General features: G+C 44.9%; 1 protein-coding gene across 1 annotated transcript; it reads left to right on the forward strand.

Moving 5' to 3' along the window:
* Positions 1 to 35,072: 35,072 nt before the first annotated feature.
* LOC121817695 (liprin-alpha-1-like) lies at positions 35,073 to 57,868 on the forward strand. Its single transcript, XM_042239142.1, has 13 exons — positions 35,073 to 35,306; positions 39,433 to 39,510; positions 39,682 to 39,828; positions 41,217 to 41,333; positions 42,142 to 42,223; positions 42,568 to 42,644; positions 45,564 to 45,695; positions 47,744 to 47,806; positions 49,601 to 49,815; positions 51,614 to 51,842; positions 53,891 to 53,920; positions 56,538 to 56,683; positions 57,532 to 57,868. Exons 1-13 carry the CDS (start codon positions 35,073 to 35,075, stop codon positions 57,866 to 57,868), a joined length of 1,887 nt encoding a protein of 628 aa, XP_042095076.1.
* Positions 57,869 to 71,921: the final 14,053 nt, after the last annotated feature.

The following is a 71,921-nucleotide window of genomic DNA, read 5'->3' on the forward strand; positions in this document are numbered from 1 at the left end:
TATTCACTTAAATTCACTTTCAAACCCCATGCCAGTACAACATTACCTCCTATAAAAGAGAGTAGTTGAATCTACTTAAATGTATTGAAGAATGGTTTCGTTCAGAATTTTTTTTTTAATAATCACTCTTCTCAGGAAATCTGTTATGTCCTTTCTTGGACATTTTCACTGGTGTGGTTTTTTTTTTTATCATTTCATTGGCCACTGTCAGCAGTTTTCCCTGATCAAGAGAGGCAAGTATTACCTTAGAGTAATTCAGACCTTGAAAATTCAGTGTTTCATTATTTTCATAATTACTGTTCATTAACAACATTAATTTTTATAAGACAGTGATATTTTTCAAGCTTTTTATCATATTTCCTGTAGTAGGATGGGCTATATTTTTATAATAGCCCTGGGATTTTTGTTATATAAGTCAGCTTGTTTGTATTGCTAACTTAAAATTATTACTTTAATTGTGTTGACATGCTTTTGACATAAGAGAAAGAACTTTAGAGCTTAATAGTTTCTTTTTTCTAAATTGGCAGATTTTTTGAATGCTTAGTAAAAATACATTATGTTAATTTTTAAATCTGACTGAACTTTGTATCAGAGGGCTGATTTGTAGTGTTGCCTCTGTTTTCAATGAGCTGTGCAACTTTGCAATTTTATCTCTTGGCACCTCAGTTTAACCATCTGTAAGTGAAAGAAAAAGGGGATTAGACCAGGTCGTGTCTCAGATTCCACCTGTCTCTGGTTTGGTTACCCCTTGGTTATTTTATAATCATTATCTTATTCTTGTTATTCCTCCCATGAACTCCATTTACTAGATCAGCCTGCAATGTTAATGCAAATTGCACTTAAATTGATAGGATTCAGATATGTTGCTGATTTTGTTTTCAATTCTTGACTTTAGGTAATTTTAAAGGAGGAAAATTATATTACAGATTGTAAAAGTTAAAAAAAAAGGTTACAAATAATCAACATGACCTTTTTTTCTCCCAAGGGAAAAATCTCCTAAGGAACCAATGTAAGTACCTTAAAACTGATGTACAGAAAAAAATAACATCTAAAATTTTGTGGTCTTTGTTCTTTTAAATATGAGCATAGCAACTTAGGCTAAACTTTTAAACAAAATGTATTAAGGTAAAATTAGTAAACAAAGCATGTAACAGTTATATGGCCCATATAAATTAAAAAGCTATTAGGTTTTGCTGGCATTAAAATAATTATAAAATACAAAAAGAATTGAGGACTGGATTGAAATCTGTCTGCTCAGTAATTACCTGTAAGCTGAATTCTTAGATTCTTTGTGTAACTACAGTTGCCAGATTGCCACGAGCAAGTGAATGTCCTGCTTTAAAATATCTTTGGAGATAAATGTGGTTTGTTTGCTTTGTTTTTTAAGCTCAGCAGAAGATTTTTCTGTGAAGCCTCCTTTTGTAATAAAATGTAGAGACTCTATTACTTCCATCTCTCAACAGAGTTCTCTTGTAGATTTATTGATAATTACATTCTCTCAGAACCAGGCCATTGAGGTTCCTGTTAGGCTTAAAGATCAGTCTTTGTTCTAATTGTCTTCATTAACTCCTATCAATCTCTTGAACCCCTGATCTGTAGATTTACAATCTAGGTACTGGGTTTGGTGTCTAGTGGGTAGAGAATAATGGAAATGGATACAGGAAGTTGCACTGGTTTCTGATGTAATTTGTTTGGCTGTGCTTGATTCCTTGTCTTTGGTCAGTTCACTGGATCAGGCAGCTCTCCTGACATCCAAAAGTTCAATTAGATGCCCAGAGTCTCATTCACACATTGCTTTATTACAGTGTTATATTAACCGCCTGTTAAGAACAACCACCACAACTTTCTTTTCAGTTCTCTGACTCTGTGTGTTTTGCTATTACATTTGTTAAACCTTGAGTCTGACGTCTAAACATTTCATTGAGTATTTTCTGGGTTTTGATAATGGGTTATATAAGGTAAAACAGATAATCCTAGGGTGGTTTAATTTATATTTATCCATCCACCATTTTTCTGTTTTTCTAACTGACCCCTCCTCAGTTTTGAAAATTAAGTTTATAAATATCTTCCATCTCTCCCTTAGCCCTGCCTCAGATAAGTTTTCTTTGAACTACTCTTGTTGGCAGAAAAGTTTAATATGAAATAATTCTGTGTTTCCGAGACAAGACCAATGCAGTAGTTCTTTACATTGAGCTGAGGTGAACATGTACTTGAAAATGTTGCAGTTTCTTAATATGTGAACTTAAAATTATTTTTTTAATCATGAAAAGGACTGTCCAATTTGAAAACATTAGTTTGGAAGTTCTCGTCATCAAGTGCTATTTCTACCTTAGCTGTGAATTATCATAATAAATCTGAATTCTTTATCTTTCATCTTTTTAAAAAAGTTAATGCCTCTAGAATGATCCCATTTCACAAATCTTTTTTTTCCACAAATCTTTAATACCAATTTCAAACAACTTTTCTGCTTTTATTTTCAAATTCTGGACTCTATTTTTTTAAGTTTGATTTTTTCACTGAAGTTTAAACATATTACTGTGTGAAGGAGTGACTGCAGTTTGAACATTTACTTTGGTTTTTTTTTTTAATTTTTTTTTTAGTTTTTTTTTTTAATTTTAATATCTTTAATTCTTACATGCGTTCCCAAACATGAACCCCCTCCCACCTCCCCTCCCCATAACATCTCTCTGGGTCATCCCCATGCACCAGCCCCAAGCATGCTGCATCCTGCGTCAGACATAGACTGGTGATTCAATTCTTACATGATAGTATACATGTTAGAATGTCATTCTCCCAAATCATCCCACCCTCTCCCTCTCCCTCTGAGTCCAAAGGTCTGTTATACACATCTGTGTCTCTTTCCCTGTCTTGCATACAGGGTCGTCATTGCCATCTTCCTAAATTCCATATATATGTGTTAGTATACTGTATTGGTGTTTTTCTTTCTGGCTTACTTCACTCTGTATAATCGGCTCCAGTTTCATCCATCTCATCAGAACTGATTCAAATGAATTCTTTTTAACGGCTGAGTAATACTCCATTGTGTATATGTACCACAGCTTTCTTATCCATTCATCTGCTGATGGACATCTAGGTTGTTTCCATGTCCTGGCTATTATAAACAGTGCTGCGATGAACATTGGGGTACATGTGTCTCTTTCAATTCTGGTTTCCTCGGTGTGTATGCCCAGCAGTGGGATTGCTGGGTCATAAGGTATACAGCCACTATGGAGAACAGTGTGGAGATTCCTGAACATTTACTTCGGCATGCTAAAGAGAACTACACCATCCATAGTCGCTTTCTCCCATTCCCAAAAAGAAAAGTTTGTTTGTCACTTAAAAGCTGTTAAATTGTCTTATTTTTATTTGAAAGAGCTATGGAAGCTGTTTCTTTTCATTTAAACTTTTTAACAAAATGTCAACTTTGCTGTATTTTAATCAGATAGCGAATTGGGATTATTTATATATGTCTACAGTTTATCATAGTTAATAGTTATTCTGCTTTCTGTAATATATGATACCTGAAGCTCACATTTATTTAATGTGAATTTTTTTTTTAGGCCCTTTTTTTGTTTTGTCTTTTATTTTCTTAGTGTTGTACATTGTTGTATATGTTAAGGTATCATAGTCATCTCAGCAGAAAGCTCTTCAGTAGACAGTTTTTTGTTTTTGAGAATCAGCCCAAGGAGATTCATATTACATGGCCATAGCTAGGTAATATTATTCTGAGCTATGTGAAGTTATTGGTTTTGTTGATCAAATGTTAGCAGTTTCATAATACATATTCAAGAAAAAACCAAACAAAAGATCTTTTAGAAGAGCTATTTCAACTTCCCAGTTCAACTCTTTAAACCGACCTACCAGCGGCTTTATGAAGATTCAAACTACAGATAACCAGAGGCCTATCAAGAAAATTCTGCTTTGTTTTGCTGTTAAATTGCCCAGTTTTCAAAGGTGTTTAATCAAAATGACTTCAGTAATTGAAGCAAATATCTTTTGGGAATGCTTAAGGTACGTAAGTTTTTCATTAGATCTGTGTATAGTTTTTCAGCTTTCATTCACTGAGATATTGTCATATATCAAAGGATTAATCTGTAAATATCATTTGAAGGCAAAATAACTACCCCCTGCAAATATCTAATATGGACTCAATTTTGCCAGCTATAGAATTTTGTCTTCTTAGTATGCTTTCTAAAATAATATTATGTTATGTAGCCTACAAATTTGCCTAAACATGCCATTTTAAAGATTTTCTTTATACGTGTGTTTCAAGTTGTAAGAATTAAAACGTATGAGTATGAAGTTCCTACATAGGAAATCCCCAATTTTAAATAGAACTGTGTTTTGAAAGGTTGCGGATTGGGTTATTCCAAAGTCAGACTATATCTCCTCATATATATAATATGAATAATAAGGGTAGCAGATAGCCAACAAGAGCTGACCTAATGCTCTCCAAAATTAACCTAGGGGTCTTGGTTTGGAATAAAGTGTTCATGACTATAGCCCTTTCACCTGTTTTTAAAAAACAAATACATTGTTGTTAGCACAGATGACTATCAATTAGTAGAATAAATATTTAGCTTTAAAACAAAAGTGGAAATAGTTCAATCCGTGTTGGTGAAACTATTTTGAGACAAGAGATTTCACTTAGGTGACTTAAGTTGAGAATCTGTTCCTCTTGAAGAGCCCATGCGATGACTGAAAGTGCTGTGTGTTTTCAGTGACCTTGAGGAAGGAAGCCAGTCATTTCTTCTTAAGGGTCATAAGAAGTAGGGGCCTTACTGATCTCATGCTTTTCAGTTCAAAAACTGTGTCCGGAACATCTTAGATATCCTTCACCCACATTGTTCAAAGGCTGTCTATTTCAGGCTCAGTCTGCCCTGCCTTGAGCTGAGCCTGTCTTCCAGCTCTGCTCCCTCATACTAAATTTACAGGTGGGCGTTCTCCATTCTTCTCTTTTTTTTTAATCTTTACTCATTTTACTGTTATGAGAAATGACCACCACCTTCTCCCTTTTTCAAGAAATATAAAGGTAGAAGAGATACTCCTTTTTCATTATGTTTAAAATCTATTGTTTTTGAACTGCTGGCACTTAGCAGTTTAGTTTTTAGACCCTAATCTGAATTACGCTGATGGAGGTGATCCTAAAATTGATCTAAAGTTTTGATCTTGTTTTATCATATAAGCATCTGATTGGAAATTGTGCTGATGAAGATTTGTATTTTGTGGCATTAGTTCTTCATGTTTCTTTTTTATGTGTTTAAAATTGATCATTAATTTCCAAACGAGTAGAGAATTTACCATTGTTGAGCTATATAGAAGGCAAGTGTACTTGATTAGAGCATGAACTGTTCTTTCACATTAGCTGATGTGCTTTGAACACTCTGTTCTTATAGATTTATTTTGTTTACAATAGACTGATGTCAAGTTTTTGTAAATGTTTTTACTTAGCACTTTAACTATGATTGTACAAACTGATTTTAAATGTAGTGGTTGTATGTTTTGGTTATAAATTGGAAATTTGTAATAAAAATTAAATGATTTGTTCTCTATTTTGTCATCAGTACTCGATTGAGTGTAATTTTCTACATCATCTACACTGCTATTTTTAAATTAGGTTCCATATTTTATGTTTTTCTAATTACTGATTTTTTTCATTCACAATAGCATAGACTCCACAGTAATCTGGACTATAGATTCATCCTGTATCATATCTCTGGAATATAGCTACATTATTCTGAATGCTATCCTATCTCTATTCACTATTATATCCCCTTGCATATCACTACCAGGTACATAACAAGAGAAATAGGTGAATGCATTAAAGTACCTATATCAATTTCCCCAATAGGAAGTCCTACCCATATAAGCAAATCAGTTGTTTTTTTTCCATACACAGGACAGCCAATTAAGACTTAAACTGGTACTAGAGTGTTTTTCGCCTAGATCATGCACTCTTTAGTTGGAAGGGACCTTAGAAATCATAAGGTTCAGCTTCAAACCCAGTACCAACATCCTCCAAAACCATCTTTTATAAGCCTCTGCTTGAATGATTTCAGTAACAGGAAGCTTACTACTCTAAGGCCTTCCATTCCATTTTGAAGTCAAGCGACAACCAAAATGAGCAAAGTGAGCAAGGAAATTAACACTCCCCTAAAGTCTTCATAAAAGGCTACCCACTCCAGTATTCTGGCCTAGAGAATCCCATGGGTTATATAATCCTTGGAGTCGCAAAAAGTTGGACAAGACTGAGTGACTTTCACTTTCAAAGTCTTCCTAAAGGAGCTGCTGATATCTTCATTTCAGCCCCATGAGACCCATATCAGACTTCTAACTTACAGAAGGTGATAAGTTGCTTAAGTGTTGCTTAAGCCCATAAGTTTAGGGTAATTTATTAGAGCAGCAGTAGAAAACTAAAATATTCAGCCTCACACTTGCACATCTGCAAAATGTGGGCAATGAACAAGCGAGGAATGGAAAATGGCCCAAGGAATCCATTAAAGACCAGAACATTGCACAGAACTGGCCTGTTGCCATGAAACAGACTGTTGAGGTGGCTTGGAGAAGTTGGAGGTATTGAGATTAATAAGAGCGATCACTCTCTGGTGCCCTTCTTCCAATATTATCCTTCAGTTTTTTTTACCACTATTGTCCAGTTTTCTTTTTATTCCCACTTCTCCTTTATATTCTCTTCCATCGTACTTTCCTCTTTTGTTAAACAGTGCTCTTTATTTTTATCTGCTACTCAAGTGTTATGTTTTTATCAACCTCACACTCCCACTAGCATACCCACCCAATTTGTTGGAAGAAGATAAGGAGCAGAATATGAGAGGAGCATTGGGAGAAGGTTGAGATTTTCCAGCATGCCAAGAATTAAAAAGGTAAGGAATGTAGCTTTACCACCTGGTCTCTGAGTACTCCAGTGAAGCACACGAATTCACAAATGAGGGTTATATACAAATCGATTTATTAGGAAAAAAAAAAAACTAAGCAGGCACTCAAAAGTATTTTGAAAATAATAAAAGGTTTTTCCTAAGGTACTGATTAGTGACTGTCCCCTATTTTGCTGCTGAAAAATTATGTTGAGCCCTTTTCATTATTTGTAAGCTCAAAACTAAGGCCTTAAGGAGCTAAGGGAAGGTTTTCATCAACTTCAAGTAATGTTAGATGAGCTACTGAACAATAGTGAATACAATAGAAGCATCTAAACACTTAATCAATGAAGCATGTACATTTTTATTTTAAGAATTGTTTGGCACCAGATATTTTAGGAAAGTGTTTGCTGAGTATGATGACTAAGATCCGTGCACTAATGTCTATGTACAAGCTTTTGATTTCCCACATGTCCTGCTGGCTACAAGGGCAGAAGGGACATTGTTCTCTGGTAACAGATTGGGCTTTGGTGGAGCCAATTTAGGGGCAATATTGGTAATAATCCCACGGGCACAGGTATTACCTGTCATCAATTTAATAGATTCCAAATGAACCCTTAGCACAAAGACAAGGAGAGAAGTCTCTTTCATTTCCAATGTGATGATAAGCATTTCTGAAAATTCCAGAAATTATGTGGGCCACATGACTGTCAGAAATTGGCTTATTTCTAGAGCCATTGCTGCAGCACTAAAATTGATGAGCAAATACAGAGGAGAACAAAGTCATTTAACCAGAAAGTCCTTTTCTTCCTCTCTTCTGTCCTAATCATTGTTAGGAGTTCTTTTGTAGAAGCATGACATATTTAATTAGAGACTTGTTTTTGCTGTCACAGTTTTAATTGTTTTTCCATAACCAAAGGTTATGTTCATATTGTTTTTCTTGTCTGTTGATGAAAGTAATTTTAGAAAATGATTTTTCAAGTCTCTGTGACTGTTGATTAGCATTCATTCACTAGTTCATTTATTCAGTAGACATGCATTTGTTTACCTACTCCTTATCAGGTAGTTAATAAGACCCTAGAATTCTAATTTGAAGAAGAAAATGTCATGATTTATACTCCTGCAGAGTTCACACTCTAGTAAGGAGATAAGCTTGTAGACACCTGAGTACTATACTGGTGGTGTGTTCAAAGTGTTATTTGAGCACAAATGTGGAAGTAGTTACTTCTGCCATGAAGACTGGGTGTTCAGAGAACTATTAGAATATGAAAGATCCAATCAATAGGAATTTATTAATCACCTAATAATTGCTGAGATTATGGTAGGGAACAAATAGACAGTTGTCCTGTTGCAGTTCTATAATGGAAATTTTGAGTCTAAAGAGAGGAAGCAGACAATAAGTAAAGACATTAACAGATTAGTTTCAGACAGTAATAAGTGTTATGAGATACAACTAAGCATCCTGTAGGGAAAGGCTTAGGGTCTTGGTAAACAATACGGATTTTATTTAAAGTGCAAAGGTGTGCCATTGAAGCATTTTAATTAAGGGATTAACATGAGTAATTTTCCTTTTTAAAAAAGTATTCTGCTGGTTCTATGAAAATGGATTATGAAAATCAAGAATGCACACAGGGAAGCCAATAGAAAAGCAATTGCATTAGTACAGGTTAGAGATAATAATGACTAAGACTCAGGTGGCAGTTGTAGAGATGGATAGGAAAGGGAAAATTCAGGATATCTTAAAAGTAGAGTCAGTACCACAGACTTAGAAAAATGAACTCATGGTTGCCAGAGAGAAGGGATAGTTAAGGACTTTGAGAATGTCATGCACACACTGCTATATTTAAAATGGATAACCAACAAGGACCTACTGTATAGCGCATGGAACTCTGCTCAATGTTATTGAAAGGTTGTTGTTGAATCACGATGCTGGGATTCTTGGCCCCCAGAGGAGAAGAATTCAATCTGGGGCCAGAGACGAGGCTTGATCACTCAGAGCTTTTGTGTAATAAAGTTTTATTAAAGTATAAAGGAGATAGAGAAAGCTTCTGGCATAGGCATCAGAAGGGGGCAGAAAGAGTAACCCCCTGCTAGTCTTCAGCTGGATGTTATATAGTTGCCAGCAGTCTGTTAATGAAAGAAAGGAATGTCTTAAAACTCAGAATGGCACCAGGCCCCTCACCCGTAAGATGCATTTTGGGATAATCTTGGACCAAATGATTCATCTTGGGCCATAAAATGATTAACTTGAATCTTGAAGAAGGGCAGATCACCATACAAATAGTTTCATTTACATAGTTTAGAGGAACAGTATCTGAATATAACAGACTGGTTTATCAAGTAGGTTCTGAGCCAAAAGGCAGAACCGACTTGAAGACAGAGTTTGGGGTAAACGTATAGTACATTAGCATAGCTTAAGATAAACATTTCCATAAGAAAAAGGCATTGGTTAACTTCAGGTGAAACCAGGTGTCACCATGGCAACACAGAATTTTAAGAGGAACCGCCTTTTAAATTTGTATAGAGAAGGAAAAAATATTGCTAGTTTGTTTCCTCCTGCCGCTTAAGAGAGATAAAAATGTTTGACACTTGCAAGCTATTTCCTCCGTTTGGAGACCCCTGGTCTTCCTGCCTGTTAGCCTCTCATTATGTACCAGTCTGGAATGGGAGGGGGCTTTGGGGGAGAATGGGTACATGTATATATGTATGACTGAGTCCCTTCGCTGTTCACTTGAAACTATCACAACATTGTTAATTGTCTGTTTCCCGACAAAAAATGCTTTTGGTGTTAAAAATAAAATTTTATAAATACTTCAAGATAAAAATAGAATCAGTAAGATTGACATACTGGATGTGATAGTGACAGGAAGGGTGTGAATGAAAGATGACTCCTAGTTCTTTGGTTAGAGCTGCAAGGTGGAGTCAGGGCCATTTACTATGGTGGAGAAAACTGGAAGAAGAATAGATGCTGGAGGGGAAAACCAAGAGTTCTGTTTTGGAAAGGTTTAAAGTGAGCATTACCCAAGTGAAGATGCCAAGTAAGCAGCTGGATATTAAGTCTAGAGCTCAGTTCAAGATTTTGGCCTGAGACCAAAATGTGAGAATCATCAGATGTAGGTAGGATATAAAGCCATCAGGTTATAGGAGATCACCTTGGGAAGACTGGATAGAGAGAAGCTGTGTAGAAGACAAAAGGTCAGGAAAGGAGACTAAGGAGAGGCCAGTGATACAGGAATATCCAGGGAATGTGTTGAAGAAGCCAGGAAATAAATACTGTATAAAGGAAGGAGTCCTTAAGCCAGTCAAATGATGCTTAAAGGTCAAATAAGATGATGACTAAGGAAATCCATTTGATTGGACAACGTGGAGGAAACTGAAAAGAACAACTTAACGGGAATTTCCTGGCCATCCAGTGGTTGGGACTCCATGTTTTCACTGCCAGGGGCCCAGTTTCAATTCCTGGTCAAGGGACTACCATGCTGTGGCAAAATCAAATAAACCACCACCACCAACAATAAATGGATTGGGAGGGGAGGCAGCCTGGAGTGGACTGGAGAGTGAATTGGGAACTTGCATTTTTAGCAGTTGGAAGATTAGATACTTTCAATGACCCTCCCAATGTAAACAGTCAAAAATCATCTTTGTGATTGTATTGCTAAACTAGCATGATCTTAACAAAGGTCAAAAACAAAGTGAAAGCAAGAAACACTGGTGATAAGGTAGCACCAGCACCAGCTTCTCTTGAGTTTTTTGCTGAACCCTAGAGACAGTACCATATTTGGGGGGCAAGAAATTAAGCTTAAGGTTACAATATCAATTGGAGACTGTGATAAATCTCTGCAGAAAGCTGGGATTTCAATGGGTTATGCCTTCAATGTAAAGGAGATGGAAGAAAAGAAAGTCACACGGAAGGAGACATCAAAGAAATCTGAATCCAAGTTTAGCATTGCTTGGCAGGAGTATGGTGGAATTTCCCCCTGAGAACGTGTAATGGCCCTCACAATACATTTTTTGGTCCAAATATATGCTGCATGTGACCTGAACCTTAAGCCAAGAATATAACTCAAAGTGTCCTGGACTGCTCTTCGGGCAGTGCTATGCCAGCCTGGGGGAGGAACAACGTGGTCAGACTGTAATTGCTCCTTCCACCTTTGAATGTGGTCCTCCTCAGTCTCTGTGGTCCAGATGGGTGCTTCAGCCTCACCCCTACGTCCTATGATTTTCTCTGTGGAAAGATGCTGGTTGATCCTCTTGTGACGGGCTGAAGTGGCTTAAGGCATGGCTCCATCCTTATGAACTTACTTTGAGGAAGATGCTGCTGCAGGCCCAGCTGGGGCACTGGGGCAAGCTCTTAATGGCCCAGAAAGTTCAGCTGGTGATGGCAGCATCTGCTAGTATTGGAGGGTCTGCTCTCAGGTGGTTGGGCAGGGCCTGTGACTCACTAGGGGGAAAAGGCCACTGGTGGCAGTAGCTGTGGGGAGTACTCACTGGTGTGAGCCGTCCTAGAAACCACCGTTTTCTCACCAAGACCTGGCCCCACCCAGCAGCCTTGTTATTGTTGTTGTTTAGTCACTAAGTTGTGTCTGACTGTTTACAACCTCATGGACGCAGCATGCCCGGCTCCCCTGTCCTTCAATATCTCCTGGAGTTGGCTCAAATTCATGTCCACTGAATCGGTGATGCCATCCAACCATCTCATCCTCTGCTGTCCTCTTCTCCTGCCTTCAATCTTTCCAAGCATCAGGGTCTTTTCAAATGAGTCAGTTATTTGCATCAGGTGGCCAAAGTATTGGAGCTTCAGCTTCAGCATCAGTCCTTCCAATGAATATTCAGGGTTGATTTCCTTTAGGATTGACTGGTTCGATCTCCTTGCAGCCCAAGGGAGTCAAGAGTCTTCTCTGGCACAACAAATTGAAAGCATCAATTTTGTAGCCCCTCAGAGATGTGGACTCAGAAGGTCTGAGGTGGGGCCCAGGAATCTGAATCTGGAAGCACATGTGATTCTGATGCCTGCGGCCTGAGGAGCACACTTAGAAAAACATTCCTACACATCATAGATTCTTGAACCCATAGACAGCAAGCACATCCTCTGTATCACAGAAGCACAAATGAGCAGGTGATGATGAGTTGTTTTGAATACTTCTTGAGATTCTTTTGCCTTTCCCCTTTGTCCCTGAATCCTTGGCTCTGCAGCAGCTTGCCTGTGCTGTGGGGTGGGCACGTGGGAAGTGGCTGGCACCTGCCAGCCAGCCTGGTGGGTGCAGCGCAGCTCCAGGGAGGGACAGGGCAGTTCTGAGTCACCCTTCCTAATGAGCATCGCTTGTTGACTGACTGGAGGGGAGGAGCTCATTATTCATGTTTGGCCCAGGGCCTTCTCTCTTGATTGCAAAGGAACAGAGGCCCTTCGGCTTCCACCATGTTCACCTCTGTGGAAAAAAAAGTGGAAAGGTCATCAAAGCAACACTTTAGTTCACCCTTCTCATTGAAAAGAGATTAGCTGGAAGGAAGCTTATGAGACTGTTTGGCAGAGAATTTTCACACTTGATCTATTCCTTTCTTCCTCCATCCATTACCCCTTGCCCAGCCCACCTTGATCCCTTAAATAGGGACATTGTCTGCTCCAAGTCATCCAAAACAACAAAGCCTCTGTTCTTTTGAGCAATTCCTGCCCCTACCCCACTCCAGACCCCAGGTGCTTCAGAAACATAACCCCGAAGAAAACAACAGGAGGTTAAAAAATATCATGTCAGTATCCCTGTTCCTGTAAAAGGGCTGGCCTAATCCAGAAACTTCATTTCTCATATTGTCCTTGTTTCAGAATCCTACAGTACCTTTTTCTTGGTTTCTTGGTAGAACTCTCAAATAAAGCCCCTGGAGCCAAACATATTTGTAGTTAAAAATTAAGTTAGGAAACAGGGTGGAATTTGTGGAGCTCAACTCCAAAGTGCTTTCCTGGACCAGCCACAGCCAATATTTCAGGGTGATGGTTTCAACATAACCTTCTTTAATCATGAGACTGCTCTATACAGAGGCGTAAGGGGAGGTTCTTCCCTCCCTGAAAGAGGAAGGTTCACTTCATTCTGGCCCCTGGTTCTGTAGCCCACAGGGACTGGAAAGGTGAGAAGCCTTGGCTCCTCTTCCTGCAGCCTTGGCTCCAGTTCTCCATCCATGGCACCCAGGACTTTTAGTGGCCCCTGGGCAGCTTCTGGGCTGTTTTGTATCGATTCAAAAATGTCCATTTTCATTTGTGGGAGTCCCTTCACTGGGTCTTGAGAGGTGAGTGATTTGCTAAGGTAACACTGCTCAGGCAGGTGGCTCCCATCTGATGTCATTCTAGAATGGCTCCTATCACCAAGTTTTAAGACCACGGTGCTCCCTTTGAACATGGGGCATTAAGTTTAGGTGAAAGAGAAGCTGGGCTGGGGAGGGGAATGCCCATCTTCCTTTCTTTCCTTGCGGCTCTTCTTGCCCACTTCTCCATGCTTCTGCCTCGTGGCATCTTTCTCTCTGCTTTTGCTCCTCTGTAGCTCTGTTTAAGGCTTCCTTGGTGGCTCAGTGTTAAAGAATCCACCTGCCAAGCAGGAGACTCAGGTTTGATCCCTGAGTTGGGAAGATCCCCATCAGGAAATGGCAACCCACACCCGTATTTTTGTCTGGAAAATCCCATGGATAGAGGAGCCCGGTGGGCTACAGCCCATGGGGTCACAAAAGAGTCGGACACAACTGAGTGACTAAGCAACAACAGTCTTGTTTAAACCACGAGCTCTTTTTTTTGGCTGCACCACTCAGCTTGTGGGATCTTAATTCCCTCAGCTGGGCTTGAACCCGGGATATGGCAGTGAAAACCCAGAATCCTAACTACTAGGCCACCAGGGAACTCCGTTAGACCAGGAGTTTTGAAACTATGGTTCATGGATCCCATGAATATACAAGAATATGTCTATTTTATGAGAAAAAGCCCACAGTTTTCACATTGTCAAAGAGGACTGAGAAAAAAGAGCAATCATTCTAAACTTTGCCTTGCTCTGACACTCTCGCTGCCCCTTAGGATGCTGACTCCTGCACTGTTATGACCCCCTCCTCCCTGATCCATGTCTCCTCCGTTTCTTCTCTCATGTGCTCATGTGCTGAGTCGCTCAGCCATGTCTGACTCTTTGTGGCCCCATGGACTCTAGCCCGCCAGGCTCCTCTGTCCAGGGGATTCTCCAGGTAAGAATACAGAATAAGAATTCCATGCCCTCTTCCAGGGGATGTTCCTGACGCAGGGATCCCATCGAATCCATGTCTCTCATGTCCCCTGCTTTGGCAGGCAGGTTCTTACCACTAGCACCATCTGGAAAGCCCTTCTCTCCTACCTTCTCTCTTTCTCCTTCTGTCTGGCTTATTGCCCCATGCCATCTTTTTTTTTTCTTTCTGAAAATAGGATATAATAAAAAGTGAATACTAATAATTGTCACATATTGGACAATGTTCAGTAAATGAAGGTTTAATTTCCGTGGTTATGTTCTTAATTTTAAAAGCCACTGAACTAGATATTTTTCTCAAAAAAAAATCACGAGGGGTAATTGTTGGCTACTTTTTAAAAAAGTCATCTGTAACGGTTCGTTTTACCCACTGTGAGCCCTCAGCTGTGAATAAGAGCATAGCTTCCTGCCCGCGGTCTAATCAGACATCGGGAGGGCAAACGCGCCCCCTAGTGTCACAGTTTCAGATTGCATGTTGCGTTAGATAAGGAAGGTACCTCCAAAGGCAAGAAATCTAATTCTTTAATAGAATTTGAATCCATGAACAGGATTGCTTTCAGCCACTTGCTGGTCTATCCCAACGGAGGGCTTCAGAGAGAAAGAGGCAGAGGGAACAGGGAAGGGTCTGACTCTTTGTCATCGGAGCAATACAAGACTCCTCAACCATTAGATAGAGTGGATCTTTGTCCTTAAAGAGTACAGACTGCAATCCCACCTTCTGGTGTTTCGATGTTTTGATATATTAATGTTCCAGTATTTTGCTGGCATAATGCTACCATTATGGTAATGTAAAAAATCTGAAATGCATCTTGAGATACATTTAGAGAGTTAGACACTGCATTTATTTTCAAGTGGTAAAGTTTACTCATCTGAAAAGTGTTCTTTTATGCCTGTATAACATTCAAGAAGAGAAAGAAAATCAACTGACAGAGAATCTCTTGGAAGAATGAGTCTCCATTTTCTGACTTTAGAAACTTCATTTCTCATATTATCCCAGGAGAAGGAAATGGCAACCTACTCCAGTATTCTTGCCTGGGAAACCCCATGGACAGAGAAGCCTGGCAGGCTATAGTCCATGGGGCAACCAAGAGTTGGATACGACTTAGTGACTATCCCTGCTTTAAACCCCCTAAAGTACTGTTTTCTTGGAACTCTGTATCTCTTGATAGAACTCTAGAATAAAAACACATGCTTATGTGTTTGGAGTTAAAAATTAAGTTGGAAGATAAGGTGGAATTTGTGGAGCTTAATTCCAGAGTACCTTCCTTGGACCAGCCCCAGATGGCACCCCAAGGAAAGGGAAGAAGCCTGGGGCAAAGGTCAGCATTAGACACTTCAGGTGGAAGGTTTCAACACAGATATCCACCTTCCTTAACCATGAGACTGCTCTACACAGAAGTGCAAAGGGAGGTTCCTCCCTCCCCAGAATTCTACAGTGTCCAAATGTAAAATCGTTGTTGTTCCCCGGGCATTCATCTTGTTCCTGTGTAATGTGCAAAACTGAGTTCCATGTGGGGATGGGAGAAGCGTAGTACCCATGGGAGCCTCAGGCACCAAGGGAGGAGATGGTTCTGAGGGTGAAAAACAATGATGGTGTTAGAGGCTGTTGTCAAAATGCTCCTGCATCAAAGCAGCTGCACCGAACTCTCAGAAACCTAGTAAAATACACAGTTACTGAGGCGCCGGGAGGGAACCATGTAGGGGCAGTTTATATTGATTGCAGGCCAAGCAGTGGGAAGAAATGAACTTATCATCTCCTCCTTTTTAAGGGACATGGGATGAGGTGATGTGAGATTGGAGTGGGAACCAACAATTACTGAGCACCTACTATATGCCACTCGCTGCCTCTCATTTAACCTTCAAAACAGCTCTGGGTGGTAGGTAGTATTAGGCGTAGTTTTCAAGAATTGAGAACTGAGAATCAGGTTTAATGGCATGATTTTTTCATGTCCCTATGATGAATTTTCTGAAGTATCCCACAGTAACTCCCTGCAAAGCTGAATCAAAGGTGCGGTCAGCTGTCGTTGCCCAGACATCACTCTCTAAGGACTGTCCATCCTTGCTGGAATGTAATAACGTGGAGAACATTAATTCCACTCCCTCCCCTGCCCCAGCCCCGCACTTTCTCTTAGGAAGAATAGAATAAAATGCTGTAAGAAACAGTCGGTGGACTTCTGGGGGTGAAGTGGAGTTATAACCCCTGGCTCCCAGCCGTTCTTCTGCAATGTGGAGAAGGCAGTGATGAACTCATGACTCTGATTTGCTGAGGTGGTATGCAAGGTTAGAGAGAGCGGAAGTTTGGGACCGTGCAGGAAAGGCGGAGCGGCTGCCACCAGAGGCCGCCCTTCGCTCCTGCCCGCACCCCAGACCCATCCACACCCACCGCGCAGCTCTAGCCCCAGCCTGGTCTCCACCCGCATGTCTTTCATTTCTCCAGTCTTTTTTTTTCTCCCCGCCCTCCCCCCTCCACGCTCACCCGCTCCCGCTCTTCTCTGTGAGGATCATAAGGTAGCAATGAAGGAAACCTCCTGTAACTGCTTTTCCACCGCTAGGCAATTTGTTGTCGTGTCTATCCATGGAGGTCGTTTGACAATTTTATATGACCTTCACTTTGAGTAAATCTTTTCAGTCCTTAATAACAACGTTGCTGGAAATTGTTTCACCAGGGGGGAAATAGCAAGCCCACCATACTAGAATTACAACAGGCCTTGCTTTTTAACTTTTAAAGTGACAGCTAGTTAAAAAGCCAATTTCAGGGTGATCACAAAAATATGCATCTAAATTAATGGGAAAGGTGTTTCATAAGACAAAATCTAGCGTTTTTCCAAATTCCCTTTAAAAACGAAATAATCCAGAATGTTGTAGAAAATAGTTGGATCTTTTCCCCACAGGATAAGAGGAAAGACATAAGTGGGGAGATTGGGAAGAGAGAGGGGATCACACAGAGGGATGGGGTAGAAAAAGAAGTAGGAAGATAAGGAAGATCCAGTGGGAGGAGGGCACAGAGTTTGACCTGAGGAAAAGAAGGTGAAAAAGTGATGAAGAGGAAAGGGAAAGAAAAGAGGCATAATGGTTCCTGCATCACATGCCCGGAATGACCTAAGTGGGTAGAAATTAAAGCCTGGGTGTTAGCACCTTAAGTTTTCCTTGCCTGTGAGGTGGAAGGTGAGGGGAAAATCCAGGGAAAAGAGTCCTAGAGAAACTGCCAGCTCCACCATCTTTCTCGGAGCTCGTCTTCTATTCCCACAGCAGAGGAAACTGCAGAAGAAGGTCCAAGTCTGTTCCCCTCGGAAGGTGGCGGCGCTTCCATCTGCCAGGCTGTCTGCTTGCTTTGCACGTCTCCCCAGATCATATGCTAACAGCACCATCGTCTGCCATCCTGGCACGAGCCCAAGAAGATGCAGCTAAATTAGAAAGTGGAGGAGAGGAGGGGAGCACGGCTTGTTTTCTGCTCTGGAATTTGTGGTAATTCATGAATCACTGCTGCTGTTTAGTTGCTCAGTCGTGTCCGACTCTTTGAGACCCCATGGACTGTAGTCCACCAGGCTCCTCTGATCATGGGATTCTTCAGGCAAGAATGCTGGAGTGGGTTGCCCTTTCCTTCTCCAGGGGATATTGAGGCCTTTGGAGGTCCAGACAATTGTGCTCCTTTAGAAAAGGATTCAAGGGTTTGTGCTGGGCTTGCCCAGTCTCTCCTCATTCCCTTTGACCTGGTTGGTGCGCTTCTGAACATCAGCAGATTTTTGTGGGATAGTCTTGGGATTCAGTTGAAATGAATGCTCCTCCAAGATAAAGCTCTTTAGTTCACCTTTGGTGGTTTGAAGTTCATTCCTTTTTCGATTCAAACAACAAGTATTTGTTGCATGACTTCCACATGCCAGAACAGGAAACAGGGTGGATTGAAAGATCCCTGCTGTCTCACAGAGATTCTCTTCTCACAGGGCAGGACAGGTGGTAACCAGCGAAATAAACAAGAAATCTATCAACAAGTAACATGAGCTACACTGAGAATTACAATAAGTCGCCGTAATAGTGAGTGAATGGGTGGTCTTCTGGCACAGGTCGTCTGAGCTGGTGACATCACTCAGAGTACCAGAGGCCCCTGCCTTGCCAAGATATGAGGGGACACATTGCAAGCTGATGCAAAGGCCCCAGCCCAGGACTAACCTTGGAACATTTGAGGAACAGAGCCCAGTGAATGAACAGAGAGGTGTGGGATGTGTTGGAAAGACAGTGGAGGGTAGGGGGGATCATTGAGGCTTTTCTGACTCAAAAGAAGGAATTTGGAATTTTTTTCCAAGTGCAGTTGGAAATCATTGGAAAGCTTTCAGCTTAGGGATAATTTGATCTGGTTCTATATTGGCTCAGATGATAAAGAATTTGCCTGCAATGCAGATTCAGTCCCTTGGTTGGGAAGATCCCCTGGAAGAGGGCATGCAACCCACTCCAGAATTCTTACATGGGAAATCCCATGGACAGAAGGGCCTCATGGGCTACAGCCCATAGGGTTGCGAAAGAGTTGAACATGACTTGAGTGACTAACACATGCACACATGTATTTTTAAAAGGTCACTAGTGGGTTTGTAAAGAGGGAAGAAGTCTAGGATCAGGGTGGTTACCACAATGGTAAAACAGAAATTCATGGTGGACCAGACTTGATGGTGGTGGAGTTTAAGAAGTAGAGATGTGAAGAGAATGGATTAGGATGCACTGTGAATGTAGCATCAAAGGCCCTGAGGAAGATGAAAGAAAGAGACCCGGGAACATCCCTAGATTTTTTGGCTTAAGTAACCAAGCGGATTGTGTTGCCCTTTTCTGAGACGGGGTGCTTGAAAGAGGAGCCAGTCTGGATTTGGTAAGGTAGAGTCAAGAACTCTTCTTCTGAGCAAGTTAATTTGAGATGCCTGTGAAACCATTCAAGTCTTCATCTAGAGTTCTGGGCAGAGGTCAGGGCTGAAAATGCCAATTTGGGGAGCCACTGGGCTGTAGGGAGAATCCCCTAGTGTTGTTTTTTAAATTGCTATTGCATTTGTCTTCCTCTGCTTCCCTGGTGGCTCAGATGGTAAAGAATCTGCCTGCAATGCAGGAGACCTGGGTTCGATCCCTGGGTCCGGAAGATCCCCTGAAGGAGGAAAAGGCAACCCACTCTAGTATTCCTGACTGGAGAATTCTATAGACAGAGGAGCCTGGCAGGCTACAGTCCATAGGGTCACAAAGAGCTGGATACGATTGAGCAACTAATTCTTTCCTTCCTTTTTGTCTTCCTCTGCCCACATTCTCTTCTCCTAAGACCATGCAGCCTTCTTTTCTTGATCTACAGGCTTTTTCTTTGTATGTATGACAACCTAGGCTGACCAAAGTCCTTATTGACCCTGATCATTTTTCCATGTTGGAAAGATGGGAATAGGATCACGTTCCCATCTATTCCCATCACCCTCCACTATCCCCAGTTATACACACACACACACACACACACACACACTTCTGGATCTTACAGCATGTATATGTAAATACAAGTGAAGGAAAGCTCATTGAATTGAGCAGTTGGGGAGGCTTCCAAAATATCAATATCAAAAGATAATATCAATTTTTAATGACCTTTACTGGTGGCTCAGACGGTAAAGAATCTGCCTGCAATGTGGGAGACTCGGGTTTGACCCCTGGGTAGGGAAGATCTCTTGGAGAAGGGAATGGTAACCCACTCTAGTATTCTTTCCTGAAGAACTCCATGGACAGAGAAGCCTGATAGGCTACAGTCCATGAGGTAACGAAGAGTCAGACATGCCTGAGCAACTAACAGACCCACACCCTATTTCTCTGATGGAAAAACTGAACTGCAGGTGGATCTAGGTGTTCATGTACAGCTTATCAGGGTAGAGGCAGAAACTAAGCCCCGTTCTGTATATCATTTGCTGGACAGCAGAGCTAGAGAGACATGGTAACACACCTAGGTGTCCTTTCCTCCACAGCCTGAACCTGATACCTGCAAATACTCTGCCTGTTGCTCTCACTGGGACCAGAGGAACCAGGAATGAACTGTGACTCCAGAGCCCAGGACTGAGCTCTAGCTCTGACCCTGAGATCCAAAAGAGAGAAGGAAAATGATTATTGAGGATTTTTATGTGGCAAAACTGTGCCAATGCTCTTCAGGTTTAAGTCTTAATTTTAACAGCAATCCTGTGAAGTGATTCCTATTATGCCCATTTTACAGATGAAGAAACAAGGGCTCAGATGGGTGCAGTGATTTCTTGGTGTTTGAGAATCAAGCCCTGATCTATTGGAAACTATTGTCCTGTATTGCTCCACCTTGTCATGTACCCAAGGGCCAGATATTTAACCTCTCTGCCCCAGAGTGTCTTCATTTATTAAATGGAACATGAAATTTTTTTACGAGGTCATCTAACTCTGATATTCTGGATTGTAAATGCATTTGAATGCTTAATTTTCCACTTTTCTAAGCAAGAGTTTTGAATCATATTGTGAGTGACGTGCTTTAGCCAGAGTGTGACTTTCACCCTTTCACTTCAAGAGGGGATAATTGACCTCGCTTGTGGAGTGGATTTGTTACCCTGACAACCAGGACACTGGGATGCAGAAAGGATACTGACATAGCTTCTTTGTTCCCCTTGTTTATAGCTCTTGGTTTCTTCTTCTTTTTCTTTTTCTCTGGAAAATGCTCCTCATTTTCTAAATCCTTGTGCTTTGAAGACCAATTTTGCCAGAGAACTGTCAAAGGAGACATGGGGTTAACTACAGAATTGATTCTGTTCACTTTGAGCTGCAGTAGCCTGACTGTCACCCCAGACCTTGTCATCCTGGTGAGAGCAGAGGTTTGGCATTCTGGGATCACCACTTCCTTTGCCAACAGCAAAGGGTTCTTTCTTAACTGATGTTTGCCTGTCTGGATCCTGAGAAGCATTCTGACAGTAGAAAGGAAAGGCAGCACCTGGCTGGCAGCATGATGTTTTGGTCAAAATCTATCTTCACTGCAGAAATTCTCATGGTGTTTTTATCCCATCCCTTTGGGTGGTTGTCCATTTATAACATGTTTTAAAACTTTAGCAAGGCAAATCTTCTTAGTGTTTTGACAATTATCTATTCATGAAGAATTGTTATTATTAATTTTGTATAAAATATATCATGAATGGGGGTTGGATTTTGTAAAGTACCTTTGCTGTATCTATTAGTATGTTCATATGATTTTTCTTCTCTAGACTGATATGCTGGGTTCCTTCCATTCATTGATTTTGGAGGATACACAAAGCTAGAGTTTTGAACTAGCCTTGTATACCCAGGATAAATTCCACTTGGTATTATCTATACCATTATAAAAGAACGGCATAAAATTCTTTTCATATAGTGTTGGCTTCAATTTACTAATAATTCTTTAAAGATTTTTCCTTCTGTGTTCATGGGAGATACTAGTTTTGTTTTCTTGTGAAGTCTTTGGTTTTGGTATTGAGATAGTGCTGTCCTCACGGAATGAGTTAGGAAGTGTTCCCTGTGCCTCTCTTTTCTGGGAAAGATGCTAAGGGAATCGATACAATTTCTTCCTTAAATGTTTGATAAAAGTCATCAGTGAAACCATCTGGGCCTAATGCTTTCAGTTTTAGAAGGTTATTAGTGATCCACTTATTTTCTTTAATAGAGAAAAACCTGTACAGATTATATATTCTCTTTGTGTGAGTCTTGGTAGAAAAGAGTTTCAGAAAAAAAGACCTGCATCTTCAAGGAATCGACCCATTTTATCTAAGTTATCAAATTTGTAGGCATAGGTTTGTTCATTATATTCCTTTATTGCTCATACATCCATGGGAGGTATAGTGATAGCCCTGCTTTCATTTCTGATATTAGTAATTTCTATTTTCTCTCTTTTTCTCTTTACTAGCTTGCCAGAGGTGTATCCATTTTTATTGATCTTCTCAAACAATTGGCTTTCGGTTTTGCTGATTTTCTCTGTTGCTTTCCTGCTTTCAATTTCATTTATTTCTATTCTAATTGCAATCTGCTTCCCAGTGCAGGAAACTTAAGAGCTAGGGGTCTGATCCCTGGGTCAGGAAGATCCCTTGGAGGAGGGCATGGCAACCCACTCCAGTATTCTTGCCTGGAGAATCCCATGGATACGGAATCCTGGTGGGCCACAGTCCATAGGGCCGTAAAGAGTTAGACATGACTGAAGTTACTGAGCACGCATGCATACACAGTGTAAGCTTACATTACTGGTTTTAGATCTTTCTTCTTTTGTAATAAATGTATTAAATGCTATAAACTTCCCTTTTTGCACTGCTTTCTTTGTACATGATAAATTTTGATAAGTTGTGTTTTCAATTAGTTTAAATGTTTAAAATCTTCTCTTGAGACTTCTTTGACACATGTGGTATTTAGAAGTGTATTGTTTAGTCTCCAAATATTTTAGAATTTTTCAGCAATCTTTTTGTTATTGATTTCTAGTTTACTTCCACTGTGGTTTGAGAGCATACTTCGGTTTCTCTCTCTTTTTTTTTTTTAATTTGTTAAGGTGTGACATGAAAGCAACCTATGTCCATCGACAGATGAATGGGTAAGGAAGATGTGGTATATATATACACAATGGAATGTTGCTGCTGCTAAGTACTCAGTCATAAAAAGAATGAAATAATGCCATTTGCAGCAATGTGAATGGACCTAGAGATGATCATACTAAGTGAAGTAAGTCAGACGAAGACAAATATTGTATGATACTGCTTATATGTGGACTCCAAAAAAAAATGATACACGAGAACTTATTTACAAAACAGAAATAAACTCATGGACATATAAAACAAATTTATGGTACCAAAGGGGAAAAGGAGGGAGGGATAAATTAGGAGTTTGAAATTATCATTAACTATTGTATATAAAATAGGTAACAAGGATCTACTTACTGTATAGCACAGGGAATTATAGTCAGTATCTTGTAATAACCTATAATGGAAAAAGAATCTTAAAAAGAATATATAGTTTTCTCTTGATTAGTATTAACGTGGTGTATCTTTCTCCATTTCTTGGATTTTAAAAACTATTGTATCAAATCTATCACTAGTGAAATTATTACTTTGAAGAATGTAACCACTCTGGCAAAAGGCAGGATAGTAAGCCATTTTCAGTCATTCACACCTTAGTATAAGTCAGTATACAATCTCCTGTCAGTAAACAGATAAGGACAATTTAATGTGGAAGGAAATGGAGAAGCTGTAAGAGATGATGAGTCAGTAGCTGAGAAACGGAGATAGAAGCCCTACAGAGAGAAAGGAGAGGTAGGCAGAGGTAAAAGGCAAATCTTGTGCTCCTTAAGATTTTTGCTCAAGGCTGATAGTGCGTGAATGTGTAGAAGCTTTCCTTTCTAGGTGAATTCATCAGTAGCTGTGTACTGAGTGTGGACCTGGATATGGAGCAGGAGCTAGGAACACACGAGGGCTCCCAGGAACAACCTAGTGACCACCTAGTGGATCCATACAGTCTGTCTTAGAATTTGCTGTGGTTTTGCTCTCTAGGTATATGAAATTGAAGGGAAAACAAAATTAATTTACAGGCTTATTCCCCAAGGTTCCTTTTTTGCTTCCTTCCTTAAGCCACATCATCTCAAACCCTGTTTACTTGGACTGCATCAAGGTAGCCTAGTGTTCCCAGTTATGCTCAACTCCAGGAAGTAGGATGTTCTTTCAAAGCCCACTTCCTGTCAGAGTGTCTCAGTCTTGAGAGGATCTGTCCACGCAAGACTAGCCCTTCAGCCAAGCTGAGTATGTGATGTGTCTTGATGGTGTGATTTGAGCAGCACCCACAGGGTTCCCACATTCAAAAAGTTTCTTCCCTATTCATGCCTAAAATCCTATCTTTGATGATTCATACCTGGTGCCTGGAAGGGGAAGACACCTGGCTCTTTACTTCCTAATTTTGCCTGGCAGTGGCCCAGGATTAGGGTCATAAAGGGAATTCTGAGTGTATGAACTGGAGTGTCTTGCAACTTCTTGTAATGCTGACAAAATTCAGTATGAAGTCTCAAGGCTTTGGGGCAGGGGAGGAAAATCAAAGAGGCTTTCAGTGATTATTTCTTAGGAAGCAGGATAACAGCAATGGGCTGGGTTTGACCAAACTTAGGCTAGATCATGGCGTTCACATGACCCATTGTATATCCTTGTTTATATTCAGGTCATGTAAAAGCATGTGAAATAAGATTGCATGTTGGCATCTATTCCACTCTGTCTTGATTGGACTACGTTTATTATATGGTAGTGATGTGGTAGCTTGACCAAAGCTTTGCTGAGTACAAATAACCACTTACTCTAATCTCCCTTCTTTCCATTTATATCCCATTCTTAGTTTTTATTTATTTATTTATTTATTATATTATCGGCTGTACCAAGTAGCAGGCAGAATCTTATTTCTGTGACCAGGGATTGAACTTGTGCCTGCTGCATTGGCACAGACTCTTAATTACTGGATTTTCAGGGAAGTCCCTTAAAAAAAATTTTTTTTAATCTTATCTTCCATTCTTCTCCACTCTTCTCTCAACCAGTTAACATCCACATACCCACAGCGCTCTCCACACCATTTTACTTTCTGAGCATGACTGCATGTGGACCTTTATGGGCATCAAATGTGGACCCATTTTTATCTCCCTTGGGTAAAGCCCTACCTGTAACTGCAGGCTTACTGGAGCCTCCTAAGTAACCTCTTCAGGCTCTGCTCCCTTCAGTCCTCACACTTACATGTGATGGTCCATCTGAGAAAGTCTGTAATTCAGTGGGGCAAAATGGAAACATCCTGGACACGGGCCAGAGGTTTGAGCTTGAACTCCTGTTCTATCATTTTCCGCTTGTAGATGATTCCGTAAGATAAATGGTACTTAGCCAGTTCTACCTTAGTAATAAGATCTGACTATGTGGAGGCAAAAATGTGACATGTTAACCAATGTTCAGAGAAGAATTATTCACAATAACCCAAAGGTGGAAACAACCCAGATGTGTATTAACATATGAATGGATAAAGAAAATGTGGTATATTCACACTGGAATATTATTCAGCCATGAAACGGAATGGAATTCGGACACACGCCACAACATGGATGAACCTTGAAAACAGGCTAAGTTGCAGATGCCCGATACGAAAGGACAATTATTGTATGATTGCATTTATATAAAATACCTAGAATAGGCAAACTCCCGGAGACCAAGTGAATTAGACACTAGATGTTAGTGGAGATTGGGTGAAATAGAGAGCGGGGAGTTATCGCTTAATAGGCTCAGAGTTTCTGCTTAGAGTGATGAAAAATTATGGAAGTAGTGGTGATAGTTGTATAATTTGTAACTGTCACTAATGCCCCCAAAATGGTTCAAATGGTTCAAATGGCAGATTTTATATTACATGTATTTTGCCACAATAAAAGATAGTAAAAAGAACAAACCCAAAACCTGGGAGTTTACTAATAAAACCATTGATGTGACTCAAGATTCCTGGCATGGGAAGAGACCCATAGAGGTAGGAAAAGAGTAAAAACTCAGGAAAAACAAGTATTAAGGCCTAAAGTCAAGCAAACATGGCTTGTTTAGGAATGGCAACTTAGATAAAGTGAAGTTACCAGGAGTGGGGAGGCAGATACAGCTGGTGAGTAGAGGCCAGATCAGGAAAAGCCTCTGTCTTGTGCAAAAGAGAGTCAACCCAACCCAGGGAAGGGTTTTTAAGCAGAAAGGAACATACATGTATCAGCTTTGCTCATGGGAAAAATCACTCCAGCAAGGATGGGGGATTATTGTACAAGAACACCATTAACGGGACTATTTCCCTAGTGGTCCAGTGGCTAAGAATCCACCTTGCAATGCAGGAGGCACGGGTGCGATCCCTGGTTGGGGAACTAAAATCCCACCTGCCGAGAAGTGGCTAAGCCTGTGCGCCACAACTACTGAAGCCCAAGTGCTTTGGAGCCTGCGTGACACAACTGGGGAGTCCATGTGCCCCAACAAAAGACCCTGCATGATGCAGTAAAGAGCCTGCGTGCCACCACTGAGCCCTGACGTGGCCAAATGAATGACTGAATTAACAAAAGGACAACACTGAAACCAGAGTCAACCTCTGGGTTAGGCTGGAGTGGAGGTGCACACCTAGTCTGCGCTGTAAACAGGTACAGAGCCCCTGAGAGCCAGCTGGAGTGACAGGAGACCCAGCAGTTTCTCTTGGTTGTCTTACCCGCCTTCAGTTCAGTTCAGTCGCTCAGTTGTGTCTGACTCTTTGCGACCCCATGGACTCCAGCACACCAGGCCTTCCGATTCATCACCAACTCCCGGAGCTTACTCAGATTCATGTCCATTGAGTCGGTGATGCCATCCAACCATCTCATCCTCTGTCGTCCCTTTCTCCTGCCTGAAATCTTTCCCAGCATCAGGGTCTTTTCCAATGAGTCAGCTCTTGGCATCAAGTGGCCAAAATATTCGAGCTTCAGCTTCAACATCAGTCCTAATGAACATTCAGGACTGATTTTCTTTAGGATGGACTGGTTGGATCTCCTTGCAGTCCAAAGGACTCTCAAGAGTCTTTTCCAACACCACAGTTCAAAAGTATCAATTCTTCAGCACTCAGCTTTCTTTATAGTCCAACTCTCACATCCATACACGACTACTGGAAAAACCATAGCCTTGACTAGCTGGACCTTTGTTGACAAAGTAATGTCTCTGCTTTTTAATATGCTGTCTAGGTTGGCCATAACTTTTCTTCCAAGGAGTAAGCGTCTTTTAATTTCATGGCTGGAGTCACCATCTGCAGTGATTTTGGAGCCCCCCAAAATAAAGTCTGCCACTGTTTCCACTGTTCAGTTCAGTTCAGTCGCTCAGTCGTGTCCAACTCTTTGCGACCCCATGAATCACAGCACACCAGGCCTCCCTGTCCATTACCAACTCCCGGAGTTCACTCAGAGTCACATCCATCAAGTCAGTGATGCCATCCAGCTATTTCATCCTCTGTCGTCCCCTTCTCCTCCTGCCCCCAATCCCTCCCAGCATCAGTCTTTTCCAATGAGTCAACTCTTCACATGAGGTGGCCAAAGTACTGGAGCTTCAGCTTTAGCATCATTCCTTCCAAAGAAATCCCAGGGCTGATCTACTTCAGAATGGACTGGTTGGATCTCCTTGCAGTCCAAGGGACTCTCAAGAGTTTTCTCCAGCACCACAGTTCAAAAGCATCAATTCTTCGGCGCTCAGCCTTCTTCACAGTCCAACTCTCACATCCATACATGACCACAGGAAAAGCCATAGCTTTGACTAGATGGACCTTTGTTGGCAAAATAATGTCTCTGCTTTTGAATATGCTATCTAGGTTGGTCATAACTTTTCTTCCAAGGAGTAAGCGTCTTTTAATTTCATGGCTGCAATCACCATCTGCAGTGATTTTGGAGCCCCCCAAAAATAAAGTCTGACACTGTTTCCACTGTTTCCCCATCTATTTCCCATGAAGTGATGGGACCAAATACCGTGATCTTTGTTTTCTGAATGTTGAGCTTTAAGCCAACTTTTTCACTCTCCTCTTTCACTTTCATCAAGAGGCTCTTTAGTTGTTCTTCACTTTCTGCCATAAAGGTGGTGTCATCTGTATATATATCTGAGGTTATTGATATTTCTCCTGGCAATCTTGATTCCAGCTTGTGCTTCATCCAGCCCAGTGTTTCTCATGATGTATTCTGCCCACCTTCACACAAGCTTTATCAGCTATAACAGGAGCCCAAGTGTGTCTTGCACTGGGCTCAGCCTCATACCAAGTCCCTCAAGTGAGAGAACAACCTTGTGGAATGTAAGTCCAGTAACACGACAGCTGGTTGACCCCTGGAAACTCTCACCTAAATGTCCATCTTCCTGCCAAGGTCATCTCAGGGTGAACACCCCAAGAAGGGAAATGAAAGAGGGGTGCTTTCCTTCAAGCTGAGAAGATTCTGATTGCTTCACTTGTGCCTGTCCTATTTCTCTTACCCAGACTGAGTGAGCCTCTCTCAGCTCAGAAAGAATGCACTTTCTCCTGCTGGGTTTCGTCTCATTGCCCATTCCCCATCCCCACTGCCCTGAAGGCTGTGTGGGGGCCCAGATTCTCACGGCGCTGCCCCACTGCCCATGGCTCCTCACTAGCACTGCTGCTCAGTTGGAGGCTCTGCTTTAAACCCACAAAGCCTACCTTCTGTCTGCTCCCAGGAATGGCTCCCGGGCAGCCTCCTGGCTTTGAGACCCTGAAACTTGGTGTTGGGCATGCTGGTGCTCCAACTCTGTGTTCAGTGACCTCCTGTTGGTAGCTTGAAATCAGCCATGTTGAAGTATTTATGATGCTAAACTCAGCCACTCTGCACTGGTGTCAAATAGAATCTCAGAGACAAAGTTTTGGGTGAAGTAGAAAATTATAGCTTTATTGCTTCACCTGGCAAAGGGGGACACAGCAGGCTCATGACCTGAAAAATCTGTGTGTCCCTACCTGGGAGGATTTGGTGAGGAGTTTTATAGCAATGATACAAGGGCAGGGTTGTTGATAAGGATCAGGCTTTGTGCAGGGTCCAAGTTCCTTTGATCTGGCCTCAGAGGATCCCCTGATGAGCTTTTTGATTCCTGAGGTTATCAAACTGTGACCTTCTCTCTGGCATGAAGACTGCTTCAAATAGTCAACATCTCCTGTTTGTTAGGGGAGAACATCTCCTTCTAGTTCTGCAGAAGAGCTCAAAGATATTGCTAAGTGTATCCCTTAGGGTGGAACTGGGATTCTATACCAAGGCTGCACTATTGTTTCTTGGCCTCTCCTCCCTTGTCTCTGCAGCCTCTCCCTTCCCTGATTAGCAGCTATTTGAACCTTCCCTGTGGGATTCAGGGAAGGTCATTGAGGCTAGGTCTTCCCTGATAGCTCAGTTGGTAAAGAATCTTCCTTGAATGCAGGAGACCCCCGGTTCAATTTGTGGGTCAGGAAGATCTGGTGGAGAAAGGATAGGCTACCCACTCCAGTATTCTTGGGCTTCCCTTGTGGCTCAGCTGGTAAAGAATCCGCCTGCAATGTGGGAGATCTGGGTTTGATCCCTGGGTTGGGAAGATCACCTGGAGAAGGGAAAAGCTACCCACTCCAGTATTCTGGCCTGGAGAATTCCATGGACTGTATAATCCATGGGATCTCAAAGAGTCGGACATGACTGAGCAACTTTCACTTTCATGGAGGCTGAAGCCTATTTCCTACAAACAAGAAAGGAGGACACAGAAAGTTTTTTATGCCCAGGAGCACCACAGGGTTCTGCTCAGTTTTATTTATACTGCAGAAATCTATAAACACCAAGAATTAAAGCTTTTCTTTCTGAAGAATCAGTTGTTTCTATCAATATACCTCTAATTGGGCTTCTGGTTCTTTTAGAAGAATTAACAAACAAATAGATGGAACTGGAGGCATTAGGGCTTTGTTCCCTCGGAGATCTTCTTGGTCCCCATCATCTCCAAAAGCAGGAGGCAGGACTCAGTAATGATTTTAAGCTTCTTGTTGAAACCATGTAGTGAGGTGAATTGGGAGAGGCTGGCTCAGCTCAGGAAGACTGGATCAGTACTTCCAATAAATATTCAGGACTGATTTCCTTTAGGATTATTTGGTTTGATCTCCATGAAGTCCAAGGGACTCTCCAAGAGTCTCCTCCAACACCACAATTCAAAAGCATCAATTCTTCGGCACTCAGGTTTCTTTATGGTCCAACTCTTGAATCTATACATGACTACTGGAAAAACCATAGCTTTTACTAGATGGATCTGGTTGGCAAAGTAATGTCTCTGCTTTTTAATTTCTGTCTAGGTTGGTCATAGCTTTCATTCCAAGGAGCAAGTGTCTTTTAATTTCACGGCAGCAGTCACCATCTGCAGTGATTTTGAAGCCCAGGAAAATAAGGTCTGTTACTGTTTCCATTCTTTCCCATCTATTTGTCATGAAGTGATGGATGATTTTAGGAACAGATTTTATGATCTCAATCCTTGCATCTCCTCATATCTAGAGAAGCACTAAATTCCTTCATGGTGACATCAGATCCTCATAACTAGCAAAAATCCTTTTGTAAAATGAGTACTTAATGGTACTGAACTCCCCCTTCACCAAAACCTTATATATTGACATCCTCCCACTACGTCTTTGGAGCAGCCTCCCAGAGTTATCTGAGATACTGCCTCTTTGGCTGCAATCCTCATTTTGCCCCCAATAAAACTTAACAACTCTTCAAGCTGTACATCTTTTTTGGTTGACATCCCTAAGCTGAGGCTCTTATCGGCCTCCTGAATGAAAGTTGAGTTCTTCACAGGAGGGTGTTTGTGTGTGTTTTCCAGTGATGAGATCCTACTTACAGTTCTCCACCCACAGCCTCTCTGACCTTGTTCTTGAGGCACAAATGCAAGAGATGGTGCCTTCCTCCCAGGGCACATGGACACACCTTCTCCAAGCCCTTCCTGCAGGAGGTCAGACACATCTGATCTACTAGCTGTGAAGCTAAAGGCTGTCTTCCATTAATATCTCTGGTTCCACTGGGAAACCCTAAAAGGTGTTAGAGGACAGAAAGAAGAATGCTGTAATCAGCTTAGTTTTACTGTGTTCAAGTTGACAGGGTTTTGATATGTTTGAGACCGTATACAGGATTACTAAATAAAAAAAGACTGAGTGCAGAAGTATTGATGCTTTTCAATCGTGGTGCTGGAGAAGTTCTTGAGAGTCCCTTGGACAGCAAAGAGGTCAAACTGGTCAGTCCTAAAGGGCATCAACCCTGAATATTCATTGGAAGGACTGATGCTAAAGGTCCAATACTTTAGCCACGTTATGCGAAGGGCCAACTCATTGGAAAAGACCCTGATGCTGGGAAAGATTGAAGGCAAAAGGAGAAGAGGGTGGCAGAGAAAGAGATGGTTAGATAGCATCACTGACTCAACAGGCATGAGTTTGAGCAAACTCCAAGAGATTGTGGAGGATAGGGAAGCCTGGCATGCTGCCGTCCATGGGGTCGCAAAAGGTTGGACATGACTTGGTGACTGAAAGACAAACCCCTCACCGCTCCCAGAAGGAATAAATCCTGCCAATACCTTGATCTCAGACTTTCAGCCTTTAGAACTGGGAGACAATAAATTCTGTTGCTTAAGTTGCCCAGTCAGTGGTAGTTTTAGCTGTAGTAAACTAATACACTCCCCTGATAAATTTACTTTTCTTTTGTGCCACATCAGGGTTTGCAGATAAGCAAAACTGTCTTGGTTCACTAAAACCTCAGAATTTTTTCTTTATTATGTAAAGTGAAGGGAAACTAAAATACTCTAGTTCCATCCAAAATTAGAACTAGTTCCCCACAAGTTAGAAATGTTTAAAAACTTTTGTAATAAAGATAAAACAACTTGCATGCATGCTCAGTCTTTCAACTTGTTGGGATCCTATGGACTATAGCCTGTCAGGCTCCCCTGTCTATGGGATTTTTCAGGCAAGAATACTAGAGTGGGTTGCCATTTCCTCCTCCAGGGGATCTTTCCCATCAGGGATCGAACCTGCATCTCCTGCATTGGCAGGCAGGTTCCTTACCACTGAGCCACCACGGAAGCCTTAAGACATATTAAACTCTTTATACATTGTTCCCAAGGTTCTTTTCACATTTGTTAACACATATATTTTCACATAGACTCACAGTCCATGCGCTTTCTTGGCTTCTGTGTTTTTAACATTATTTGATAGAAATATTTCTAGTTAGTGATGATATTCATATTTTTATTTAAGTAGCTACATATTATTTTTTAAAAAGATGGTATTAGCTCAGATGGCAAAGGATCTGCCTGCAATGCTGGAGACCTGGGTTCGATCCCTGGGCCGAGGTTGTTTTATTAAATAAGTGAGCAACTAACACGTATTATTTTTATGCCTTTCACTTATTTTTAGCTGTTTGTTACTTTCTAATTTGTCACTCTGAATGTTTTTGTATAATTTATTTTTACCCCACTTGAACTGTTTCCTTGAGGTGTATACCAAGAAGAAAAAGTCCTGGATGAGACACTTTTGTAGGCGCGGAGCCGGCTCCAGGGCGTTCGGCGCGGAGCCGGGAGCCACAGCTTCCCGGCCTGGAGCTCGGCTGGGCTGGTGACCCGAGAAGAGGCAGAGGCGATATGGAAGTGTAAGTGGTTCGCCGGCGTGTAGCCGGCTTTGGGCTGACGCTCACAGCTCCGGACGTCTCGACCTTGGGAGCCGGGGGACATGGGCCTGGGGCGACCCCTCGTCACGGCACGCCGGGAGGAAGGGGCTCCCGCTCTGGCCCGCTGACCTTCGCGCCCACTCCCACCGCGTGCCCAGGTCACGGGGCTGTGTGCCAGTTGGCCCAGCTGCCTTTAAGTGCCTGTTCCCTCCTTCATCCACTCACTCTTGTTGCAGGGGGCCACCGTGGGCAGCCAGGCTCAGTGTCAGAACCGGGACTGAGGTATAAAGCCCTGAGTCCAGCCTGGAGGTACCAGGAGGAAAGATGGGTAAATCCTGGGGTGGAGCTTTGTTTAGGGGCCCTGGGCTCCTGGGAAGGCCTTAGTCAGAAGAAGTACTCTCTGAGTTTGATGGAAAGTTTGTGTGTTTAGCCGTGTGTGTGTGTGTGTGTGTGTGTGTGTGTGTGTGTGTGTGTGTGTAGGCTAAAAGCCATTCTAACAATTTTAACTCCGCATAGCCTTTTCCGTGTCTGCTCATTGTTCCACGTGCAAATGGAAGTTTTTGAATCTATTGTGTAATGAATGTTTCCATGGTTGACATTAGTTTATTTTGTTGTTTAGTCGCTCAGTCGTATCTGACTCTTTGCAACGCCATGGACTGCAGCACACCAGGTTTCCCTGCCCATCACCATCTCCCGGCGTTTGCTCAAACTCATGTCCATTGAGTCGGTGATGCTATCCTACCACTTTGTCCTCTGTCGTCCCTTTCTCCTGCCTTCAGTCTTTTTCAGTATCCAGATTTTTTTAAAAGAGTTGGCCCTTCACATCAGGTGGCCAAAGTATTGGAGCCTCAGCATCAGCATCAGTCCTTCCAATGAATATTCAGGGTTGATTTCCTTTATGTTAACTTATAGACATCCCCATATTGTGTTTTCTTTGGCACGGATTAATACTTATATTTTCCTTTATGTTTTTGTGCCTCATGTTTAATGTCTACATGTACTAGTGTTTTTCAGGCTTAAAAAAAAGCACAGTAGGTATATGTAAATGAAAGCTTCGTAAGACAATACCATACACTATGATACTCTCTTCTCTTTTATTAAAATAGAACATTCAGTTCAGTTCAGTCGCTCAGTCGTGTCCGACTCTTTGCGACCCCATGAATCATAACACGCCAGGCCTCCCTGTCCATCACCATCTCACGGAGTTCACTCAGACTCACGTCCATCGAGTCAGTGATGCCATCCAGCCATCTCATCCTCTGTCATCCCCTTCTCCTCCTGCCCCCAATCCCTCCCAGCATCAGAGTCTTTTCCAATGAGTCATCTCTTCGCATGAGGTGGCCAAAGTACTGGAGCTTCAGCTTTAGCATCATTCCTTCCAAAGAAATCCCAGGGCTGATCTACTTCAGAATGGACTGGTTGGATCTCCCTGCAGTCCAAGGGACTCTCAAGAGTCTTCTCCAACACCACAGTTGAAAAGCATCAATTCTTCAGCGCTCAGCCTTCTTCACAGTCCAACTCTCACATCCGTACATGACCACAGGAAAAACCATAGCCTTGACTAGATGGACCTTAGTCGGCAAAGCAATGTCTCTACTTTTGAATATACTATCTAGGTTGGTCATAACTTTTCTTCCAAGGAGTAAGCGTCTTTTAATTTCATGGCTGCAGTCACCATCTGCAGTGATTTTGGAGCCCCCAAAATAAAAGTCTGATACTGTTTCCACTGTTTCCCCCATCTATTTCCCATGAAGTGATGGGACCAGATGCCATGATCTTCGTCTTCTGAATGTTTTGCAATCCACTAATGTGGTTTAATATGAAACTTGAAAAAACATGCAGATATATTACTCTAGTCCAACCCATTATAAGTTTTTCCCTCTTCACTAAGCATTTCCCGTCAGCATACAAACCTGGTTTGTTTGTTTGTTTGTTTAAGTAAGGGTCAGTTTTATTCTTATCATTTCCAACATTAAAATCGCACTATACAATAAAAAAATTCTATAAAATCACATTTTACTGCAATTTCCTAATGAAGAAATATCCCTTCCAGAGCTTTCCCCACAAGCTTTCAGCCCCCAGAGCAGGTTTCCTGTCAGAAGGCAGCTATTGCTTCATCCTGAGAAGGCAATGGCAACCCACTCCACTACTCTTGCCTGGAAAATCCCATGGACGGAGGAGCCTGGTGGGCTGTAGTCCATGGGGTCACGAAGAGTCAGACACTTACTGAGCGACTTCACTTTCACTTTTCACTTTCCGGCATTGGAGAAGGAAATGGCAACCCACTCCAGTGTTCTTGCCTGGAGAATCCCAGGGACGGCAGAGCCTGGTGGGCTGCCGTCTATGGGGTCGCACGGAGTCGGACACGACTGAAGCGACTTAGCAGCAGTCTATGTTCCGTATTACCGTTATTCTCTAGACAAATTGAGCTGATCTGTGGTTTCACCAGAACTAAAAACTAACTGTGCAGGTTTTTCCATAATCTTCAGGTCATTTAGTTTCGTGATTTTAAAATTACTTTTCCTAACTTAAAAACTTCTCCGAGACTGACAGTTGCTGCTTTTCACTTATAACACTACCCGGGAGGGGGCTCTAGGCACTTTGAAAGCATCATTTATTTTCATCTTTGAGCTGTGGAGCAATAGGCAACCAGTACTAGCTCCCTGTGGTCCCCCTGAGCGCCCGGCGCCTCCCCTCCCTCGGCCGGTTCCCTCACATGGCTCCCGCCAGCCCTGGGTTAGTTTTCGAACGCGCCCTCCAGGGGTCAGTCAGTGCAGGCTCGGCGGCGGGCTCCGGCTTCCCACAATGCACCGGGCGCTGGGGTCCGGAGGTGACCGAGCTGCGGCTGCGGCGGCCGAGCCCCGAGGGTTTGCGGGCGGCCTAGGGGCGTGGCGTCCAGGGGGCGGGGTGCTATGGGGGCGGGGCCAGAGCCGCAGCTCTGTCCTCGGTCGCCCACCGCTGCTCTTCTGCGGGCAGTGCCCGGGCTCCAGTCGCGTGGTTCTCGGCCTCAGAGACCTGTCTACCTGGCGCTGTAGCAAGGTAGTGGGGGGCTCTTCCGGGCCATCCTGTATTTTTCTTGGTGGTGGAGTGGGCTGTGAAATCTTAGCTGTTACCAACCGGAGAAGGCCTAACTTAGATAAAATTTAGGGATGGAGCAACCAGTTTCGCTCAGAATAATTTATTTAAAACTTCTGTTTCTATCCCATTTTCCCGGTGCCCTCCAATCTCCACTGGGCTTTGGGAAGCCTGATTTGGGGTGACCGTGCCAGGGTAATTTCAAGCTCTAGGTTCATCTCTCTTGCCTTATGGAGTGATGCTAACTAGCAGGTGGGTTTGGAAAGCGTGAGAACTTTTATGGATGTAGGCTGGTTTCTTCAGATGTGTGCCTATGTAAAAACTCTGGAAAAATTAGATGTATTTGGTGTGGGTAGGGATCCTGAGTCCTCGCTGTTTCAAGGAGTTAAGAGGTGCCTGTCTTGTGCCCGTCTCCGCCACCATGGAGCCACCAGGAGGTAGCAATCCTGGGATTTAAGCCAGTGGGTGCTCTCAAATTCTACACCCCAGGACACTGCTTCCTAACAGTCCATGCCGCTGCACCCTGGAGCTCCTCAGCACAGCTGACCTTCGTTTGGAGATCCTAGCTTTTCAGAAAAGTAAAGTTTGGCAGATACAAAGCGCTGGAATATGCGGGAACCTGGGACAGCTTAAGCTTGTTGGAGGTCTGTCGTCCTCAGCCTGTTTCTTGGTCACACTGCATGGCTCAACCCATTCAGTCTACTTCCTGTTCAGTTCAGTTCAGTTCAGTCACTCAGTCGTGTCCGATTCTTTGTGACTCCATGAATCGCAGCACGCCAGGCCTCCCTGTTCATCACCATCTCATGGGGTTCACTCAGACTCACGTCCATCGAGTCAGTGATGCCATCCAGCCATCTCATCCTCTGTCATTCCCTTCTCCTCCTGCCCCCAATCCCTCCCAGCATCAGAGTCTTTTCCAATGAGTCAACTCTTCCCATGAGGTGGCCAAAGTACTGGAGTTTCAGCTTTAGCATCATTCCTTCCAAAGAAATCCCAGGGTTGATCTCCTTCAGAATGGACTGGTTGGATCTCCTTGCAGTCCAAGGGACTCTCAAGAGTCTTCTCCAACACCACAGATCAAAAGCATCAATTCTTCGGTGCTCAGCCTTCTTCACAGTCCAACTCTCACATCCATACATGACCTCAGGAAAAACCATAGCCTTGACTAGACGGACCTTTGTTGGCAAAGTAATTAATGTCTCTGCTTTTGAATATGCTATCTAGGTTGGTCATAACTTTTCTTCCAAGGAGTAAGCGTCTTTTAATTTCATGGCTGCAGTCACCATCTGCAGTGATTCTGGAGCCCAAAAAAATAAAGTCTGACACTGTTTCCACTGTTCCCCCATCTATGTCCCATGAAGTGATGGGACTGGATGCCATGATCTTCTTTTTCTGAACGTTGAGCTTTAGCCATCTTTTTGCTCTCCTCTTTCACTTTCATCAAGAGGCTTTTTAGCTCTTCTTCACTTTCTCCCATAAGGGTGGTATCATCTGCATATCTGAGGTTATTGAGATTTCTCCCGGAAATATTGATTCCAGCTTGTGTTTCTTCCAGTCCAGCGTTTCTCATGATGTACTCTGCATAGAAGTTAAATAAGCAGGGTGACAATATACAGCCTTGATGTACTCCTTTTCCTATTTGGAACCAGTCTGTTGTTCCATGTCCAGTTTGAACTCTTGCTTCCTGACCTGCATACAGATTTCTCAAGAGGCAGGTCAGGTGGCCTGGTATTCCCATCTCTTTCAGAATTTTCCACAGTTCATTGTGATCCACACAATCAAAGGCTTTGGCATAGTCAATAAAGCAGAAATAGATGTTTTTCTGGAACTCTCTTGTTTTTCGATGATCCAGTGGATGTTGGCAATTTGATCTCTGGTTCCTCTGCCTTTTCTAAAACCAGCTTGAACATCAGGGAGTTCACAGTTCACGTATTGCTGAAGCCTGGCTTGGAGAATTTTGAGCATGACTTTACTAGCATGTGAGATGAGTGCAATTGTGCGGTAGTTTGAGCATTCTTTGGCATTGCCTTTCTTTGGGATTGGAATGAAAACGGACCTTTTCCAGTCCTGTGGCCACTGCTGAGGTTTCCAAATTTGCTGGCATGTTGAGTGCAGCACTTTTACAGCATCATCTTTCAGGATTTGAAACAGCTCACGTGGAATTCCATCACCTCCACTAGCTTTGTTCATAGTGATGCTTTCTAAGGCCCACTTGACTTCACATTCCAAGATGTCTGGCTCTAGAGTAGTGATCACATCATCATGATTATCTGGGTCATGAAGATCTTTTTTGTACAGTCTTCTGTGTATTCTTGCCACCTCTTCTTAATATCTTCTGCTTCTGTTAGGTCCAGACCATTTCTGTCCTTTATTGAGCCCATCTTTGCATGAAATGTTCCCTTGGTATCTCTAATTTTCTTGAAGAGATCTCTAGTCTTTCCCATTCTGTTGTTTTCCTCTATTTCTTTGCATTGATCGCTGAGGAAGGCTTTCTTATCTCTTCTTGGTATTCTTTGGAACTCTGCATTCAGATGCTTATATCTTTCCTTTTCTCCTTGGCTTTTCGCTTCTCTTCTTTTCACAGCTATTTGTAAGGCCTCCCCAGACAGCCATTTTGCTTTTTGGCAATTCTTTTCCATGGGGATGGTCTTATATCCCTGTCTCCTGTACAGTGTCGTGAACCTCATTCCATAGTTCATCAGGCACTCTATCTAGGGGGCCCAGTGTGTTCCTTTTTTAAAAATTCATTCATCCATTCATTCATTTATTGGAGTATAGTTGCTTTACACTGCTGTGTCAATTTCTGCTATACAGCAGAGTGAACCAATCATATATATATATACACACATATATCCCTGTTTTTTAGATTTCCTACCCATTAAATTCACCACAGAGCACTGAGTAGAGTTCCCTGTGCTGTACAGTAGGTCCTTACTCGTTGTTGACTTTGTGCATAGTATCAGTAGTGTATATATGTCAACCCCAGTCTCCCTGCCTGTTGAATGTATTCCCGATGATGCTGAAATTTCCTTCTGATTTACTCAGGCGAGTCTGAATGTCTGTGGAGCCCGTTCTCTCGGAGAGATGGGAGCATACTGTGTGGGCTCTGCCGAGGCAGCTTGCCTGGCCATCTTCTCTAGTTTTCTGATGTTCTGCTCCTTGAAGGGATGTGTGACAGTGATACCAGTGGTCAGACAAGTTGAGTGGCATTTGCTCACCCTCAGATCCTTAGGCCCGAGCTGTGTAGCCATGTAGAATCATGATGTTTCTGGTGTTCATGTCTGCGGGTGTCATGATTTATGAGAAACTCCCTAACGGTCACTGTGAAAACAGAAGAGTGCTGGGGGTTCAGGCCTCCTCCTGTGAGCCTTGCCTCTCCTTTGTGCGCAGACAGACAGCGCCCACCCTGCCCCACCCCACCCCCGTGAGACCGTCTCAGAGAGAGCCCCTCTAACATGTGTTACAGCAGGTGTACTTGTTTAGCAGCTTGGTGTGAGTAATTCTGTTTGAGAACTCAAAACAGAAATATTTGCACATGTTTGTATAACCTGTTCACACTACTCTTTGGCAACAGGAGGAGATTAGGTGGCAGAGTTTAATATGTAGAGAATTCTGGAAAAAGCATTTTTAAGACCTTTCATTTTTAATGTTAGGACAACATCGGTTACTTAGTGAGCACAGAGGGACCTGAAAGGGATTTTGAGCCAGCGGACAGGAGTCGCACCAGCAGCAAGTTCTGCTCCTGGTTTGAGCATTTCATACATGCGGTGTTAACTGCTTTAGAAGAACTAGGCTTGAGAAGGCTGCTCCCAGTTGTGTTACACTTTGACTTCTGTTTCCACTCATTAATATTCTTACTTTAATTCTGAGGAAATTGCATGAGATTTTTCCAACTTTTACCCAAGGAGATGAGCCTCAGAGCTCCCTGTTGGATCTGTTGAAAGTCCCTCCCTGTTCTGGGTCAAGCCCGCCTGTATGGTGTAGGAGACAGAGGTCCTCATTTCATGCCAGATACCTTCCCTCCTGGAATTCTTGCAATGACAGAGTAGTTTAGTGTACTTTTTGTTTGCTGGTTGGGTTTATTATGTAGAAAAGAAGCTTGGTAAATCGAGTGGCCAGACAGACGTTAAGACAGATGGGTACCATCGTGGCAAATGTGACATTTGAGGTAGGCGCGTTTTTGCTCACATCTCAGAAAACTGCCATGTCTAGGACTTTAATTTTGAGGACGCTAATTTTCTGTTTGATTTGAACTTTAGTCCAGCTTTTTTACTCTTAAGTGTATCAGAGTATTCTATGATAATGACTTACATTTTCTCCTCTGCAATGCCTGGTGTAGGCTATGGCCCAGAAGGAGGACATGGAGAAGAGAATCACTACACTTGAGAAATGCTACCTCGCTGCACAGCGCAAAGCCATCTCTGTGCACAACCTCAATGATAAACTTGAAAATGAAATCGCAAATAAAGATTCTACGCATCAACAGGTAATGGCTTTTACTGAACTGTGTCTGACTTTTATAGTAGTGAATACTGAGGAAGGAAGGTAAAGACCTTTTCATGTGACTCCCATGTTGGAAATCAAGTCCCAATGTAAAGTTCTTATGACCCTAAAATATTGCGTTCAAAAGTGTGGATGTACATCATGATAAATCAGCTGTACTGAAAGGAAATGCATTTTTTAAAAAAATTGAGGGTGACTGCAACTTACAGGTTTGAATTATTTGGGATTTGGTTTAATCATTTTGTGGAATTCCACTCCTGACTCTTGTTTTACTTGACTTGAATCTGTTGGCTTGTTAGCATTTTTACTGAAAGAGCAGAGAGCAGCAGGGAACTTCACAGCAGCTGGCTGCTTGTTGGGAACTGGGGTCACTGTGACAAAAGGCAGGGTTAAAACTCCAGTCTGATTAGGGTTTGTACTGCCTGTGGTTTGGTGAGCTTTACTCGCTCCTATTCCTGTGTGGTCTCAGATAATCAGGACTTAACCAGGAAAACCAAATCTGGCTTCTCCAGAAGTGAGTCAGTCTGGTGTGTGACAAAGTATATCATTGGCCCCACTACAAAAATAAAATACTAGAAAGCCATTGAAATTTATGATGTGGAATGCTAATTAAGAGCATTACGATATACAAAATAATGGCTGTAAAAGGCAGATCAGAAAATACTACGTACCATATGCTGTTGTTTTCTGAGGGTTTTAAAGCATATCTTATTGTTTATTATGTACATAAAGTAATACGTACACAGAAAAAATAAGAAAGCTGCTTAGAAATAAATGCTAACCTCTCAGGAACCCGAGCATATAGATAATTTGATTTTTTTAATTTAATTTTTTTTCTTTTTCAAAAAAGAATCTGTCTAAAGTTTTCAGAGTAAGAAGATATGCTAAAAAAATAATCATGCATTTACAAATATTAGTTGACTGGCATTTCCTCAGGCACACTCTGATCAGGTCTGTATTTCAGAGGAGATGAAAGCCATATTTTGGCTTACAAGCCCATGGCCGTCTGCGGTCGGTAGGGTTCCCTTCAAATGATGATTCTGGTGATGTTTTAAGAAGGGTCAGTACTGACCCTTAACTTGTCAATAAGAATGAATAAACTTCTACAGAAACCTGATCTTCTTTAATATATAAGAACTTTTTTTTTTAAAGACTTCTTTGGAGACGTTTAGGAAAAGCAAATACTCTGGCAGGAGGTGTTCTGCCCACTGAGACCAAGCCCAGGAACACTGAGAGAAAAATTACCGTGACACAGCTTCCAAAACAGAACTAATCCTGTAGACACATGCATTTCGGTTTTGTCTCAGCTTACTAAAAATGGCAGAGGCTACACCACTTGGCCCGTTTTGATGTTCTGCTCTCCCTTTGTAGAAGGAGGATAAAGGCCTACAGTTGCAGGAGTGCCTGGAGCCGGCAGAGCAGAAGCTGCAGCAGACGCTGCTCGAAGTGGAGGCTGAGCTGGCTCAGCGGGTGGCTGCGCTCTCCAAGGTGCTGCTCTTGGTCCCCCTGCGGCGGGCGCGGGGAGGGCCTGTTCCATGCTGTCCCACCGTGCCCCTCCCCGTGCTGCTCAGTCCACAAAGGAGTGCAGACGCGGGGTCGTGCTGCCCGTCTAAGATGGGAGCGCCCCCTGAGTGTCAGACAGTCCCCGCTCCCGTGTCATCCCTGCGTTAATTTCCCTCCAGTTTTGTCCTGTGCTCTGTGTGTCCCCAGGATGCTTCAGCTCCAAGTCACTGCTGCTCGGAGTTCAGTCAGCAACTCAAAGCCTAGCAGGATAAAGAACTAGAAAAATCCCATTCTCATTTAAGAGATGGCCAAAATAGTTCTGTCATGAACGCAGTTTTAAGTCTTTATTCATACATTGTTGAATAAGTCACAGCGGGGCACGGTGCAGACCCGGGGCCCCACTTCCAGCTTGCAGTCCCCAGGAGCCCACGGGTGAGAAGCCGCGTCCAGGAGACATGGCGCTGCTGGGGGTATGGTCCCCCAGCCAGCCAGCCACCCCGACCTTCTGGTGGGAAAGGTGTTGCCCTGCACTGCTGGTGGGCACTGGCTGGACATGGAGAGGTGGGCCGGGCCTGTGCTGGCCCGGCTGTCGGAGCATTGCCTGGAGCTCAGTGAGCGGCTGAGGGGCCGGCAGGTCTCGGGAGGCGGGTGTTGTCGGGTGCTGGCAAATCCTCCCAGAGCAGGGTCACTAACAGCCGCCAGGCGGCGCCCTTCTGACTGTGATCTTCCTCTCAAGGGTTGGTTTCTTCTCTCCCCTGGCATCTTTGCTGTCTGTCCCCGGTCAGCCTTGTAGGCTGAACTTCTGTCTTCCGGAAGCTCTGCCACTAAGGAGGCTAAACTGTTCGAACTTACCTCCCAGCTTAGGAAGGTAGAACGTGTGCCCTCGTGTGTCCCGTGCTTGCCACTGCCTGCTGCCCGCGCTGGCTCGCCACAGGCAGTCTGAGGAGGGGGCGCAGCGGCCGCGGGTGTGGGGCCTGGGGCGGTGGGGAGCATCTCTCCTCTCACAAGCCGGTCACCAGCACCCTCCATCACCCACGTGTCACACACGAAGCCGTGCTGGCTGCTTGAGCAGGCATGCGGGTGTGTCCCTCGCGAACCCGGGGCCAGTGGTCCACACAGAGCATGGCCCGCTTGCCGCCCCTGCAGTCACAGCCCGCGTGCCATCAGGACAGGGTCGTTGCGAGCGGAGCTGATGCTGTTCTTGGCCGACAGGTGAAAGAGAGACAGGGCAACATCGAGGAGAGGCTGTGCCAGATGGAGGCCCAACTGGAGGAGAAGAGCAAGGAGCCGCCGTGGGTGGGTGTGCTGACGGGGAGGCCTCGTCTGGGCCGGAGACCCGGCTGGGCGGGGCTGGCGCTGCTTCTCCGCTGCTCCTGTCTCTGCTGTCGAGTGTGCGTGTGTGGCCCTGTCTGCTGATCCAGGCACCCAACCTCGGGAGCAGGACCAGATGTGGTCGCCCGTAGGTGGTGGGCAGGGGCGAGGGGGTCCCCATGTTCAAGGAGGACACCTGTTGCTCTGACCAGCAGCAGGGGAGCTGCTCGGGATACAGCTGCACCTTCCGAGTGCCCCTCAAACAAACCTGAGGGTGCCAGCTCAAGGCCCATGAAACTGAAGGCATGGTGCCCAGGTGTGGAGGTGCTTGCCTTGGACGTGATGCTGGAGTCCCACATGCCAAACTGCTGGTCCAGACATGGCTGCTCCTAGGCAGGAGGAGAATCGTAGTTGCGCTGCAACAGAAGGCGCGGCAGGAAAGGGCGATGGTGGAGGCTCGCATCAGAGAGCCCTGAGAGAGGTTTCCCGGAAGGGTTGGCCACACAGTGATACAGACCATCCAGCAAATGGAGTGGAGATCCCGGGTCCAGCCTCAGGTGTCAGTACTGTCCCCACCATAGCTGTGTTCTTGGGCCTAGACTGCAGAGCCTCACATGCGGACTCCCAGGGGGCTGTGGTTCTGACTCCCATCATGAGACCTTGGTGAGGCTCCCTCCCTGCTTAGGCAGAGAGCTCAATGTCTCCTGATCAGGGGTGCACTTCCTTACTTTCAGAACTGCTGCTCAGAGGCTGTTGAGATCGGGATGCTGTTTATGACGAAGCCAAGTCAAAGTAAACTTTTGTTTTGCTTTAAAAATATTTGGATGCCGATGCCTTATTGGGGAAGCTGTGACAGGTTTTATTTCCTTGGGTTCAAAAATCACTGCAGATGGTGGTGACTGCAGCCATGAGATTAAAAAATGCTTGCTCCTTGGAAAGCTACGACAAACCTAGACAGCATATTGAAAAGTAGAGACATCGTTTTTCCAGTAGTCACGTATGGATGTGAGAGTTGAACCATAAAGAAGGCTGAACACTGAAGAATTGATGCTTTTGAATTGTGTTGCTGGAGAAGACTCTGTTTTAACAGAAAATATTTAACAGAAAATAACCTGTCAACCCACTCCAGTACTCTTGCCTGGAAAGTCACATGGATGGAGGAGCCTGGTGGGCTGCAGTCCATGGGGTCACGAAGAGTCAGACACTGCTAAGCGACTTCACTTTCACTTTTCACTTTCATGCACTGGAGAAGGAAATGGCAACCCACTCCAGTGTTCTTACCTGGAGAATCCCAGGGACGGCGGAGCCTGGTGGGCTGCCATCTATGGGGTCGCACAGAGTCGGACACGACTGAAGCAACTTAGCAGCAGCAGCAGCAACCTGTTTTTTAATTTTTTATGATGGAATATTTCAAACATGCACAAAAGTGGAAGGAGTAGTATAATAAATACCCATGACCAATCAATTAGCCTCAGCAATTTCTAACACAGGGCCAATCTCAAATATATCATTCTTTTGTCTTCTCTCCAGTTTTTTTAATACAGTAGGTCCTAAAACAGCTTTTTAAACCATGAAATTGATGATCGTTTTATAAAACAGACTTTCCAACTTTGTTATTACATTTAAAAATTGCTTGAGGTAGTTATTTCCAGTTTTTTAATATGAATTTTCATATTGGAAAAGACCCTGATGCTGGGAAAGATTGAAGGCAGGAAGAGAATGGATGACAGAGGATGAGATGGTTGGATGGCAGTTCTGGGAGTTGGTGATGGGCAGGGAAGCCTGGCATGCTGCAGTCCATGGAGTCGTACAGTCAAACATGACTGAGTAACTGAACTGAACTGAATATGAATTATCATTGGAAGAAAAGCTATGACCAACCTAGACAGCATATTAAAAAGCAGAGATATTACTTTGCCATCAAAGGAACACCTAGTAAAAGCTATGGTTTTTCCAGTAGTCATGTATGGTCAGCTCGTGAGAGCTGGACCATAAAGAAGGCTGAGCACCAAAGAATCGATGCTTTTGAACTGAGGTGTTGGAGAAGACTCTTGGGAGTCCACTGGACTGCAAGGAGATCAAACCAATCAATCCTAAAGGAAATCAGTCCTGAATGTTCATTGGAGGGACTAATGCTGAGGCTGAAGCTTCAATACTTTGGCCACCTGATGCGAAGAACTGACTCATTGGAAAAGACCCTGATGCTGGGAAAGATTGAAGACAGGAGGAGAGGGTGCAACAGAGGACGAGATGGTTGGATGTCATCACTGACTCGGTGGACGTGAGTTTGAGCAACTTCTGGGAGATAGTGAAGGACAGGGAAGCCTGGCATGCTGCAGTCCATGGGGTCACAAAGAGACACGACTGAGTGACTGAACAAGAGCAATCATTACAAAGAATTCAAGTGATATTTCATGTAAAGAAAAATACGTGAAAGTCTATCTCCACTGGCTTTTTTTCCAAAATGAATTTTCTCACTTTTTGCTTTATAAATTGAATTCATTTTACACCCTTAATCCAGAATCAAGCTTCTGTTTATATACTGGGAAATTCCTCTATCAACGTGTGTGTAAGCCGATCCTCTTTCAAGTGTACTTGTTTCTGAGTGTAAATTTGCTTACTCCTCGAGCCCCTTCGACAGGAAATGGCTGGCGACACTAAGGTCCCCCAGGTGCTCTGCCAAAGAGAAGTGTTGCGAGTGACCTTTGACCAGTGAAGTCCCTGCCTCCCTCTGCACCTGCCCATCTGCTCTGGGGATGCTCAAGAGCCCACCAGAGGTGGCGTGGGAGGGGACCACCTCGGGAATCAGGGCACAGGCCGCTCACGTTGCAGCTCCCTGGTGCTTTTAAAGGAATGACTATACTTGCTCTTGAAGTTTATGAGTTTTTGTTTTTCCTGTTTTAGGCAAAGCAAAGAGAAAAAATGAATGAAGAACACAATGAACACTCATCAGATACCGTGGATAAGCTTCTATCTGTTTCAGATGAGAGGCTTCAGCTTCATCTGAAGGAGACAATGGCTGCTCTGGAGGATAAGGCGAGCGAGCTTCATGGCCCCTTTACAAGAAGAGCATCTGGCCTGGCCTGGCTCGGCCCGGTCTGTGTGTGGGGGAAATCTCCAGGACAGGAGTTGGAAAACTCCCATAGAGGGCCCCAGAGTGAATGTCTTTACTGGTTAGAGTAGCAGCATTTCATGCTAGTCAATAAGCGTGACAGCATCCACAAGCAGTGTGTAAAGGAACAGACATAGATGTGTGCCTGCAACCCTTACAGAAAGCATCAGTGAGGCGGATCCACCAATGACCCCGATGTTACCAGCCGCTGTGCTAGAACATTCTTCTAGGTCCATCCTCACCCCTTCGTTTCTTTCTTAGAAGTTTATTTCTGAGGCTTTGCTGGCAGTCCAGTGGCTGGGAGCCTGCCTTGCAAGGTCAGGGACGCAGGTTTGATCCCTGGTTGGTGAGCTAAGATCCCACATGCCATGCGGCAGTCACATCAAAGGAATCTCGCATGATGCAGCTAAGGCCTGATGCAGCCAAATCAATAAGTTTAGTTCAGGATCTTTTATATAATGTGATAGAAAAGATTGAAGCAAGCAAAAGCAAGCATTCTCATATTCCAACTCCAGCCATCTCTCTTTTTATTTGCTTTGGAAAATGTCTGAGAACTTCTATCAGAGCAGCTCAGTGGGCAACATTCTGGTTGAGGTTCGGTGAAAACCTGTCCCAGCTGCACCAGTGCCCTAAAGACGAGGCCCAGAACCTTCACCGAGGTCGGCGCTTGGGCGACGCTTGTCTGAGAGAGACCCATGGTCACTACAAGTTCTGCGGCACATTTTTCTCCCACAAAACCCAAGATGACATTCACACCTCACTAGAGACCTCACTTCACCTGACCTGTGGGCTGGTACTGAGGTGGGGATAGTTTTGTCTCAGGTTTGAATTTTACATGTGAAACCTGTGCCAGTTTCCTGAGTGACCACTGAACTGCAAAAGCTGAAAGCAAGTATAAAGCAGTTTCACTTACCCCAGGGACCTGGCCTCCTTGTATCTAGATGATCAGTCGGGGAAGGAGGAGTTTTTCTGTGTACAGTTCAGTTCAGTTCAGTCACTCAGTCGTGTCCGACTCTTTGCGACCCCATGAATCGCAGCACGCCAGGCCTCCCTGTCCATCACCAACTCCTGAAGTTCACTCAGACTCACGTCCATCGAGTCAGTGATGCCATCCAGCCATCTCATCCTCTGTCATCCCCTTTTCCTCCTGCCCCCAATCCCTCCCAGCATCAGAGTCTTTTCCAATGAGTCAACTCTTCGCATGAGGTGGCCAAAGTATTGGAGTTTCAGCTTTAGCATCATTTCTTCCAAAGAAATCCCAGGGTTGATCTCCTTCAGAATGGACTGGTTGAATCTCCTTGCAGTCCAAGGGACACTCAAGAGTCTTCTCCAACACCACGGTTCAAAAACATCAATTCTTTGACGCTCAGCCTTCTTCACAGTCCAACTCTCACATCCATACATGACCACAGGAAAAACCATAGCCTTGACTAGACGGACCTTTGTTGGCAAAGTAGTGTCTCTGCTTTTGAATATGCTATCTAGGTTGGTCATAACTTTTCTTCCAAGAAGTAAGCATCTTTTAATTTCATGGCTGCAATCACCATCTGCAGTGCTTTTGGAGCACAAAAAAATAAAGTCTGACACTGTTTCCACTGTTCCCCCATCTATGTCCCATGAAGTGATGGGACTGGATGCCATGATCTTCATTTTCTGAATGTTGAGCTTTAAGCCAATTTTTTCACTCTACTCTTTTACTTTCATCAAGAGGCCTTTTAGTTCCTCTTCACTTTCTGCCATAAGGGTGGTGTTATCTGCATATCTGAGGTTATTGATATTTCTCCCAGCAATCTTGATTCCAAGTTAGTGTTAAAAGTTGTCATCCAGCTTCGGGCTGACACATCACTCTGGGTGTGAGGTCCACCCCTCATCCCGAGGTGCTTTATGCTTTCAGACAGGAGAGTAACCATCCCGCAGTCCACGCAACGTCTGTTAAGAATTGACTCTAAAGCACTGTGTGTATCTTTTTCAGAATTCTCTCCTATGGGAAGTTGAAAATGTAAAAAAGCATTTAGAAGAAATGCAAAACAACAAGGTCCTTAAATCTCTAAATCCTTTAGAAATTTGTTAAGAGCTGAACTGAGCTGGGTTCATTGTTACAGTTACTACAGATGCTTAGCAGAAGTGGAGTTACATTTTCCTTATGGCTGGTCCACTGCTGTAACGTGTATAGCATTTCTGGTTTTGAACACTGAATGTGATTTGCATTATAGGTGGATTTAGAGTGTGTGGCCATTGTATGTAGTTCAGAATTCTGAATAGTCCTTTCTGGGTTCACCCAAAAGCTGAGAAAAAGCATGAGCCTTTCACGTGGACAGTGCTGTCCATCAGAGAGATAATATGAGCCACATACACAATCTAAAATTTTCCTAAAACTGAACAGGCTACTTTACATCCTTTTTTCACTGCGAGTCTTGAAATCTGTGTGATTTCCACATCGAGCTTTGCACTGGCCTGGTCACATCCTCAGTGGCTGCACAAGGCGAGTGACTGCCGTGGCCGACAGCACAGAGCTGCCAGGTTGAGTCGAGTGACTCGGAAACTTGGCCCGTTTGACTTGTTTTATCCCGTGAGGAGGTGAAGTGGGATGTAGAGGAATGAATGTAAGGTCCATGGAGACAGTTTAAAGCAATGAGAGGAGTGAGGGCAATAGAGTGAGTCCTGTCCCCCACCACCTGAACCCCGACCCCAAGTCCAGCTTCTCTCTACAGACTTCATTGTCGTCAATGGCTTGCCATGTTTCCTCCAGAAGCTTTTCTACACCTGAGATGTAACTTCTTATTCATTATGGTTTATAAGGGTTAGTATTGTTCTGAGTGTTTATATTTGCTATGGAACACTTAGAGTACAGTTTCTCAGAATTAAAATGTTCAAAAATGTGCGATTTTAAAGCTAGAGAATGGAGAGGATGTGCTGATCGGGCTGATGGGGGTGAACCCATAGGCAGCTAGTTCACTGGAGCGGAGCAGGAATGATCGCAGGTGGTCCTGGAGCCAGGAAAAGGGGTGGCCCAGCCCTGGGGAGGGGTCGTGACGAAGACAGAGGCGAGGGTACTGGCCACGGGGGACAGGGAGCTGGCAAGCCAGCACCTCGAGGCTGCCCCTCCATTGCTTTGAGGTCATGTCTGGGAAAACAAGGCAGGACCTGGGTGAGAGTGGGGCAGAGGGGAGATTTGCGGAGAGAAGGGTGTGAGGTGTGAGAGTGGGAGGGCGGCACGGGGCCCAGCAGGCACTCTCCCGCGTGTCTCAGATGACAGAGCCGCCCGTGCGGTGTGAGGGGCCATCCCCAGAACAGCCCGAGGGCCTGTGCCCTGAGAGGAGAGCCCGTCCCCTGGTTGCCCCTGCTCACTCCTGTCTGTGCATGTTCAGACCAGCCTGGAAAACGGAGGGCTGGAAATCCGCGAGGACGGCACTCCTCGGTGAACTAGTACCAGTGATGACCGCTGAGGTGGACCCAGCAGCTGCGGAGCTGAAGGATTCTTTTTTTCTAATTTTCCTTCAGCCTGGCTGGTGGAAGCAAGGATGTATTTTTTTTTAATGTATTTTTTTAATTTTCGGTCTTTGTCTCTAACTCCATCAGCCCACCCTTGTGAATAACCTCATAGGATTGCCTTCCGTCCACGCTGAGACCTGAATGTCACCAGGCTATCTAGGAACTGGATTCTCCTACTGCCCATTTCTTCAGTACTGCTCGCTTAAGAGATGGCAGTTTCTCATAAGCATGGCCCATTTGTCCAAAGTCAGGGCTTCCATGTAAAATTGTGTTCAATTCCTGATAGGCTTGAGCTGCCCAGAATGTCGCTGACGAGACATGGTCTTCTCATGCCCAGGTGCAGCCCCTGAAAGATCAGGACCGGGAGTGCAGGCAGCAAGCCAGTGTGCTAGCCCAGGTGTTCAAGAGTGACGAGGGTGTGTCTGACAGCGAGGGCGACGGGGTCACCCTCTTCAGCTCGGCTGCTCTGCTGTCGCCCAGCGGGCAGGCCGATGCCAAGACTCTGCCTGTGATGATTCAGGAGCAGCTGGACAGGATCAGCGAAGAGATCCGGTGGGTGCGCCTGAGCCCAGCTCCCCGAAGACTCGATTTCTCTGAGGAGCTGTCTTCTGCTTAGAGAAGTTTGAGTGATCCATAGTAAGAAAACTGACTTCAGGTCTGCTTTGAGAATTTTCAGTTCTGAGATTGCCCTTGATTATAGAGCTCAGTCAGCCAGGGCATTCTGTCCACAGTGTGGTATCAGCACTCTGTGGGAGGGCGTTGTGGGATGTCCCCCCTCAGCTCTGGGCCCCAAGGTGAGTGAGGTGCCGAGGCAGTGTCCCCTGCGGCCTGTTCACCCTCCAGCACTGAGGGTGCGCCCTCGTGTGTCCCTCGGAGCCTTCCACGTTGTGGTGAAAAGCCACTTGGAACAGAAAAGCTGGGGTTCTGGGGCTGGCAAATTCCCACTCAGATCTGCATTTTCCTTTTTAACTTAATACATTGTGAAGATTGGCTTGTTGTAAGACAGTGATCCAAGGACACGAGTTTGAGTTTTTCTCATCTCATCAGTATATTTAAAATGTTTTCTTTAGACACAGTCTTGGCAGTTATAACAGCTTACAAAACAGGATAGAACCCAAAGGCTCGCCTCGTGGTGAGCAGGGGGCCCTAGGTCTGGGTGCAGCCGGGTGGCTAGGGGCCCCGAGGCCTGCCTGGTGCCACACCCGCACAGGTGTGCCTCCTGTCCTGAGTCCACATTCAGAGTGGCCACAGGCCGATGACCCTGCACAGAACCTGGCAGAGCTGCTGCTCAGATTGTTCTCATCCCGTCACCCCTGGCCAAAGTGCCCGTTCCTGCCGGTAGAGTGTGGGGGGCTCAGGGAAAAGGCAGGGGTGAATGGCACAACCAGCAAACGCAAATGGTGCAGCCTGCACTTTTGACACTGAGACAGACTGCTTTGTGGGCCGTGGTTGAGCACAGACAAGCTCAGAAAGATTGTCTTTCCTCATCCCCGTAGGAAATTTGGAACGGTTATATATTAATATTTTTATTTTTACAGCAAGTTGTCAGGTAAAAGTGATTTTTCCTTATGCAACAAGTTGACTTGATATAAATGGTAAATTCTGTCCATCAACTTGTCAACAGTGAAAACTTTCAAGATGTATAAGTAGAAGTGAAACTGGAGAGTTTACTACCTGTAAGGATCTTGCATTTTAATTTGAAAATCATTTTATGTGCATAATCATGTATTTAATCTGTATATAAAATCATCCATGACACATTAGGGGAGAAGAGCAGTAACTGAATTCTAGGTTAATGCAGCACATTGACATGAATTCAGAAACTCACACAAAGCTGGTGGAGAACTTCATCAAGTGATGCGTTTGTACATATACAACCTTATAACAAAATGAAAAGTTCAACTCAGCACTTCATCTGGTCTGGAGACTTGTGTTTAGAAACTGCAGCTTGCTCGTGAATCGCTGTTTTGGTTATACAGAGTTCCCGATTCCCAGTGGAAAAGATTGAGGCACTGACGTGCATCTCTGCCCTGAGAGCAGGGAAGGTAAAGGTTGTCAACTTCAGGTATCTCCTCACAGGGAGAGTCACTACCCAGGCCCCATCAGAATGTTAGAGTAGATAAGTCAAATCAAATGTGAATGATCAGGGGCCACTTTGTAAGACTCAATGATAAGTTATTCTAAGTTTGAGAATATTCAAAAGAGGGAAAGCTGAACCTTTTTGCTGAGATGTTAATTGAGCAACTGTTCCTGGAATTTGCTAAGCATGACACAGAATGCAAGCCCAAATTTGTTGTCCAGACACGTTCCTCTGCTGACAAAAGCAGGTGGTGATTTTATTCTATTTTAGGTTGATCCAAGAAGAGGAGAACACGGATCAGCAGGCCGAGGGGATTGAGAGCAGGGTGGGCAGGGGGAGCTTAAGCAACCTTCATCATTTTCAATCCTTGAACTCCCTCAACCTGAATCCCGCCTCCTCGCATGCCGGTTCCTGCTCACCCAGCAGAGGGCGCTCCAAGCCCCGAAGGAGGCAGCGCAGCCCTGCGCGGGAAGTAGACAAGCTGGGCTTCATGACTCTGGTATGTGTCTGCCTCCTCCCCGCCGCGTCCCTCCCGGAGCACACTGGTTTTCTTTTGTTTGTTTGTTTTTTCTCTTTTTGCCCAGAAGAAAATCAGGTATATTTGCTACGCTCAGAGGTCTAAGATTTTTAAAACTGCCTAGTCTTTAATCAGGCTTCTCTAGTACCTCAGACGGTAAAGCGTCTGCCTGCAATGCAGGAGACCCAGGTTCCATCCCTGGGTTGGGAAGATCCCCTGGAGAAGGAAATGGCAGCCCACTCTAGTATTCTTGCCTGGAAAATCCCATGGACCGCGGAGCCTGGTAGGCCACCGTCCATGGGGTCGCAAAGAGTCGGACACGACTGAGCGAAATCATTCCATAATCACACAGCGACAAATTAGTCTTGATATTTGGACCCCTGGCTTAGGAATCTAAACTGGTCTGCTCGCTGATGGGCCTGGCCGTGCACTCAGGCCAGCTCTGCGTGTGAAACCAGGTTAAGAGCCCGGTGCCCCAGGGCCCCAGTGAAGAAGTTGGGCTTCCTCACTCTTCCAAGTCTGAAAACGGGATGACGACCTAGGGCTTTTGGTGACAGAGTGTGCGGCTCTAAGGCACATGTTCCAGCTTTAGCTTAGGTTTTGTGAGTGCATTGCTGTTTGCCCCATGAAATCTTCTTTACAACACTGTGCTTTGTAACTGCAGTTGTATTATCACTTTTTTGGGGGTTACCACCCGTTTCATGTTAGCTGCATTGTTAGTCAGCATGTAATTAAATTAACTGTGAATCATTTAGCAGCATGTGAAGTGGTAACTAGTCCATTTTGTGGTCTTTTGAGACACTGTTTTTATAATTTGCATCATTAGCTAATTAGTTGATATTTAAAAATCTTTGACGATTTCTCTGTAGTTTCATGATTGATCTCTTTCCGAGTATTTGTAAAAGAACAGTTCTGTGGATTTTGTCCTGCTGTTGGAGTTCTCTGACGGTGTGTCTGCTTTCAGCATTGGTTTCAATTTCCTGGCTCTTCCTGTTGTCTGCTTAGTGGTTGTCAGTCCAGACCCCAGCTTCCCACCACTGCCCCACCTCGCCCCCGAGGCTGCAGTTGACCCATCCATCTCCCCTTCCCCGTCCTCCCACCTGCTCTGGTCATAGCAGTGCTGTGGTCCACAGCAGGTGTCCCCTTAGTCGGGTTCGTGTTTTGTCTTCGTGTCTCATCACATGGTGTTTTTCCCCCATAGCAGTAAGTTTGAATTAGCATGTCACTATGCAGTTACAAGCATAATGTAGGTGGATCCTAAACCACATATCATGTGTAATTCATAAATGAGATTATCCTTACATAAAGAAATGATCTTCTTGAAGTGTAGAATTAATGGACTTTTGACACAATATCCTTTCTGTGTCGGTGCTTGTATTTAAGACTGTAAATCTCATCAGCTTTTGCACAGTTAATGTCTCTACTAGACTCTTTAAAAAAGCATCTTCTGTGGTTAAGAAAATGTGAAGACTGCACCTGCTGTTATGCTGGCTTTCATTCTTACATGTTTTCACAGGGAACCTGCTTTAACAAATTTATTTTGAGAAGTTTTAAATCAAATTCTAGGTAAGCATTTTATATTAATGTCCAATAGGTGGTTAGATTTGTTCAGTGTTAAAATAGGCATTATGGTAACTTCCTCATCAGTTAAATTACTATTTTAAAGTATAACATGTTTTTTATTAAGAGAAACTAACTTATAGAGAAGTTTGGCTGAGAATAGACAACTGTTAAGGGCCTTTATTGTACAGAATGCTGTGCTTTAATAAATCATGATATTGTAATAGAATTGTATCTTCCTGAGTAATAATTCATAGTGTTTCTCTAGTAAATCTTGAATAGCTTATTTAATTTCTGTGGTCAAAAAAAAATGTTCTGTTTCCAGTTACATGTTCTCTAAATCTTCATCTCACTTATATGTTTGCCATCATTTTTGCTATACTGTACTTGTCTATACTGATTCTTGCATTTTTAGCTTCAAAGTCGCGATAAATCTGGTTTCTCTTCATTTCTTTGCGTGCGTTTATCAGCCTAGTGATTTAAGGAAGCATTGTCGAAAGGTAAACTGTTTAGTAATTTAGCACGCCTTTGTTTCTCTGTGAAGTATTAGAGAGTCCTTATCATTTTACATGAATGAACACTGTGTGGTTATGTCCTGGTGAATAATTGACGTTTTAATGGAAGTAGTGAAACTCACCTACCACTTAAAATATACGGATGGTTCTGTTGGAAATAGGTCATTTGTTGGGACAATTGTAACAGTTTGCCTATCTCCCACTTGTTTGCCTTCTAATCATCTCATGCTTATTTATAATAGACATAGTATTATTTATTATTTTAAAATTTTTCTTTACTTATTTTTTTGGCTATGCTGCACAGCTTATGGGATCTTAGTTCCCCAACCAGGGATCAGACCGGTGTCCTGGCAGTTAAAGGACCAAGTCCTAACGTCTGGACCACCATGGAATTTCCGCTTAGAGTTTTTTTTAAAACAAATGACTGAATCAGAGCCATGGAAGTTAGATTTAGGGGAAGCCAATTTAATGACGGTGGGTAGCAGTGTGCAGGAGACTCTGTGCGCTAGGCACTGTGTCGAGTACTTTCCGAGTCTGTCATCTAATCCCGCAGACCCCCAGGTGAGGTCCAGGCTGCTGCTATCCCCATTCAGCAGACAGGGACACTGAGGCTTAGAGAGGCCGGGCACTGTGCCCAGGCTCCCACACCCAGCAGTGTGGTTCAGACTGGTCTGATCAGAGCCTGGACACTTACTGTAGTGCCGTCCAGCCCGCTTTGCTCCAGAGGCTCTCGTGTCCATCACAGCATCCCTGATGGAAGGAGCATCAGGAGGGAGCTCACTGCCTCTCCCCTTTGGTCACTTGGTTGAGCCCCTGTTGTTGGAGTCCAGTGCCCCGAGGGCTGGCCTTCCTTGTCCCTCTCCCACTCCCAGCCTGCTGATCGAGCACTCCTGGGCCTTCCCACAGGACTGGGGCGGCCACGCTCCAGTTCAGGCAGCTCAGTGCCTGGGAGCCCTTCTGCTGGGCACAGCAGAGCAGCGCCATCACCCTGGGGTTGGTGACCTGGGTGTGCTGCTCGCCCGCTCTGTGGCCTGCTTTGCCCTCCTGTTAAGTGCGGACATGGCACTGCCCATCCTAGTCATGTGGGCACCAGTGGGGCAGCTCCCATCCTGAGGGAGGGCAGCCAGGCTGTGCACCCAGAGGCCTTCCTTAGGAGGAGGCCCGGGGGAAGGGGCTGGCGTGGTTCCTGACGCTGAGGCAGGTGTTTGTCTCCACTGAGTCCATAGTCAGCTGAGGTGTATCACTTCCCTGCTCTGTTCCTTGTTGTTTTCTGATTTTTATAAATGCTTATTTTAACTTGAATTTGAGATTGATCCCTGTTCAGTTCCATGTGGATAATTTCTAGCCTTTGTAGCCTTCTGTTGTCTGAGGTTTCTTGTTAGAGATCAGGGGAGGGTGCCCAGTTTATTCAGCTGCTGTTAAACAAGTTCAGCTGTATTTTGCACTAGGTCACTTTGTTGTCACTAAGCTCCTGTGGGGCTGCACGGGATCAGTATTCTTTACAGAATCCCATTAAAAAAGGACTGGTTAGTTAGTTAAAACAACACACTCATTGTTTATAAAAATACTTGCCATGCATGTTTCCTAAAACTTCCCCTGCTTAACCACACACCCAAATGTATAAGAGAGACCTGCCTGGACCCTGAAGGGGTTCATCTGTTCCCCACACTGTTGCCACCACTGTCTTGCCTGTCTTCAGACCCAGGACTAGCGGAAAAGCTGGGAGTCCAGGCGAGATCATCTTTTTTTTTTAATTAGTTTATTTTTTAATTGAAGGATAATTGCTTTACAGAATGTTGTTCTTTTCTGTCAAACCTTAACATGAACCATCCATAGGTACACATACATCCCTTCCCTTTTGAACCTCCCTCCCATCTCCCTCCCCATCCCACTCCTCTAGGTTGATACAAGATTATTTCTTAGTGAAGACCTAGGAGAGCTTTATGTAAACCACAGTGAGCAAATGACACTCAAACTGGGTGTAAGCACTTCAGTGTGTAGCCCCCAGTCTGTATGTTACTGAGAAATACAAGCCAGACACATGGTGTTCGCATGGAGGGACCTTTTCTGTGTTTCACATGTTGTCATGGGGTCAGTAACCTGCGTCATCACTACAAATGATCTTGGGTGGTGGTACAAGCTGTTTCGTTTTCTCCTTCAAATAGAAAGGTCTGAACGGCTTTGCTGAGAGGTTTCTTACTCTTGCTAGTGGTGCTTCTGAGCAGCATCTGGCGATGAGCACAGTCCTTTCATCAGGGCAGTTCATGCCATGCAGGGTTCACGGGGCCGGCATGGCTCTGCTGTCCTGCCTGGCAGGGCCATCTGGTCACTGGATTCCAGGGACTGTGGAGCCTGGCTGCAGGGAAGCTCCCGTCCGGGGTCTCTGCACTCAGTGGGGTGCTCTCGCTGCTCCACGGCCCCGCTTTTCTTGAACAAACCATCCTTTAAGATGGCATTAGAACAAGGCATTTTTTTGTACTTGGCGGATAGCATAGCTAATATATTTTCAAATAAGTTTCTGGTTATAATGTAAAGCCTGTGTGATTGTCTTTTTCAACACAGTCTATTGTTAGCCGATTTTATACTTACCTCACTCCCTCAGCTGCCAGCTTTACAGGAGGAGGTAGACAAGACCACCATCAAAAGTGAAACCTCGACCTCCGCCTTGCTGCGGTCCCTTCGGCTGGACCGGCTGGACACAGGGTCACTGCACACAGCCAGAGACGAGGACATCAGGGACGCCCGCAAGTAAGGGGCCTGCTCGCCTCATCGTCAGTTTCAGGAGCCCTGCGCCTCTTGTCTTGAAAGAGTTGCAAGGATGCTTGTAAAGGAATCCCACTGGATTCGGTGCCTGTGTTTAGTGGTGAACTTCAGGTGCTCGGGTAGAAGAGCTCAGTGACCTCAATGATTTTAGAAAACATCTGTCTCTATGTATTGACTCCTGTGGGAGATTTCCTCCTGCTCTTGCTAAAGGTCTACCCGACCTGGGGCGCGTTCCTGATGGTTACGGCTCCATGCCTCTCGGATTTGCTCTTGAGGGTCCCTCCCTTTTCCTCAGGGGTCTCCTCTCAGGAGACTGTCTGTCCCCTCCTGTGACTGACACTGTCCTCATTCAGACCCCCACCTGCTGAGCTCCTGTCGTGAGCCAGGCAGCAGTCGATGGAGGGCACATGTGGTCACCTGATCAGCAGCCCTGCACAGTGACCGTCGCTCTCCTGCCACGGCCAAGGACGGTCACCCTGCAGGAGGCAGGGGGAACTGCCCAGAACTGGGGAGCTCGCCTTCTCTGGGAGGGTCGTCACCTGCCGAGCAGCGACCCTGAGGGAGGGTTGGAGCACCCTCTGCACCAGCTCATCTGGAGTGAAGCCCTCCTTGCGGGAGAGCTCCAGTCAGAGAAGCTCAGCTTCCTGGGGCCGTTGTTTGTGGCCAGGAGCCTGCATTGCTCGTGTGGAGTGTGGTTGGTGAAGGAGACTCCACTGTCTGCTGCGAGGTTGAGGCGCCAGTGTTGTTGGGTGGCTGGTTCTATCAGTAGGTCTTGTGGAGGGGTGTGTGTTTGCACAAGGGTGCCAGTTAAAGGTCATTTTCTCTCCCCGAAGCTCGACAGGCTCTCAGGATGGCCCCGGGGGCAACCCCGGCAACAGCAACAGCAGCCAGGACTCACTGCAGAAAGCCCCAAAGAAGAAGGGCATCAAGTCCTCCATCGGTCGTTGGTTTGGCAAGAAGGAAAAGGGCCGGCCTGGACACACCAGCAAGGAGGCGTTAGGACCAGGTGGGTGCTTCACCGTTCAGAGGGAGGAGGGCCTGCAGGCATGTCCCTTCTGTGTCTCCCCCGCTGTCCCCACGAGGCTCCTGTCACTCACGCTGGGTGTCCTCCTGGGAGGAGCAGAGGAGGCGTCTATCTTCTTTAGGGTCCGAGATGATCAGATTAGTTGATGAGTGGATGGGTGGATGGCTGGATGAATTAAGAGTGGATGGATGGATGGATTAGTGAGTGGATGGATGGATGAACAGATGGCTGGCTGGATGGGTGGATGGACGGAGCATGGAATGAATAATGCAGATGTTTATACTCCAATGAGAAACATATTCTATAAAATTGATTGAGTAGGAGCTGGGCAATGATTGTTTCCTCCAGAACAGTGACAAGTGTTTGGAAACGGCCTAAGTGCTCATCAGTGAGGAGTGAGGTACAATCTGTGGACACCCCACAAGGAACAGCACCCCCTCCTTCCTGCCCCTTTCCCCATCCCCAGGAGCTCGTCAGGGGTTCTGCCCATGCCCCGCACCCCAGTCCACAGCCACGCAGGTCCTCCTGGGGTCTCCTCATCACACAGTGTTATTATCAAGCCCCCATCTCGCTCAGCTTCATCTCCTTAAGGACAGGGTATGTTCCTGCCTCTTCAGCCAAGCAGGTGCAGCCCCCTCCTGATTTACAGAGGAGGAGACAGTGATGGACACATGGTTAGGCAGTGGTGAGGGCAGGTTCACATCCACGCAGTGGGACCATGCACCTTGCTGGGCCCCAGCCACCTCTGTGGTGGATGCAACAGGAATGAGATGGTTCTATGGCGTCACTGATTCGATGGACATGAGTTTGAGCAAACTCCAGGAGATAGTGAGTTATAGGAAAGCCTGGAGTGCTGCAGTCCACGGAGCGGCAAAGAGTCGGACACACCTGAGTGACTGAACTAAAACCTGAGTGTGTGCTAAACTGCTTCAGTCGTGTCTGACTCTTTGTGACCCCAGGGACTGTAGCCCACTAGCTCCTCTGTCCATGGGATTCTCCAGGCAAGAATACTGGAGTGGGTTGCTGTGCCGTCCTCCAGGGCATCTTCTCGACCCAGGGATCGAACCCACATCTCTCCTCATCTCTTGCATTGGCAGGCAGGATCTTTACTGCTAGCGCCACCTGAAAAGCCCCAGGGAACGCTGACGACTAGGAAATGCAGAAAATAGGGCCGCTCCTAAGTTAAACTGGAAGAGCAGCAAGCATAGGTTGTAAAGACGAAAACACTCGAGCGACAACAGTGCCAGCAGAAACCAGCAGGGATGCGTTCACCCCCATAGAGAAAATATCTGTGCCATTCGGAAGAGGAGCCCGTCAGCCCTTGGAGGGACAGCTGGAACTGAAATGAAAACTGAGGCCATGGTCAGCAGTGCCCACCCACACGGCCCAGGTGGCATGGTGTCTCTCACTGGGCTTTCTGCGTCCCCAGAGCTGCTGGCGGGAAGATCTCTGAGTGCCAGGCTGGGCAGCGTCCCCGAGTGAGCTAAGGCATCACTGCTCTCCTTCCAGTGCTGCCGCGGGGCCCTCTGTGGGCGGCCACCCTCATCCCCTGCCCTGCCACCCGCTGGGGCCCGGCTGTCCCCCTGGGATCCTTTCAGCCCTTGAGCTTGGTTGTTGCCAGCCCTCTGCCACGCCGGACTGGGACGCGACTCAGGACTTGGGCTTGAGATATCAAGGAGACCGTGAATCTGGAAGGACACCGCCCTGGGGCCCGTGAGAGAGCAGGAGAGCAAAGCCCCCACGGGGAGGAAGCAGAGCTGGGGAACGTGCCCACGCCCACCGCTGCCTCCAGCAGAAGTGCCTCTTCTTTGCCTCTCCTTGCCCTGAAACAGACCCCAGCTGCTGCTGCTCCACAGGTGATTCCTAAAGATGCACCTCCTGCAAGAGCTATTGTCCTGCTGCTCTGGGGCTGCCTGAGTGTGCTCAGGAGCATCAGACAAGTAGGGCTGCCACAACTCATACTGGAGGTGGGGGGCCTGATACTGGGGAAGGGTCTGAGGGTGGGAGAGGGTTTGAGGGTGGGGGAGGGCCTGATTCAGGACTAGGACCTGATGCTGGACTAGGGCCTGATGTGGGGGAACATCTGATGCTGGGGGGGGGGATGTCTTATGCTAGACTAGGGTCTGAAGCTGGGGGAGGGCAAGTGTCTGATGCTGTGGAAGAGTCTGATGCTGTGGAAGAGTCTGATGCTGGACTAGGGCCTGATGCTGAGGGGGGAACCTCTGATGAGGACTAGGACCTGATGCTGCGGGAGGGTCTGATGCTGGACAAGGTTCTGATGCTGGGAGAAGGTAGATTCTGGACGAGGTTCTGATGCTGGGGTCGGGGGGAACGTCTGATGCTGGACTAGGGTCTGACGCTAGGGAAGGGTCTGAAGCTAGATGAGAGCCTGATGCTGGGGGAGGGCCTGATGCTGGACTAGGGCCTGATGTTGAGGGGGGGAACCTCTGATACTGGACTAGGGCCTGATGCTGGGGGAGGGCCTGATGCTGGACTAGGGCCTGATGTTGAGGGGGGAACCTCTGATGCTGGACTAAGGTCTGATGCTGAGGGAGGGCCTGATGCTGGGGGAATGTCTAGTGCTGGACTAGGGCCTGGGAGGGGCTGATGCTGGGGGAAGGTCTGTTGCTAGGAGAGGGTCTGATGCTGGACTAGGGCCTGATTCTGGGGGGAACATCTGATGCAGGGCTAGGGCCTGACGCTGGGGGTGGGCCTGATGCTGGGGGGAAGGCCTGATGATGGTGGGCAGCCTGCTCCCAGATGTACATGGAGTTGAGTATAAATCTCCATGAGAAGTCTTTTTGCATGCTTTCCTGACCACCTTGCTGTGTTCTTCTTTTCTGAAGCATAGTTGCTGTGCAGTATCGGTTGATTTCTGCCATACATCAACGTGAATTAGCCACAGGTGTGCATATGTCCCGTCCCTCTTGAATCTCCCTCCCACCTCCCCTGCTACATTCTTGTTTCTATATGTATATGAATAATAAAGACTGTTGACTAAAATGACATAAAAACTCCCACACACAAGCGTGCACACGCACACCCCCTAGTGCATCATTCGGTTCCGCGTCAGGATTGCCCTCGGCACCCCCGCTCTGGGACCGACGGTGAGCCTCGACACCTGCACTTTGTTCCCACCCTCAGCCCACTGCCGGCGCCTCAGCAGCAGAGGGGTCCTGTCCCCACAGATGCTGAAGTGATGGAGCTGCTTGTCTCCGGAGCCAAGGGCATGAACACCCTGTCAGTCATCCTTTGGGGACACCTATGCTTCCACCTTCTGGCCTTTCCATTGTATCCATCCATTTCTGTTAACAGAATGTCCATGTGATGACACAGGCTCCCATTACCAGCTATGGTCTGTTCTCAGTGAGAGTACAGCTTACCTTCGGCACTCTATTGGCAGTGGGGAATTTTGCTTCAGTACTTTATTGAAAGAAAGCAATAAATAATACTGTGATAAAAATAATTCAAAAGTAGACTGTATGTACTTTGTCACATATTCAGGAAGTTCACAAAGCTTAATAGAAAAACAGGATGGTAATAATGAATTGTACAAGTAAATTAAAGGTGTAAAGAGACATGCTGTCTCGTCTACCGAGATACCAGCTGCATAATAAATATTGCACCGTGATCTAAACGCATCTCTTGCTGGCTTTTTTAATGTGCCGCTGAAAAAGTAAAAGTTACGTTTGCTACTTATACAATCCAGAATGGCCATGTCATCACAATCTGAAAATGTATGCCTAGGTCTATTCTTTAAACATGTTTACAAACAGATGTAAAAACATGATTAACATAAAAATAAGGCCTTTGTCAGAGCTGCACTACGCTGTCTGTCTGTAGGGGACATGGCACCTTCACCGTCCAATACACCAGCTCAGCAGTGGGTGCAGGGCATCGCTATTGGTCCCCGAAGAGTCTCACCAGAGAGGAGAGATCTGGGTCCACAGAGACTAGGTTACTGGAGAGATTTTCATAGTCTTCTTCTAGTCATCCTTTCAGCCCAAATTTCATTAGAAGCTCACATTTAACACCCAGTACTTTTAAATCGCTTCACGCTGCAGACAAAAACATCTCTTGCTAGGAAAAGTACAGTTTTGGTCAGTCGCTAAAATCCAACAACAACTGGTTGAAATTAAGTTTGCTTATCTCAGAGTGATTGTTGGAGAGCTTGGTTACATTCTGGAAGGATAATGCACTCCGTGTCATGATGATTTTACAATTGCAGGAAAACCCCTTCTCTCATGGTTTAACAGTTAACAATTAAACAAGAATAATTACAATAAATGCATCATTTACAAAAGCCCTATATTTGTTCATAGGATTTATATAGACAAGCAATACAGTACATTCATTTGAAAGACTAGGTATCAGAACATGAATTGATCTGAAAGGATACTTATAGCCTGAATATACAAGAAAAAGTAAGTAATTATATAAATTTTGCATAAATATAAGAAACATTAAATTCAAAAATATTTTCTCTATGGTATTCATGAATTTTTCACTAATTAAAAACCCTTTAATAAAATATCCTCAGGTCCATAGAACAAGTATTAACAGATTAAAGATTGCATCGAGTTCAAAATGTAGTCTTTGTTGTATTCTGGACGCTGTATAATCATCTGGAGAATTAGTGTGGGTAAACTGGAAACACAGAGGAGTCAGTCCTGGGACGGTGGCTGGTGCTGGAGCCCCTGCCCCTCCAGACACCCACCCCCCACCCCATTCTGGGCTTCAGCTGCTCTGAGAATTCAGAGAAACCAAGCAGATCAAGGAGAGAACTCTGTGGCTGACTTTATTCTGACATATAGCTAAAAGCTGCTGGTAAAAAACTCAAAACCCAATCCAGCTTTCTAGCTGAGACGTGAACAGGACAGAGCAGACAGCCTCCTGCCCTCAGAATGGCTCAAGCAGGGCTGGGCCCCAGGGCCGGACCCATGAAAGGACCACCCAGAGCAGCACCTGCAAGCACCTGGCCCCTCAGCCGTAGCCAAGCCCCAGATGCCGGTGCCCCTCCGTGTGAAACGCTGGCCTCCGCACGGAGAGGCCCAGGGCAGGGCAGCCTCGTGAACCCTGACGCTCTGGGCACTGTTCCCTCCGAGAACGTGCCCGCAGGGCGTGGCCAGCAGCACTGCGGCTGTTGGGGGGACGCTCGTGCACACGGAAGCGAGGCAGCCGCGGCCGTGCTCTGACCACTCCGGCTGCAGCGGGGCACCAGGGTCACGTTCTCTGCTGCTGAGGGCTCTCCCGGGCTGACCTCCGGAGACCCACTGACCCTCCACTCCCGGGGCATGGGCTCCTTGCCCCCGCAGGACCAGGCCGGCCTGTACTCACCCCAAAGCTCAGTAGAAGCAAGTCCTGACTGTAGCGGAATCCAGCCTCTGTGTTCCCGCCACGCTGCCTGGTCCCACAAGCATGCAAACACAGGATGCGGTTAGTCGTGCAACGTCACACGGGGCACGAGGACACACACTCACACCCGCAGCAGTGCCCACTCCTACTGAGGGTCTGGGGAAACTTCTAGAGGGTGGATGAGCCAGAGAGAGCGAACCTGGGGGCTGCCACCGGTGGGGGTCCCTGCCACCGGTTGGGGGGCGGTCACACTAGAGCAGCAACCACACATTCGATGACAGAAACGCCGTCATGGGGACAGCCACTCCCAGTGAGCAGCTGCCAGTCTCTCCTTAGACCTCCGGATTCACAGGGCTGCTGGACCTCTCTTCCAGCCCTCAGGACTGGATCTGTGAGAGGGGACGTGGAGAGGGACCGGCTACTTGCGGGTCAGCGGCCGGACACCGGTGGCCTGGAGCCCCATGATCTGCTGTCCTGGGGGCCGGGCCGCTCTCCCCAGGCCACTTCAGGGAGGGCAGAGCACAGGGCTGATCTAAGAAAGCGGAAACTCAGTCTCAGCCTCCCTCGGAAATGTCAGCACTGACTTTGTTTTCTCGTCACAACACAGGCTGTAGGGCTCAATGGGTCAGCCTCGACCCCGGCTCCAAGTTGACTAAGAAATCTCCATAACCCCTAGCAGAAACCCGCTGCTCCCAATTCAACGTTTTCCATCTTCCCCTGGGCCCACCAGGAACACATCTGATGAGTCTCTGGCCAGGGTTTCAGAGAGGGCTGAAGACAGCCGGGGCTGCTGATGGAGCAGGCCACCTGTCCAAGCCCTTCTGATTCTAGGAGCGCTGGACACCTGCTGCCCTGCAACTTCAAAAGCCATGAAAACAACCCAGTCACACAGTTTATGCCCTGCCTATCTCATGCGGTTTGTAAAAGGTCATCTCCCGTATATCATATTCCCAACACCTCTCTCTAGGATTGTTTCTAATTTATCTAAACTCTAATGTCTACCTCACCATGTGCATCTGACAAGGAAATGTTGGATTTATAATGAGAAGGGAAAATAAAAAAGCAAGCAGTTAGACTCTTCAATTGACTGAAAGCTAAGCTACAGTTAAGATTTGTAAAAATGAGCTGCATGCTCCTTGGAAGAAAAATGCTGTTTCAAAAAGGAGAGAGTTACTGGGTCCCCCCACCCCTGGTTAAGCATATTATTGAGTTCTGGCAGAGAGACAGTGCAGCTTCCCCATAAGCCCCTTCACTGAAATTGCCCAGCTTAGCACAGGCTTTACCTAAATGTACTTTGCTCTGTGAGAGCAAGTGAGAACAAAGCTTATAAATCTACCCGTGGGAAGGGCTAATAACAGGAAAAAAATGGCACCAAAGAGACCCTCCAGGCCACGCTCCCACAGGGTGAGCGCACACTCCCTCTGGGAACCCCCAGTGTGGCGGGCACAGCCAACCATGAAGAAAGCATCCACTGAGACACCCCTGTCACGGACGGGACACTGGGGGGGGGGGGAGGCATGCACAAGGCATCTCCTGAGCCACAGAGCCTGACCCTGGCCCAGGCTGTCTGGCCGTCTATCTTGCTTCCTAGTGGGGACACAGTGGCCCTGAGCACCCAGCCTGAACTAGCAGTGTTCTCTGGCAGAGAGGCTGTCAGAGGGAAAACCAGAGCTGGGTTTGAAAGGACAATTGCCAGGCCATGGCCCAGCTAAACTCAGGGGAGGACCTCTCCTGGCCTCAGCTTCTTCTTTCACCCCATCAAATGACAGTGTGTGAGGGACCGACAATGGTGAGATGGCGGGAGGACAGGAAGGTGGACGCTGCTGTCACTGAAAATGGGCTTGGCCATCCTCCCTGTGTGGAAACTCATTGAGGGGCAACTGGTGTGGCCTGAGAGCGACCCTACTGTTTTACAAAAGAGCTCTCGAGTGCTGCCGGCCACACGCACATCTCTACAAGCATGGGTGTCAGTCTAATGCTCCGAGAACACACATGTGTCTCGGTTTCATTAGTTGGAAGAATATGCTAATATTCAATCAGACAAGAACTTGGAAAAAAAAAAAGCATGTCGTTAAACGTTTATAAGCAGACATTAGGGTTCACTGTAGAACACTGACCCTTGGGCATGCAATGGCAATAAAGAGCCCTGCAACCTGGGAAGCAGGCCATTCCAGCTCATCACCATTCTAGCCCAGGGCTTCACACGCCACCCAACCTGTCACCTACCATGCAGCTGCATCTTCTTTGGCTGCACCGAGGGTGAGGGCAGAGGGGACAGGACCTGGAAGTTTGTGGGCAGAGTCTCTGCACACCCAGAAGCTAAGCTACAGACATCCTTTGGTCTGAATTTTTTCCTCCAAGAAGGTGCCCACCTAAAGCTTTTATCATCATCCTTGGAAATTATAGGACAGAAAACAAGACAGAATTTAAAACAAAGGACAACAAGAAAAAGCCACCAGCCCTTTAAAATGGCTTAGTTTGCTACTGCACTTTTGTCCACGTGTATTTTACCCCCTTTGTGATATCTGTGTGACTGATATGCCCAAACTGGGAACAGAGGAGCGTGGCACAGGGTAGGGTAACATGCTTACTGGGACCCTGACTGGACCCTGACTGGACCCTGACTGGACCGCCCTGGCTACCCAGGTGGATGTTCCTCCTGACAGTTAGCAGCTTTCGCTTCTCATCTTGGAGAAATCGCCTCTTGCTATATAATACAACACACTGTCATTTGCCATGGAAACATCTTCAAGCTGTAACCAGTTCTGTCACACGCTGGGACAGAACCAATGGATGCTTCTTCAGCTGTCCGATTCTCCTTGTCAAACTCAAGTCTCCTTAAGGTCCAATGAAGACAAGAACTATAGTGTGGGAGTGAATGAGTCATGGTTGTGTGTCAGGGGAAATTAATGGTTTGTGTGTTTTCAATACACTTATGAAACAATCCCCCAAAGCACACAGGCCCTAGGCCATCCAGTTGCTCCCAAAAACACAACTCACAGACACCATTCCTAAGCAGAAACCAATGTTTTAATATAAAATATTTTTGAGGGGGACTAAAAGAGACATTACTTTGCCGACTAAGGTCCGTCTAGTCAAGGCTATGGTTTTTCCTGTGGTCATGTATGGATGTGAGAGCTGGACTGTGAAGAAGGCTGAGCACCGAAGAATTGATACTTTTGAAGTATGGTGTTGGAGAAGACTCTTGAGAGTCCCTTGGACTGCAAGGAGATCCAACCAGTCCATTCTGAAGTAGATCAGCCCTGGGATTTCTTTGGAAGGAATGATGCTAAAGCTGAAACTCCAGTACTTTGGCCACCTCATGCGAAGAGATGACTCATTGAAAAAGACTCTGATGCTGGGAGGGATTGGGGGCAGGAGGAGAAGGGGACGACAGAGGATGAGATGGCTGGATGGCATCACGGACTCGATGGACGTGAGTCTGAGTGAACTCCAGGAGTTGGTGATGGACAGGGAGGCCTGGAGTGCTGCGATTCATGGGGTCGCAAAGAGTCGGGCATGACTGAGTGACTGAACTGAACTGAAGAGATTAATGTATTAAACTGTCCCCCTTAAATATAAATTTTTGACAAAGGAATATTCTTTCTTTCTTCCTGAAGTAACTAAAATAATTCTTATCTCTGGGTAAGCCTATAATAAACATGTTTAAACATGAATGCATAAATGAATGAGTACTTACGTATCCTCATTATGTATTTAGTATTAAGTACTGCTTATTATATAACAATTAAACGTGCCTGCTATTCTTCCACATAGGATAAATTTGATTAAAACAATGAAATTTGAAAGTTGGAAATTTTAACATATTGTTGATGTAATTCCAACTTTCTAAAATTCTTCTGAAATGTTATTTTATGTGGTTTAAATAGAAGCTTCCCTGGTGGCTCAGATGGTAAAGCATCTGCCTACAATGCAGGAGACCTGGGTTCAATCCCTGGGTCAAGAAGATCTCCTGGAGTAGGAAATGGCAACCCATTCCAGTATTCTTGCCTGGAAAATACCATGGACAGTGGAACCTAATAGACTACAGTCCATGGGGTCGCAAAGAATCGGACATGACTGAGCGACTTCACTTTCACTTTCACTATGTGGTTTAAATACAGTTCATCAAACCAAACTGCATATTTATATTACTCAATTTATGACAAATGACTATGAAATAAATGTCAATAAATTTTTATATTTAAATCAATTATTTAAAACACCTGCCATGTCTATAAGTTAAGATAAACAAATATGCAAAGCATCTTTCCTGTGAATGTGTTTCCCAGACATATAAAGGGCCACTGCCGATGATGCACTTTATAGATTTTGGTTTTGTGTTTTTGTCATTCAGTTCAGTTCAGTCACTCAGTCGTGTCCGATTCTTTGTGACCCCATGAACCGCAGCATGCCAGGCCTCCCTGTCCATCACCAACTCCCGGAGTACATCCAAACCCATGTCCATTGAGTCGGTGATGCCATCCAACCATCTCATCCTCTGTTGTCCCCTACTCCTCCTGCCCTCAATCTTTCCCAGCATCAGGGTCTTTTCAAATGAGCCAGCTCTTTGCATCAGGTGGTCAAAGTATTGGAGTTTCAGCTTCAACATCAGTCCTACCAATGAACACTCAGGACAGATCTCCTTTAGGATGGACTGGTTGGATCACTTTGCAGTCCAAGGGACTTTCAAGAGTCTTCTCCAACACCACAGTTCAAAAGCATCAATTCTTTGGTGCTCAGCTTTCTTTATAGTCCAACTCTCACATCCATACATGACCACTGGAAAAACCATAGCCTTGACTAGACGGACCTATGTTGGCAAAGTAATGTCTCTGCTTTTGAATATGCTGTCTAGCTTGGTCATAACTTTCCTTCCAAGGAGTAAGCATCTTTTAATTTCATGGCTGCAATCCCCATCTGCAGTGATTTTGGAGCCCAGAAAAATAAAGTCAGCCACTGTTTCCACTGTTTCCCCATCTATTTGCCCTGAAGTGATGGGACCAGATGCCTTGATCTTAGTTTTCTGAATGTTGAGCTTTAAGCCAACTTTTTCGCTCTCCACTTTCACTTTCATCAAGAGGCTCTTTAGTTCCTCTTCACTTTCTGCCATAAGGGTGGTGTCATCTGCATATCTGAGATTATTGATATTTCTCCTGGCAATTTTGATTCCAGCTTGTGCTCCCTCCAGCCCAGCATTTCTCATAATGTACTCTGCATAGAAGTTAAATAAGCAAGGTGACAATATGTAGATTTGACAATATACAGCCTTGTTCAGATGATACATTTTGTGAAAACAAGTTTAGAGTGTATTAAGAATTTCAAACTAATGACAATCTATTAATATTTAATTTCAAAACATCACTGTATTGGGTAAAACACATCCAGTGTCATAATTTTCCATACACATAAATATAGATATAATTATATATCATAATTATATATAATTATATATTATGTCAGAGAGAAATAAGAATTCAAACCATAGGTTTGAAGAGTCTCCTTTAAAGCACAGTTTAGGCTTCTTGGAAATTAACATTCCACAGTGTTCTTGTGTTTTAGGTTTTGGAAAATTGATTTTGAGTTTCTACTTGAGGTAATTCACAGAGTATTATGTGAATGGAAAAGAGGAATCTTTGCTTCTGAAAAAATGACAGAAAAGGAATAGTGAGAGTGCTAGATAGAAATAAGATACAGAAACACTTCTCAAACTCAGAAACTTGTCAGATGGATCAATTTAGCGAAGGCCATATAAATTGTCAAGAATTTGGAAACCAATTACCTGTAACTAATTATATTCAAAGAATTCTTGAAACATTTTGTATATCCAAAGACACAAACCACAGCCTACCCTTTGAACACTGTTGGCTTAGGGAGACATCATTCACACAGTTAGAGAAGAAGCAGACCTGGGAGAGATCCTTCAGACAAACACATTAAATGGTCTCTGCACTGAGCAGGAGGGATGCCATTCAGAACCATGCAGGAGCTCTGCTCTTCTGCACAGGGTTACCTGGATGGCAGAAACCCAAATGCAGCATGCAGGCTCATCCTATCAGGGATTCCACTTATGATTTTGTGCAAGTGACAGCTGTCTTTGCCTTGGTTTCTTATTAGTAATGGTACATAACTGTACTTACCTAACTTATTTTAATAAAAATCAAACATGTTAATAGTTGTATTCAGAACATGCAAACTGTGAGTGATCAGCTAATATTCTCAGGAAAGGAAGCTCAATATTCTTACCCTTCTCTGATATTTGGCAAAACTCTGGTGTGACCTCAGACACTAAGCCCTCAAGGAAGAAGATTCTGTATATGACAGGCAAAGTTGAGAAGTCCTATTATATTTCATAATGACAACGTAGGTCCTGGTGAACAGAGCAATGTTAGCATGCAGCCTACAGTGGTCTGCAGTTCATCGTGACCTCTGGAGTGAATCATGTTTGATTGTATTGATAATAACATGTACCCACTTGGGATAGTTTTACCTCTCTTTTATCTCATAAAACTCATTAATTATTTGAGTCCCAAGATGATGTTGCTTTCTTGATATTCTGCTGAGGGCCTACAGAGATCAATGATTGGTTTCAGAAGCTTAAGGAATATGGGTCCCAGAGACAGACACAAATGAAACCGTAGAGTCTGTATCATTTTGCTGCATACCATCTTCAGAAACAAAAGAAGCAATGTCTATCCCATAGGCTGGTTGGCAGGAGGACACTCTGATTTGGGGGGAATTGGAGAGCAGTGGTACTGATTTATTTTTAAGCATCTGTACTTAGTTCAGTTCAGTCACTCAGCCGTTTCTGATTCTTTGGGATCCCATGACCTGCAGTATGCCAGGTCTCCCTGTCCAACGCCAACACCCAGAGTCCACCCAAACCCATGCCCATTGAGTCGATGATTTCATCCAACCATCTCATCCTCGGTCGTCCCCTTCTCCTCCTGCCCCCAATCTCCCAGCATCAGGGTCTTTTCAAATGAGTCAGCTCTTCACATCAGGTGGCCAAAGTATTGTAGTTTCAGCTTCAACATCAGTCCTTCCAATGAATATTCAGGACTGATCTCCTTTAAGATTGACTGGTTGTATCTCCTTGCAGTCCAAGGGACTCTCAAGAGTCTTCTCAAACACCACAGTTCAAAAGCATCAATTCTTTTGTGCTCAGCTTTTTTTATAGTCCAACTCTCATATCCATACATGACCACTGGAAAAACCATAGCCTTGACTAGACAGACCTTTACTCTGCATAGAAGTTAAATAAGCAGGGTGACAGTATACAGCCTTCAGGTACTCCTTTTCCTATTTGAAACCAGTCTGTTGTTCCATGTCCAGACATAACAGAATGTGGTCCGCTGGAGAAGGCAATGGCAAACCACTTCAGTATTCTTGCCTTGAGAACCCCATGAACAATATGAAAAGTATGAAAAGATACAAAACTGAAAGATGAACTCCCCAGCTCAGTAGGTGCCCAATATGCTACTGGAGATTAGTGGAGAAATAACTCCAGAAAGAATGAAGGGATGGAGCCAAAGCAAAAGCAACACCCAGTTGTGGATGGGACTGGTGATAGAAGCAAGATCCGATGCTGTAAAGAACAATATTGCATAGGACCCCTGAAAGTTAGGTCCATGAATCAAGGCAAGTTGGAAGTGGTCAAACAGGAGATGACAAGAGTGAACATTGACATTCTAGGAATCAGTGAACTAAGATGGAATGGGCGAATTTAACTCAGATGACCATTATATCTACTACTGTGGGGAGGAATCCCTCAGAAGAAATGGAGTAACCATCATGGTCAACAAGAGTGCAAAATGCAGTACTTGGATGCAATCTCAAAAACGACAGAATGATCTCTGTTTGTTTTCAAGGCAAACCATTCAATATCACAGTAATCCAAGTCTATGCCCCGACCAGTAATGCTGAAGAAGCTGAAATTGAACAGTTCTGTGAAGACCTACAAGACCTTCTAGAACTAACACCCCAAAAAGTTCTCTCTTAGAGGGTGTTTTAAGAAATGCCATGTTACAGACACTCTTTTATGAAAGTATTTAAAGTTTTAGAGGAACAATCTCAAAGAGAAATGATAGCAATTTAATCTGCAAAACCAAATATCTTGTAATGGCTATTAGTGTAAGAGGAAAGTGAGTGTGAGCAAATTGGGAAGAATGCTTGATTTCTCCCACCTTTGCACTTCCTCCTCTGTCACGTTAACTGCCTCCAGGGAACCTGGGGAAGACCGCAGGGAGATTCTCCTGAGAGTGGTAGTGAGGGATCCTCAGGGCTGTTTGTTTTTCTGTTGTTTAATCGCTCAATTGTGTCCGACCCTTTTGAGACCACATGGATAGTAGCCCTCCAAGCCCCTTTGTCCATGGGATTCCCCAGGCAAGAATACTGAAGTGGGTTGCCATTTCCGTCTCCAGGGGATTTTCCTGGCCCAGAGATTGGACGTGTGTCTTCACGTCTCCTGCATTGCAGGCAGATTCTTTACTGTTGAGCCACCAGTGAAGTCCCAGAACTGTTCACGGAAGAACAGAAACATGAGACCAACCTCTGAAGCAGACATGAGAGAAACAGAGGTGTCTCTCCATAGCAGGTTTCTTATCCCTGTTACAAATGACATTTTGAGTTTTAGTCCAGAGCCTCTTTCATCCAGGATAAAGCAACTCATGCCTCTAAAGCAATTACCAAGGGTCAGAGGGAGGGGAAATGAGCATGTTCTTATATGGCATTTTCTATGTATCACATGCCTTATCTTTTCCTTAAAAAATCCCACCTTCCTTCTCCAATGCAACCCATAACAAGAGTCTCCATTGCTTTTTCTTTGTAACAAATTGTTATAAA

Source organism: Ovis aries, chromosome 23 (assembly GCF_016772045.2).
Source record: "Ovis aries strain OAR_USU_Benz2616 breed Rambouillet chromosome 23, ARS-UI_Ramb_v3.0, whole genome shotgun sequence".
NCBI lineage: Eukaryota > Metazoa > Chordata > Mammalia > Artiodactyla > Bovidae > Ovis > Ovis aries.

Excerpts from the sequence above, each read along its gene's own strand:
- LOC121817695 (XM_042239142.1), top strand. The coding sequence starts at position 35,073 with ATGCACCGGGCGCTGGGGTCCGGAGGTGACCGAGCTGCGGCTGCGGCG. Across the intron at positions 39,829-41,216 it reads AAGATTCTACGCATCAACAG|AAGGAGGATAAAGGCCTACA; the intron begins GTAATGGCTTTT and ends CTCCCTTTGTAG. Across the intron at positions 47,807-49,600 it reads AAGAAATGCAAAACAACAAG|GTGCAGCCCCTGAAAGATCA; the intron begins GTCCTTAAATCT and ends TCTCATGCCCAG.